Below are 68,173 nucleotides of genomic sequence, written 5' to 3' on the forward strand. Positions count from 1 at the left end.
CTTGCTGCGTTAGGCTCGAATGTGCTCGAGCGCAGGTGATGTGCGATCGAGTGCTTTGGCAGGGACTTGTTCCTCCGACAGAACTGCAACAGAAACAACAACAACAAAAACAACTTTTTCTCTTCTTCTTTTTTTTCATTAGTAACTGTAAATAGAAACAAATAAAAATAAAAAGATACAAATGGTAAAAAAATAAAATAACTAGTAGAAAAATAAAATCAATTTAAACAAAAATCAATTTTTGCAAACCAACAACTCCCCAGCAACAAACAAACTATACTTTGTTTCGATTGTTTGTATTGAAACTAGGCTTGCCTTTGTTGAGGTATATTAATTGCGTGGTATGTGTATTTAGGAGAAAATGTATAACAAATTGTGTTATTTGTGATCTTATTATATGATAATATCATTATTTGGTTTCTATCTTTCTTCATTCCCCACTAGACGACCAACCAGGACGCATCATGGCCTCTTAAAATCGAGACTACATTTTTTTTTTTTTTTTTTTGTAACAAACATTGCATTAAGAGCAAAGTGACAAAACAACCCCTTAAGAGGGGGCAAAAATAAGAGGTGGATCTTTGCAACCCGAATGAACTCTTGCCGCAGCCCAATATGCCACATAATGGGCGCAGAAGTTAGCACTTCTGTTAATTTTCCTGGCCTCCCAAGAAGAGGAGGCTGGAATAATGGACAAAGAGTCTACTATGACTCTTTCTATATGCCAATCTTGAGTGATTGATGGAACTTGAGAGCTGTGATGACAATAAGAGAATCCCCTTCAATGGAGAAGTTTTTAAGCTGTAAAGAAACAGCTAGAGAGGTAGCTAGGAGGGCTACTAAAGCTTCACCGATATTTGGATCACAAGAATTGATTTGGATCACAAGGTAGATAGAAGGGCTGCGTTGACAAATTGATTATTGTGAGTTTTTTGTGAGATGATATGCCCTACTAATGGCAAACATTCATCGATGACAGTTTCAGAGGGGAGAGTTTCTATTTGGGAGGAGGGGTCTTCCCAGGAGAGTGTCTCCATTTGGGCAGTGAGAGCCTCTATATTCATGGGAGAGGGAGAGGAGTCAAAGGTTGAGTTTAGAGGGAAAGAAAAAGACAAAGTCTTAGGGGGGAACCAGGGATTCCAGAAAGAGCTCTTCCTAGAGAGAGCGAGTTTTTTGAATATGTGACTACATTTGTTGAAAAGTTGGTGGACCTCATGAATCAGGGCCAACTAGTGGATGGCCATGTGCACCCAAATCAATGGTTACATATAGGGGTGTCAACCTGGTCCCAGTTCCCGGTTATTTGCCAAAATTGGGAACCGGAACCAAGGTACGCTGGTTATTGGTTTTGGAAAACCAGAACTAGGAAATCGGGTCCAAATTAACTGGCCGGTTCTGGTTTGTACCCGATTATCCGGACCGGGTAAACGGTTTTCTTAAAAAAATTGTATTTTTGGCTACAAAATACCCAAAACATCAAATTAACGAAACAAATTAATGAAACCCATCATTTACCCCATCACCCAAAACTTAAACCCTAAATTTTTCCATCAAATTTCCTACACTTTCTCATCAACCACACAAATAAAAACACCCTAAATCAAAACCCCAAATAAATGGCATTATGGATCGAATCGAATTGGAAGCGAGAGAGGAGTCAACTCGATCAATCAGATGTGGGGAACAGCCGGATTGGGTTGGTAATGAACTTGAGTGGGCAAGGGGAAGGGAACCGGGAATGAACTTGGTAATGAACATGGGTGGGCAGTGGAAAGTCATCGGCAATGGAAGTCGATTCCACCTAAGAGGCCACCTTCTATCGATTCTAAGGGCTTACCCACCGGATAAAAAACATAGAATGGAACTAAAGATGTGGGTGAAGAATACCTAGCTACTAGTGCTCCTTGCGAGAGAGGGAGACAGCCTGACGGAGGTCACTGAGCGAGAGAGGGAGACGGCCACGGAGCGCCGGAACTGGAAGTGAAGACTGAAGAGAAAGAGGTGGAATGTCGTGAAGAGTACTGAAGTTGTGAAATGAAGTGCTAAATAGTAAACGGCTAAACCTAAACTAAAAAATATTAATATATAATTATATATATAATTGGTACCCCGGTTCTCGGTTACCCGGTTATAACCGAGAGCAAAAAACTAGAACCGGAACCAGGGTACCCAGTTTTTGGTTTTTTCCAACCGGAACCAGCTCCCCGGTTTCCTGGTTCCGGTTCCAGTTTCCCGATATTTTTTGACACCCCTAGTTACTTATTGCCTCCCAAGTGTTTGACATGTTTGGTACGACGTACACTTCAAGACAGTAAAGTGAAATGTATAAACGACTACAAATGCATCACCGCGAGTTTTCTAACCTCTTCTTGAGCGAGACAAGGTTTAGATGGGACCCAATTTCAAACACCATTATTGGTAATGAGACCTAATGGTAGCAATAATCAGGGTATGTGCATGCACACCTATCCTCTTTACTTAGGATTTTTAGTTTTTTGTGACGAGTCAGTAATCTATTCAAATATTCCTCCATATAGGTTAACAAAAAGGCCAAACGGTTTTTTAATGTTTCTCATTCTAGCCCCTCAATTCACATATGTTAATCTCTTAGTTTTGTTATTATTTGATGTTTGGTGTTGTTTTTATGTTTTCTTATAGTTTTGAAGGTTTTGAAGAAAAGAAAGCATTTCAGGAAAGTTCCAAGCTTAAAGGACAATTTGGGAGAAAAGCTACAAGCAATGAGATCGAGCACAAGTACTTAGGCTCAAGCACACCAGCGTTCAAGCACAGCAGCAAAAGGCTTGGTCGCATCAGCGCTCAAGCGTAGGAGCGCAAGGATCAAGCACGACAGCACTCGACTGCACATGTAGCTAGGCTCGAACGCATTAGCGCTCGAGCGCATTATCGGCAGGATCAAGCGCAGCCTTGCGCTCGAGCGCCCCAATCTAAGATCAAGCGCACTCGAGCGCCTAGCATGCGGCAGAACCCCTTTTCAGCATCAGCTTTGGATTGCAGTCTCCTATTTGGACTAAGAGACTTACCTATGAGTTTCCAAGGGTTTTTGGGGCTTCTAGGGTTTTCCTAAGCCTATAAATAGACTTCTAAACATTAAGGAAAATATACAATTTTTAGAGAGAAGAATTGGAGGCTACTTCAAGAAGCATTTTTTGGTTTCTTCTTTCCCCTTTTGTTTTTATCATGTGTAACTAAACCTTTGTCATGGGCTAGATTGAAGCCCTAATCATGTCTTTTTAGGATTTCAATATTGGCACCTTTGCTGCAATTATATTTTGGGATATTTAACTTGATTATTTTCTATGTGATAGAATTCCTCATATGAATGTGCCTAATAAACATATGCATGTATTTGGATTTGTTAATTAAGTCAATTTAGATGACCGAATCTTGGGCTTACTAAATGTGACAAAAGAACCTCATCATGGGTTTTTGAATTAATCAACATGAAAAATCGGGAGTAGATACCATGTTCTATACTTCATGTGTTTGTTGATTTCCATAGATTTATGCTTTCTTGAAGAACAACTTAGTACATATTCTGTTAAATCCTTTAAGAAAGAAAAGAATTAGAGTAGATACCATGCCTAATTCGTTGCTTAGCAAGATCAATAGCTTAAGGAGTAGATACCATGCCCTTTGGTTGGCAAGCATTAAGTATACTGATATGATTGTAGTATTCGTATATTGTTTATCATAATTGAGTATGATTAGTAGTGGATATCAAAACCCTATCCCTTTTGTTCTTATTATTTCAATTAAATCTTTCAATTCGTGACAATTCATTTAATTAATTAGGAAAATCATTCAAAACATAATTTACGCAATCCTTGTGTGAATGATCTCGTATTTGCCTACTATATTATCATTTTGATCTTGTGCACTTGCGAGTAAAACATACTAAATATTCGCCTATTAGTTTATGTTGGTATTTGGCACAACAAGTTTTTGGCACCGTTGCTGGGGATTGTTTTAAATTTTGTTTAGAATTTTTTTTTTTTTGTAAGTTTAGTTTATTTTATTTTTTATTTTTTTTATATTTCAAAGTTTTTCTAATTTGTTTATGTTTCTATTCTCTACAAGTCTAGTTCTTCTCTGCAACAGTGCGATCGAGTGCACCACTGCCTGTTTTGTTTTTGTTCTGTAGCACCACGCTCGAGCACCCATTCTAGAGGGATCAAGCGCACTACTGCGATCGAGCGTATGGCCAAACAGCAGTACTGAAGCTGCTGTAATTTCTAAATCTAATTTAATTTTTAAATATTTTTGTTTTGCAGGGGTCATCGATCCACAAATTGAACGTACCATTCGACAAAGGCAAAGGGACAACCTCGAAACAGAAGAAGAACTCGAATCTAAGGAAAATATGGAAGAAGAACATGTTGAGAATCCAACACCAGTGCGAAGACCTATGAAAAATTACTTCATTCCCCAAAACCTCGACCAGCCATCATGCATTGATTTTCAGCCCATTGTGCAAAGCAATTACAACTTATCTCCACATCTGCTCAATTTGATTCCACACTATAGAAGCACACCTTCTGAGAATCCATACTTGCACATAAGGGATTTCTTTGATCTCTGCAAGACACAGAATGTCCAGGGTTTAACCGCAGAAGGAATCAGGTAAATTCTTTTTCCTTGTTCATTGAAAGATAATGCTATGCTATGGTTCAATTATTTGGTTGTAGGTTCTATTCACAACTGGGAAGAGTTGACCGCAAAGTTCTTAAAGAAGTTCTTTCCAACTCAAAAGACAAGGCAAGTTAGAAGGGAGATTATAACCTTTCAACAAAAAGATGGAGACCTTTTCTTCGAAGTATGGGAGCACTTTAACAAGCTACGTCTTAAATGCCCACATCACAACTTATCTCAAGACAATCAGGTACAAGCCTTCTATAAGGGTTTAAATGATTTTAACAGAGGTCTTGTAGATTTAGCTTGTGGCGGCATGTTGATGGAGAAAAGCAGTGAGGAAGCCATAGAGCTCTTTGAGACCTTAAGCAAGAACTCCCAACAATTCTCATCCAGAGGGAGACAAGGACTCAAAGAAAAGGGCATACATGAAGAGAGCATAAAGCATAAATAGTGGAGTTCAGACTCAAATGGCTACCATGGAGAGAAAGCCGGATATGATAGTAAAAGCCATGACTAGTCATAACATTTTCCCTGTTCAACAAATTGCACAAGTTGAGGTATGTGCCATATGTTCCCATCTTGACCACACCACTAAGACTTGTCCTATGTTTTCAATTGCAGATCAAGAGCCGAAAAAGAATGACTTTGTAGGTGCCACGACCTAGTTCTTAACTGCGGAGCGATAGAAAAATGCTCAGAATAGTCAAACCATTTAGAAACTGGAAGCAACAATCAGTCAAGCCATTTAGAGATTGGAGGTGAAGGTAGGGCAATTGGCCAAGGAGCTGAGCAAAGGAGAGAGAGGCAAATTTCCAGCCCAAACAATACCCAATCCAAGAGGTCACGAGCAACTAAAGGCTGTAACAACCCTCAGAAGTGGTAATAGTGTTGATAACTAGGTAGGGACTGATGAGACAATACAAGAATCCCCAACTGAAGCCCCAATTTCCAAGGTAAGTGAAAAGGAGAAGGTGAATGCACCACCCTTCCCTCAGAGGTTAGTAAAACCAAAGAAAGAAAAGCAAATTTTGGGTATTTTTGAAACTTTGAGAAAAGTCGAAATAAACATTCCTTTATAAGATGCAATTCAGCAAATTCCTGCTTATGCTAAATTTTTAAAGGACTGTTGCACTCATAAAATGAAGTTTCAGGATCATGAAAAAATGTTGTTAACAAAAGAGGTAAGTGTGGTGCTGTTGAGGAAGTTGCCACCCAAGCTGAAAGATCCAAGTAGTTTCACTATTCCTTGCACGATAGGTGATCAGCTTTTTGAGCATGCATTATTGGATCTAGGAGCGGGTATCAATCTGCTGCTATACACTGTGTGTGCGACATTGAGTTTGGGGGAGCTACAACCAACCTTGATCACCTTACAATTGGCAGACAAAAGCATTAGAAGACTGAGAGGTATCTTGGAAGATGTCTTGGTTAAGGTAAATCAATTTATCTTACCTGCTGATTTCATTGTACTGGATATGGAAGAATCCCCTATGCTATTACCTTTGCCATTATCTTGGGAAGACCCTTTATGAGGACTGCGGATACAAAAATTTGTGTGAAAAAGGGTATCGTGAGTATGAAGGTAAATGGGGAGAAAATAGAGTTTAAAATTTTTGATACATTGAAATTACCCCATGATAATCTCGATTGCTTTAATGTCTGTATAATTCAAAGTGTTGTTGAGAACTTTATTGCGTTCATTATATTGATTCATTGGAGGCCACCCTCACTCACAGTCTCACAAGACAAGACATTAAGCCAGATTTTGTGGATGTCACAGATGATATCATTGAGGCCATGCATCACCTTGAGACATCTCCACCTCATCCAAGTAAGAATGGATCCTCTTTTGAGAATCTTATACCGAATATAACTACTCGCGTTCTCTCTATTGTCCAGGCACTAGTTTTAGGGTTGAAGCAGCTACCTACACATTTGAAATATGCCTACTTGGGGGACAATTAGACATTACCTATGATAATTGCTTCAGAATTAAGTTTGGGGGAAGAGAAAAAGCTTTTAAGGGTTCTTAGAGAGCATAAAACTGCACTAAGGTGGACTTTTGCCGACATCAAAGGAATAATAAGTCCAGCCAAATGCATGCATCAAATTCTCATTGAGGACGAAGCAAAGCCAACTAGGGACGCATAAAGAAGACTTAACCCACACATGAAGGAGGTGTCAGGGCTAAAGTTCTAAAGTTGCTAGACGTGGGTATTATCTATCCTATCTCAGATAGTAAAGGGGTAAGTCCGGTTCAAATAGTGCCAAAAAAGAGTGGGATCACAGTGGTGAAAAATGAAGTGGATGAGCTGGTACCTACAAGAATGACCACCGGGTGGAGGATATGTATAATGTATTGACTACCGAAGGCTCAACAAGGTAACCCGAAAAACAACTTTCCTCTGGCCTTTATTGATCAGATGCTAGAGAGGTGGCTGGCCATAAGTATTATTGCTTCCTGGATGGGTACAATGGCTACAATCAAATTGCAATAGCACCAGAGGATCAAGAAAAGACCATCTTCACGTGTCCCTTTGGCACATTTTCCTACAGAAGGGTGCCATTTGGATTATGCAATGCACCAACCACGTTCCAAAGATGCATGATGAGCACTTTCTTAGACATGGTGGAAAAATTCATCGAGGTATTTATGGATGATTTCAGTATTTTTGGGTCTAACTTCAATGAATGTCTCAACCATCTACAGTTGGTCCTCAAAAGCTATGAAGACTGCAATCTGTGCTTAATCGAAAGAAGTGCCACTTTATAGTACAAAAAGGCATCATGCTGGGTCATGTTATTTCCAGCAAGGGCATTGAGGTGGATAAAGCGACAATTGACATCATTTCCAAACTCCCTCCTCCTATGACGGTCAAGGGTGTGAGAAGTTTTCTGGGGCATACCAGATTTTATAGAAGATTCATCAAAGATTTCTCTAAGATCTCTAAACCCCTCTATGTACTGTTGGCCAGTGACATCAAGTTTTTATGGACTGATGAATGCATGGATGCTCTTAACAAATTAAAAAAGTTGCTCATATCTGCACCAATAATGATGGAACCTGATTGGAACCTCTTGTTCGAACTTATGTGTGATGCCAGTAAATTTGCATTGGGAGATGTTTTGCGTAAGCGAGTTGATAAGGTACCTCATGCCATTTATTATGCTTCTAGGACCTTAAATGATGCTCAACTGAATTATTTCACCACCGAAAAAGCATTGTTAGCTATCATCTTTGCATTAGAAAAGTTTAGGTCATATCTAATTGGATCTAAAGTCATCATCTTCATTGATCATCCTGCTCTAAGGTACTTGTTTGGAAAGAAAGATGCAAAACCTAGGTTGATCAGATGGGTCTTACTGTTACAAGAATTTGACCTAGAAATCAAGGACAAAAGAGGTAGTGAGAATGTGGTTCCAAATCATTTATCCAGGTTGCTTCATGAAGTGGAAGGGAGTGAGCTTCCCTTGGGCGAACAATTTCCGGACGAGCAGTTATTTGCCACAATGTCCACCTTCCTTCGTATGCTGACATTGTGAACAACATCACTACAAGGTTCGTTCCTCTAGGTATGTCCAGTCAAGAAAAGAAGAGATTGATGTCCATTGGGATGAACCTTATCTATTCAAATTCTGCCTTGATCAAATCATCCGGAGATGTGTACTAGAGGAAGAGCATATTAGCATCCTACAACATTGCCATCAGTTTGCGTGCGGCGGACATTTTGGAGCCAAGAAAATGGCACTCAAGGTACTACAATCTAGATTCTTTTGGCCTACTATATTTAAAGATGCTTTTGGGTTTTGCAGTGCCTGTGACAGAAGCCAAAGGATTGGGAACATCTCATCCCGAAATCAAATGCCATTACAAAATATTCAAGAGGTCAAACTCTTGGATGTGTGGGGTATTGATTTCATGGGTCCTTATCCTAACTCCTTTGGATATTCAAATATTCTTGTGGGTGTAGACTATGTGCCCAAATGGGTCGAGGCTGCCCCCTCAAAGACTAATGATCATTGAGTTTTTGTGAAGTTCTTACAGGAAAATATTTTCACTCAATTTGGGACACCAAAGGCAATCCTTAGTGATGGAGGAAGCCATTTTAACAATCAAACTTTTGCTTCTTTACTAAAGAAGTACGGGATCACACATAAGGTGGGCACTCCGTATCATCCCCAGACAAGTGGACAAGTGGAGATCAGCAATCAAGAAATCAAGAACATCCTGGAGAAGACGGTGTACATTAATAGAAATGATTGGTCCCGGAGATTGAATGATGAACTATAGGCCTATCGAACTGCTTACAAGACCCCCATTGGCATGTCACCATATCCGTTAGTCTTTGGGAAGGCATGCCACCTGCCTGTGGAATTGGATCATCGAGCATACTGGGTCATAAAGAAACTCAATTTTGATCTGAAGCAAGAGGGTGAAAAGCGAAAACTTCAGCTAGGTGAGCCAGAAGAATTGAGGTTTGATGCCTATAAAAATGCCAAGTTGTACAAGGAAAGGACTAAGGCATATCACGACAAGCAACTTGTCAGAAGAGAGTTTCATGTAAGACAAAAGGTATTTATATACAATTCAAGATTGAGACTTTTTCCTGGTAAGCTCAAGTCTCAGTGGTATGGCCCGTATCGTGTCACTAAAGTGTTCCCCCATGGAGCATTGGAGGTTCATAACCCAAAAGAAAATCAAACATTCAAGGTTAATGGACATATAGTAAAGCCATACATGGATATGAACTTTGAACCAAGAGAGGAAGATCTGGCGCTCTAGTCTATCCAATATGCAGCATTACCGAGATTGCACGAGCCACAATCAGAGGAGCTCAAGTGCATCTCCCCAAAATAATAGCACCAAAGCTATTATCAAAGGCGTTTAAGCACATCTGCCCAAATCAGTGGTACTAAGACCACTTCATCCAAGAGAGTCACATAGTCTGGCTGAAGACAATAAACTTAGCGCTCTTGGGAGGCCCCCTATTCTATGAAAAAGTGTTCATTCATTCAAGTTTGGGGGTATGCTATAAGCCATACCTATTCCAACCAGTTTTCTCATCTCCTTGGTACGATCTTTCCATGATTCTCTACACATTGAGGGCAATGTGAAATTCAAGTTTGGGGGTATGGGAAACACACACACACTTTGTCTAAGTTTTTTTTGTTATTGAAATGCATGTTCATATTATTCCTGAGGTTTTGGTTGATCTAGAAACTGTGATTTGAATTTCATTTCTGAGCTTAAAATGTTGAACATATGATCTGATGGTTAGAATTTTTAAAGTCTTGTTACTTACTTTTGGCACTTGAGAATTCATTTGTTTTGATTTTAATTGCCACAAGCACATGAGCACTTAGTTTGTGAGGTATGACATGTGAATCTAATTGTGTATGTTTTCAATGTCTTGGGTGAAACTGGGTGACATGTTGGATGAATAATTTGGCATATGACTTGCTCGAGCAAGTCATTGGCTTGACTCGAGTTAGTATGTCCTTTGGGGTGTCTTTATATCTAATGCCCTAAAATCATCTAGTTTAGGAGTCATTTGCTTAACACTCGTTACATGGGTCAATTAGAAAGCTTAAGGGAACTAAGCATTGCACAGCCTCACCAAAAAGAAAGAAAATAAAGTTATGCCTTGGTTATTCATTTCGATAAGAATCCCAGTGAACTTTGAGGTACTGAGTCATTGCACATTGGAAATAGTTTGGAAGCCTCATAATTATGTGTTAGTTTATTTTACACTAAATTGAACTTGTGATGCTTCAACATGTATGTGGAAACTGGTTAGACTTTGGAATTCCAATTCATTGTGAAGATGGATTTTATCCTTTTAAGCTTGCTAATGAATGAAAATCATTGTTTTGAGTGATATTTCAATCTTTTGGATAATATGAATTTTGCATAATGTTTGTGGGTAACATTTCTGTTAAACCCTTACAAGGCTTCACTCGTCCTACTAAGGATGCCTAGGAGTTTAAAAGGCTTGTTGCATACGCTAAATGCAATCGTACATCCCACGAAAGAATGATTTATCTTTCTGTTTTATGTTGTTTTTATTTTCAGTTTCATATTGCTAAGAGACTAGCAATATGTAAGTTTTGGGGTGTGTTAAGTGCTGAATGTTTCATGTTCTAGGCCCTTAATTCACATATGTTAATCTCTTAGTTTTGTTATTATTTGATGTTTGGTGTTGTTTTTATGTTTTCTTGCAGTTTTGAAGGTTTTGAAGAAAAGAAAGCATTTCTGGAAAGTTGCAAGCTTAAAGGACAATTTGGGAGAAAAGCTGCAAGCAATGAGATCGAGCACAAGTACTTAGGCTCGAGCGCAACAATAGAAGGCTCGAGCACAGGAGAGTAAGGATCGAGCGTAGAAGTGCTTAACCGCACATGCAGCCAGGCTTGAACGCATCAACGCTCGAGCGAATTATCGGCAAGATCAAGCGCAAGGCTGCGCTCGAGCTCACCAATCTGGGATTGAGCGCACTCGAGCGCCCAGCATGCGGCAAAACCCCTTTTCCACATCAGCTTTGGATTTCGGTCTCCTATTTGGACTAGCAGGCTGACCTATGAGTTTCTGAGGGTTTCTGGGGCTTCTAGGATTTTCCTAAACCTATAAATAGACCTCTAAACATTAAGAAAAATATACAATTTTTGGAGAGATGAATTGGAGGCTACTTCAAGAAGCGTTTAAGGAGATCAATAGCTTAAGGAGTAGATACCATGCCCTTAGGTTGACAAGCATTAAGTATACCGGTATGATTTTAGCATTGGCATATTGTTTATCTTAATTGAGTATGATTAGTGGTGGATATCAAAACCCTAACGCTTTCGCTCTTATTATTTCAATTAAATCTTTCAATTCATGACAATTCATTTAATTAATTAGGAAAGTCATTCAAAACATAATTTACACAATCCTCGTGGGAATGATCTCATTTTTGCCTACTATACTATCGTTTTGATCTTGTACACTTGCGAGTAAAACGTACCGAATATTCGCCTATTAATTTAGGTGGGTATTTGGCACAATAGGGGTCTTCCTAGGAGAGGGCCTCCATTTGGGCAATGAGAGCCTCCATATTCATGGAAGAGGGAGAGGAGTCAAAGGTTGAGTTTAGAGGGAAAGAAGAAGACAAAGTCTTAAGGGGGGAACCAAGGATTCCAGAAAGAGCTCTTCCTAGAGAGAGCGAGTTTTTCGAATATGTGACTACATTTGTTGAAATGTTGGTGGACCTTTTGAATCAAGGCCGACTAGTGGATGGCCATGTGCACCCAAATCAATGCTTACCTGTTGCCTCCCAATTGTTGACATGTTTGGTATGACGTACACTTCAAGACAGTAAAGTGAAATCTATAAACGACTGCAAATGAATCACCGTAAGTTTTTTGACCTCCTCTTGTGCGAGACAAGGTTCAGATGGGACCCAATTTCAAACACCATTACTTGGAATGAGACCTAATGGTAGCAATAATGAGGGTATGTGCACACACACCTATTCTCTTTATTTATTTAGGATTTTTAGGTTTTTTGTGACAAGTCGGTAATCTATTTAAATATTCCTCGTCATAGGTTAACAAAAAAGCAGAACGGTTTCTTAAGAATGGGTACCCGAATTATGAGTTTTTGGGAGTGCTTTTGAATGAGTCCACTGTAAAAGGTGTGTTGAGGCACTCATGTGCACATGCTCCACCCAATACTGATGAAGAGGTCGAGCTGGACTACGAACTTAGGTTCGATATGCTTCTAAGCTCGAAAGGAGTGTAGGTGGCAGTACACTCTAGGCCAATGGCAGTACTGCTGCTAGCGATTGTGGCAATCCTTATGCCTTTCCTAATGCCAGGATTGTTATAGGTTGTAATGGACGTTTAGGAAAGTATCCAATGGTTGACGGTGACGAATTTGGGGGTAGGTCCCACAAGAAAGATAAGAAATTTGCATCTTCTTACATTAGTGATGCATAGAAGAAGTTCACTGAGATAGCTTGTCTAAAGAAAGACTTAATGATGGTTGAGGCCATTAGGGGTAGTCAGGATGCTGGTAGCTCAACCATATTTGATCCTATGACCAAGTGTGTAAAACTGTTAAGTGAATTTGCACCTAATCTTGATTATGACCGCTATCTTAGAGCGGTCGAATTGTTGAGGGACAAATAATTACTGAAAGCATTTATATTTATGTCTAAGCAAAGGAGGCTTGCATGGGTTTAACGCCTCTAGCTGCAGTGCTAGATTGTTGTGTACTATCTATTGTTTAACAAAACAATTGTTATGTTTTCATGTTTTTATTTCTATGTTGTACTTGGCATCTTGTTCTACCATACTATTTGCTTAAATTTGTAAGGGAACTACCATTAGCTAGCATATTTATTGTTGAAAATTTTATTAATGGTATGCTATTTTTATTAATGATATCCAATTTATTTCAGGCAATTTTTTACTGTTCTTTGCATAAATTATCCACAACTTTTTGAAAAAGTGACGATGTTTGTAGTCTTTAATTATTTTCTTTTAGACATGCAAAAAAAAAAAAAATGGTCTAATGGTATATCTACGTACCTTTGGCTTTGAAGTGGGATGTTGGACTATGAAAATAAAAATCATTGTATGGTATATCTCAATTTGGATTTCTTCTTTACATATAGTGGATTACATATACAATTCTATAAATATTGTCGACTATATACAGAATTATATAAATTGTGTGATTTTGTATACATTTTTTTGAGGTGTTTGTTCATACAAAAGTCATATGATTCTGTAAATAGTGTTTATTGTATATAGTCCACCTATTTTGTACTGTAATTCTATAAAATAGATTCACTTATTCCTACCATGACTTTCGTATGAGGTGTTCGTTTTGTTATGTGACTTGGAGCCAACTACGAATAATGCTACAAGTCCTTCTTGTATCCCTTTTGAGTCTCTCCAAGAATGATATGGCTATTAAAATCATAATTTGATCATATTGGGAGATAAAGTGGTTATAGAGTTTTTACCAAGAGTACATTAATATACATAATTGAACACAACTCTAGCCTAAAAGTCTAAGCTAATGGGCTAAGGTCCACTTAGGTATGTTAAGCACTATTTTCTTTTATATTTCCTCAATGTGGGACACAACACTCACAAGTGCACTCACAACAATCTCTCTCTCACTTGTGAGTCTCTTCACATTGACCTAACCCCTCTCGCTTGTGAGTCTTTTTACATTTCCAAGAGTGTCTCATGTCAAGAGTTACGGATGGAGGCACAACTCTAAACCCGACGCGTCCAGACACTCGTCCCAGGAAGGTAACCATGACTCTGATACCATTTGTTGTTACAGTGCACAATAGTGATGAATAATATAGAATTGAAAAGAGAGAGTCAAGACACAGATTTATGTGGTTCGGCAATGTGCCTACATCCACAAGAGTGAGTGCAGCTATATTTTACTGTACAATGATTTAGGGTTACAACATAACAAATTTATCGAAAAACCCTAATTGTAAGTATTCTGGAAAACCCCAAAATACCCCCCACAACTTATTTGTCCCCAAGCCCACATAAACTAATTACACCCAATGAGCCAGTAGTAGAATATGAGCCACTTGTTTCAACATATCAAAATCTAATAATGATCAATCCCTCCAAGAATGATGTGGCTATTAAAATCACCATTGGGCTTCTAATTGATCACTATTTGATCAAATTGTGATTTTAATAACAACATCATTCTTGGAGGGATTTAAGAGAGACACAAGAGGGACTTTTAGAATTACTCACCAACTACAGATTAACGAGAAGCTCTCAGGCAACTGGAGGAAACAGTAGATGGGCTATTGGGATCTACCTTGCCCAAAATAAAGAAAACATTGGGAGCTAAAAGGTGAGGGATGCAGTAGTAACTGGAGCGGAGAAACATATACGAAATACTCAGGCGAAGATGTGGAATCATTGATTCAATCCAAGGAAGAGCCAAATAGAATAAATCGTTTAGAGGGTTGTCAAGAATGGTGAAATACTCGAATGAGGGAACTTGAGCAACGATCATATGGAAGAATACAACCCTTATAAAGAAGAATTGAGAAACTCTTATGAAGATGAAAGCGATCTGATAAAAGAAGATCAACCAACAAGAGAAAATTGAAGATAAAGTAAAAGATAAGTTTGACAACTGAGGGTATTTATAAAGAAAAAATCTTATAAGCCATACGGTCGTGTTCAAATCGAATAGACATCTAATGGACAGAGTTTTCCTCCAAACTTGGTTGGAGGAACTTTCTTCAACCCAGTCTATAAAACTGACATGTGTCTCTTTTTTTCATAACATGTGAGATGCATGTGAGTTTTTAATATTATTTAATTCAACTTTATCCCTGCTATTAGAAAAATATGTACATCTCACATGTTCAAATGACACTTATCATTTTTATAGACTGAGTTGGAGGAAGTTCCTTCAACCTAGTTTGGAGGAAGTTCCTTCAACCTAGTTTGGAGGAAAACTCTGTTCGACATCTAATACACATGTTAAGATTTCCCCAAGGGTTGGGATTCAAATCGGCACACTAAAAGCATAATGGGCATGAAACCTAAAAGTCAGCACCATTCCTAAAAATCATAAATTCTCATTATCTTCATTGACAAGTCGAACAAGAGAATTTGGGAGTAACAATTCATAATTGGGTCAACAGTTAAAGCCCATACTACTATCGCCATAATCAACTAGTGAAAGCCAGCAACCAATAAGGGCCCATTATCAGCTCTTGCCATTTGAAGCCCACAATTGATTGGGGCCCATGATTGGACCCAACCATCTGAGCCTTTGACCTCGATCGCCAAGAACCATTCGAGCTTCTTCCAACAACCTATACCTTCAATCTTGGACACGAGGATCATGCCTCCCCCAACGTGCAACACTTAATAGCACTAGCAGTAGATGTCCTATATGCCATTTTCTTCCTTATGTTTAGGGAAAATTTAAAAAAAAAAAAAAAAACCCACAAAAACTTACTCACATCATCCCTACATTTAACCAATCATCAATGGTTGCTACAGTGTTTCCCAATGTATAGGGAACCAAAAGTGGTTCCCTATACATTATTTTAATATAAACATTTCTCTTTCCTCTCTCCTATTTCATCTTTTTGTCTTTAATTGAGAATTGTGTTGGGATTTTGTGAAAAAAGTGAGAGTAGGTAGGAACTTATATTTTGTAAATAAATAATATCTTAATGGTATAAGGAAAGGTAAGAAAATCTATTGTGAAATATATTTTCATAGGGAAGCAAAAAGTAGTTGTATGCCCTAAACTTAAGGAAAATAAAAAAGAAGCTGCTGCTAGTGCTCTAACAAGATCTGGCCACTATGTAAACCATGTCCTGCGCAGGCTGTGGTGGAGCCACATTAAGGCCAGCAATGGTCGTGACCCCCACCACTTTTTTCTTTAAAAAAAAAAAAAAAAAAATCTTAATGTAAATTTTTACCTACTTGAAGCATGGGTCCCATTGTGCACTAAGAAAAAAAAACCAATGGCCCCCCACAGTAAAAAAACTTCACAAAGCCTAAACACCTTTTACTCCCTTTTTTTTTTTTTTTTTTTTTTTGTTTTGTTTATTTGACGGAGATACCAAATATGCTACATCACCTGATATAGTGTACTATTGTTAGCTTATATATATATATTAAAAATTGCTATTACAAATTTACAATAGAATACTCGAAAGAGAAGAGGTAAATGCTACATCAATCATCCTCGGTAGGCTAAAGCATGTTTGAGATTGCGTTATAGAGCTTAAAAAGTACTTTTAGTACTTAAAAGTTATACCAAACAAAAGTTTGACATGTTTGATAAAAAATTTTAAAAGTATTTATTTGACTTTTTTACTCTAAAAATGATCAAAACGCATTTGACAAAAGCTTTCTATTTCTCAAATACAATAGAAAGCTTTTAGCATGCAATAGCAATACTGTAAGAACTTAGATGCCTTGCTTTTTCAAGTTTTATTTTTTATAGTTCTCTTTCATAGCTTCATATGTTTTTTTTTTTTTTTTTTTAACTGTTTTTTAACCTACTTTTTTGTTGTTTATAAAGTTTGATTGTCTCTTATGGGGTTGTAATTTAACTTGAAAAATTTAGGTTTATAAATCATGTCAAAGTTTAAAACTATCGATTCATTCTTCAAAAGAAAAGAAGCTGGCATTTTAGAAAGTAATACACTATTAGATTTTAATGCCGAAACTTCAAATCTCAAAAAGCGTCCTCTTGAATCTCCAAGGGTTAAAGATGAACATCATTTTGAATCTCTAATTGTGGAAACCCAAGAAATTCATTTTAAATCTTCCACACTTAATGTTAACGAAGTTGATGTTTATTCTATAGAGCGAGATACATGATTACGTCTTCCGATGTGAGACTATCCAGTCAATAAACATGATGAAATAAGACATGCTTATTTGAAATATGGTCCACATCAAATTCTTCTTCCAAATTAGCCACTTTTAGTAATTCTGTCTTTTTGTACTAGTGCCAACATGTTACATTTCTAATATATCAATTTTAACACATATTTATGAACTTTTATAAATATCTTTTTGTGATACATATATTATGTGATAAATTATTCAATTTTTATTTTAAATTGTGCTTATCATATTTTTAGTTTGGCCCATACAATAATAATTATCTAGCTCCGCCACAATGTAGATGTAAGTAGACTTTTAGACTTTCAGCAAAAACTCTCTTATGATTTTGTCATTATCCACCTCTAAAGCGTTAACTGATGATGAAATAAGACATGCTTATTTGAAATATGGTCCACATCAAAGTCTTCTTCCAAATTAGCCATTTTTCGTATTTCTATCTTTTTGTACTAGCGTCAACATGTTACATTTCTAATATATCAATTTTAGCACATATTTATGAACTTTTATAAATATCTTTTTTGTGATACATATATTATGTGATAAATTATTCAATTTTTATTTTAAATTGTGCTTATCATATTTTTAGTTTGGCCCATACAATAATAATTATCTGGCTCCACCACAATGTAGATGTAAGGAGACTTTTAGACTTTCAGCAAAAACTCTCTTATGATTTTGTCATTATCCACCTCTAAAGCATTAACTGATTCAATTATCGGAGCTATCCCCATCAACCTACTCGAACAAGCTCTTTTGCCTAATTGTTTTCTTTTTTGCATGTATTGCATCACCACCAACCGAAAACTATTCTAACAAATTTCAAATACGTGTTTATTCAGGAATTTATCATTCATTTACCATTTACCATTTACCATTTAGTTAATAAGTAAAGATGTCTAATTATAATAATGGGAAAAGTCCATATACCACCCTTAAACTATAACTCAATTGACAATGTTCCCTCCAAACTACCAAAACATTGTCGGAGCTATCCCCATCAACCTGCTTGAACAAGCTCTTTTGCCTAATTGTTTTCTTTTTTGCATGTGTTGCATCGTAGGGCTAGCAATTTGACCCGTGACCCGCGAACCCGACACGTAGTTATAGGGTTAGGGTTGGGGCTTATCGGGTTCGGGTCATAAATGGGTCAACCCATTTATGACACATTTAGTAAACCGGTCAACCCGACAGGTTCGTGGGTTGACATGGTACTGTTCATCTTCTTTTTTTTTTTTTTTTTTGGGGTGTTTGGAAACAATCGAACATTGATACCTCATACCCCCAGGGTTTTATACTTTCCTTTTTCTGACTTTCTCCCTCACTCTCCACGCCGTAGTGCCGCACACAGCACAAAGCACACTCACTTGTCTTTCTCTCTCAACTCATCTCATCTCTCAAACTCACTCTTTAGTCTCTCCTCTCTCGGACTTTGTTTTTAGCCGTGGACTCTCTGTGATTGTCGCTTCGTGTCTCTCCGAACAGGTATTGATCTATAATTTTTTATCTTAATTTGATCTATTGAACTGAATGGGTATGATTTCTTTAGGAGTTCTATTTATTTGTTGTTGTTGCTTTGGGTGTTCTATTCATTGATTTCTTTTTTTGTTTATTTCTTTGGGTATGTTTATTTGTTTATTGAACTGAATGGGTAAGATTTATTTGTTGTTTCTTTGGGTGTTCAGTGTTCTGTGTGTGCAAAAGATTAAAACTTGCGTAGTGGTTGAAGAATGGGTGTTCATAATTTTTTGTCAGATTCTATTAGAGAAAGAGAAAATGTATATATAGATATCATTGAAATAGCAAGGATGGTTATGTTGGCTTTTCTTTTGTTTAGGGTGTGTAGATGAGTAACAAAGAATATATGGAAGATATTCGTGAAGAAGACGAATTTGAAGGTAATGAGGATGTGGTTGAATTAGATCCAGTAGGAGATGATTATATGTCTTTGGTCAAAAGTAAGAAGGGCAAAAAGCGTAGGAAGACCTCAGATGTTTGGAACTATTTTGATCCCGTTCCTAGTATTGCAAGAGATGACAAGTCAAGGGAAAAATGCAAGTCATGGGGTATTAAATACTTGGCTCCAGGAGAATATGGAATAGGAAATTTAAAAAGGCACATAAAAGCTTGCCCAAGGATAGACACTCGTGATGTTGGCCAGATGCTCATATCTTGAAGACAGGGAGTTATGTCAGTAAGTTCCTCTTAATTTGATCCTAAAAGATTTAAAGAATTGGTAGTTGCATCGGTTATTAAGAATGATTTGCCTTTCTCGATTTGTTGAGTATGAGGGAGTAAGAGAAACAATGCAATACTTGGGTAGTGGTGTGCAACTTATCTCTAGAAATATAGTTAAGGTTTATTTGATTAAGATGCATGTAAGGGAGAAACAAAAGATTAAATCTATGTTGCATGTTTCCTGGGAGGATCTCTTTATCATCTGATATGTGGACTTCTTTAACATCTGATGGGTATATATGTGTCATAGCACATTTTGTTGATGAAAATTGGGTCTTACAAAAGAGGGTGCTGAATTTTTCATTCATGGCCCCACCACATAATGGGGTACCTTTGTGTGAATAGATGTATAATATGATAAAAGAGTGGGGGATTGAGAACAAGCTTTTCTCTATGACATTGGATAATGCCTCTGCCAATGATGCTTTTGTTAAGTTATTAAGAGATCAATTGAACATTAAGAATCCCCTTGTTTGTTTTGGTGAGTTCTTTCATATTCGTTGTTGTGCACATATCTTTAATTTGATAGTTCAGGATGGTTTGAGAGAGATAGATGGTACTCTTCAAAAGATTCGATGTGAAAGGATCACAAGTGAGAAAACAAATGTTTCTTCAGGCCGTGAATCAAATGTCATTAGACAGTAAAAGAGGGTTGAAACAAGATGTGCAAACTAGATGGAACTCCACATACCTTATGATTGAGAGTGTTATTTATTATCGTCATGCTTTTAGTTATTTAGAGATGATTGAACCAAACTTTAAGCATTGTCCTACGGCACTTGAGTGGGAAAAATTGGATGGGATAGGAACTTTCTTGTCTTGCTTCTATCGTACAACTTGTGAATTTTTTGGTACCAAGTATCTCACAGCCAATTTATACTTTCCTGTGGTTTCTATGATTTATATGAACTTGAATGAACAAATTGAGAGTGGAGATGAGAATAAACGATTAATGGTAATTCAAATGCTCTCTAAATTTGAGAAATATTGGTTAGAGTTTAGTGTAGTGTTGGCCATAGCAATTGTGTTGGATCCTCGTTATAAGCTTCAGCTTGTAAATTTCTATTATACAAAACTTTACAGAGTTCCCAACTCTTAACAGTTTTTGCATGTCAAGAAAAAATTATCCTCTCTCTTTATGGAATATAGTGGTTCCTCTACAACCGCAAGCACCACAGCGGTTCCAAAACATGGTGATCCCAAAAAGGTTGAAGTGGATAGGGAACCTATCAAAATGCTGCAAGTAAAATTATATGTTATTTAATTATTCACGTCATATTGCTAGTATATATTTATATTCTTTATGTTTTCTTTTAGGAATTTGATGAATTTGGTGTGGAGAATGATAATTCCCTAAAGAATCAATTATAACTCTATTTGGACGAACCAAAGATGGATAGAAGTAGAACATTTGACATTCTTTCATTTTGGAAAGGAAATGAATTTCGCTATCCTGAAGTAGCTGTGATGGCTCGTGACATTTTGAGCATTCCTGTTTCTACTGTTGCCTCGGAATCAACTTTTAGTGTTGGTGGACATGTGATTGATCAATATAGGAGTTCACTCAAACCTGATATTGTTGAGGCACTAGTTTGCACCAGGGATTGGTTATATGGAAAGCAAGGTAATATTAGTTATTTGTGTAATGACCCCAATGGACAAATCAATTAACTAGTAATTGAACCCATGGTTCGTCTCCCAGCTATCTCTCGCAGGACAAGACTCAAGAATTTCAACCTTTCTCATCGAAAAGAGAAAATCTCAGCAGAAGACTTTCGAAAACTATAAGAAATAGAGAGCAGTAAATTTAACATCCACACAACATGCACTAGAGTAAATATAAAACCTCATAATATATAGATAACCATCAAATGTTTTGGTCATCAGACCGTCATCAAAATAGGAAGAGATTAAGATCTCTATCATATCAGCATGGATGGTTCCTCCATCATCCCACATAGACTTCAACCATACCGGGTCCATGTCCTTAAAAATGACCCGAATCAAATCCTGTGTAATCACCCAAGTCTGCTTCGACAGCATCCTCTTCTAGGATAGCTAAACTGCTCAGATATTCGTAATGATAGGCGAAAACATAAATAAAAAGGGGGGTAAGTCTAAGACTTAGTGAATATTAACTCAAATAACGACATGCCAGTTTAGTGATGAACTCTAATTTTTAGTAAAGCAATAGTTCCATCATGACAGTTTTACATGGTTGTGATATAAATATATAATACATGCATATGATATAGAGTGACAGTCATAGTTCAACAGTATGGTTTACCTGAGATATTATCTCTTCCCGGCAGGGTCAGCGCTCTCCCGAAGGACTTGTAATACAACACTGGTGCCCCGGATATTGTATGCTACTGTACATAACACTAGAAGTACAACCGAGTCCTACCTCAAGTGGCACACATCGCTAATGATGTCCGTCCTGTAATGACCGCCCGTTAAGGCTGCGCCAACTATAAAACAACCATTGGATCCAAGACCCATATAATACACACACATTTGACCATAAAGTTAACATATATAGTAAGGCCATGGCCGTTATCCTGCATGTACCGGTGTACCATGTCATACGATGCAAAATTATCTTGTTTGTGTTTTACATGCATGCTTTTACAAGTCTCACTTTCTTAACATATTCAGCACAATATTTTTTTCAAAAATGCTAGAGTTCATGTGCAGCAAGTATAAATTGTGAGAGTTGCAAACATACATGTTTTTGGTACACAAAATAGTCGTGCAGTGCATGGAAAATAACAAGCAGCATTATGTGAGTTAAAACTTACCTGGGTCGTATAACGTCTCCGAGTATTCCAAATGATCTAGGTTTTCGAAATCTGTGGAAAATCTTCTATTAGTCCTATTTCTATCAAAACAACTCTAAAACAAGAAAATATGAGCTATTGGATGGCTGGTTAAAATAAAGTCCCCTGTCACACTCCGAATTGTACGTCCGGGCTTGGGACCGTATGTCCGCTGTGATACTTCAAACCATACGTCCGGTCGTGATACCGTACGTCCACTTCGAGGTTTTCAGAGAGAACCTCATTTTGTCCACTTATCCTCCTATTCTCCAAAACCAAATTCTAAGGCTATCAATGGGCTTCCTAAGGTTTCCTAACTCAAAATGAAACCTCCATGCAAACGCGATCATGCTAAGTCAAAACAACGCTATTCTAAAGAAGATTTAAAGCATAACTAAGGCTAAAGCTACAACTAACAACACAAGACAACATTATGGCAGCATAACGACGTAAAAACGGACTAAGTAAAGCGACATTACCTCCTTAAAATGAAACTTCAAGAATCTCCTCACCGTTAGCACCGAAACTAACAAAACCTCACAACACGCACACAAGGATGGATTTTCGCAGCCTAGTTGCTTGAGAGACCGTGAGAATTCATGAGGGGTAGGGGGTATTTATAGCTGAGAGGCTCTACCAACTCTCCAGAAAAGCAGCGAACGTCCTCCAACCCTAGCGTACGTCCGGTACTATTTACACAACGGCCCAAAGGCTGCCTCGTACGTCCAGGTATTATCCAAAGGGTATTCCAAAAAGTAGAATACGCTCGTGTGGTCCCGCATACGTCCATGTACTATTTGCAAAGCGTATGTACGGTGGTCCCCCCCGCGTACGTCCGCACTACAAATAGGAGCGTACGTCCGCTAACCCTAGCATACGTCCGGTCCAAAAGTCCAAATTACCCTTCTAGTGTCCTTAGTGACCCAAAGCCCAAATTAACCACATAACTAAGCTACCTAAGCTTAGTTAATTATTTGGGTCACTACAATTTGCATATTTATTTATTCATTCACTTAGATTATTTTTTTACTACAATGTAATAACACCAATTCCTTGTCTTTTGATGTAGTACACACACAAATGAACTTGGATGAGCTAGAGGAAGTTATTCTCACAACAGAAATTGATTCCAATGACATTTCGGTTAAGATGAAGACTTGAAGCTGTAACTCTTGATTTTGGTTAAATAATGTCATTATTTATGGGTGTGAATGTGTAATATTTTGGTTAAACGATGTCATTATTTATGGGTGTGAATGTGTAATATTTTGGTTAAGCTGTAACTTTTGATTTTGGTTACGCTATAACTTTTTATTGTAATATTTTAAGGTATGTTTTTTATGGAAAAACAATGTCATTATTATCATCAGTGTGAATATGTGATGAATGAAACAGATTTTTAGACTTTTGTTAGAGTGAGAATCATATATTTTTTTTATGGTCTAAGCATGCTAAATGGGTCGTGTCAAGTCGTGTCGTGTCAACCTGACATGACACGTTTGCTAAACGGGTTACACGTGTCATGTCGTGTTACCCGTTTATATAGTGTGTCATGTTCAGATTGGGATGTTCAACCCGTTTACGTAATCGTGTCGTGTTCGTGTTGCGCTAAACGGATTGGCGGGTTACTCGGGTTAGACATGAGCACGACACGCGAACCCATTTTGCCAGCCCTAACCGTGACCTCGCAGCCGTGACCCAGCGTGGGTCTCTGGCCGAGACCCGCCTGGGCACCATAAGAAATTTTTTTTAAAATTTTTTTATAACTTTCTTTTTAAAAAAAATTTAATTTAAAATTTAGGATAAGTTTGAAATTTTATAAAAACGTTATGGTATAAACGTGATTGTATCACTTTTAAGGTTTAAAATTTGACGGAAATGGGTCAATTAACTCAAATTGAAAGTTTAAGGGGTTAAATTGATAGCTTTTGAAATTTAAGGGGTCTTCTCAAAACGTGCGGTAGTGCAAGAGTTTAAAATGAAGTTTTCCCAAACAAAAAATACTAAAACTTTTAGAAAAAACCTAAACCTAAAAAATAAATATCCAACAAATGGCCAAATTTAATTTTTCATAAAAAAAAATTTTTATGAAAAAAAAATTAAAATTTTTTCGATTTTTTGTTTTATAAAATTGAAGATTTTAGTTTTTTTTTTTTCTTTTTTGAATTTTTCCTTTTTTTTAATAAAATTTTCCGTTTATATATATATATATATATATATATAATTTTCGATTTTTAATTTTTTTTTTAAATTTATAAGAACATTTTTGTCTTACTAAGAAATATATAGAAACATTTTTATCTTTTTACTAATATTATAAGATAATATTAATAATATTTTGGTAGTTTGAAAATATTGTCCCAAGACATTATCGCAAGTAAAAAGTAATAATTTTCTCTTTTCTCGATAGACATGAAACAATTTCTAATGCGATCTTACTATACGTCATGAGTAAAAGGTAAAAACAGTGACGTTTTCATCTCCCCCATTTAAGAAAGTCAAAGCAAGAGGTCTGCAAATTCTCACTTTCTCGGGAAAATCCCATGTTTTCCCACGTTTCATCGCTAAGATAGAGAGAGAGAGAGAGAGAGGGATGGATCCGGAGCAGACGTTCATACGCGTGCAAGAGAGGTTCTCGCAGATGCTGAGGCCCAAAGTGAGAGCTGCTTTGGAGTACTTTTACCTTTTCGTCGCCATCACCCTGTTCTCCATTCTCGTTGTTATGCACGCCAATTACGTTCAGCAGGTACGTCGTTTGGACATGCTAAGCGATTCAAAAATTCGATTTATGCTTTTATTCGATTGCGCTGAGGGCGTCGGATTTTCAATTCAGCAATTGCTTTCTTGTCAATTTTCAATTCATGGTTAATTTTTTGATGTGGAATAAACTACTGTCAGGTATTTAATCTACTAGGGATTAGTTCTCTAGTTTTTAGATGATCATTTTGGCTTCCGTGGGTAGAAATGATTAGGGAAAGTGAAAGAGAGATAAATGGAAAAAGAAGATAGGTTTCTATGGACTATATCATTGTGGTTTCCTTCTTATGTTTGCCATAAGTAGTACTAGTTGCTCTTGCACGGGTGTCCATTAACGAGTGGGCTTGGAGTGTTAGTAGGTAAGCGCATTACTGTTTCATCCCAACATTATGAGAAGTAAAAGGGGATTTGACGACAATTTCTACTGTAACAGGCAACTTATGAGTTCATTTATCCATTAGGTGCGAATAGGAATTGGAGAGGGTGCTAATATTAGTGCCATCAATGAGGGCTGGAATAAAATGTATGGTGTGGATCGAGAATTGTAGGATTTTATCATTCAGATTAGAAGTTTTATAACAGCTATGAGTCCCATACAATGGTATGGAGAATTAGTGCCTCTAATGGGGGGTTTGAGCAAACTATATTGTGTGGGATGCAAAATTGTATGATTTTATTGACACATCGGAAAGTGAAGTTGCATATTGGGCAGGTGAGTTGTGAAGGTGTTGGATTAGGTGGGTGGATTGTGATGGTATTGCATTGAATGCTAAGTCCTACATTAGCTCTTTAATAGGTGAAATTGGGCTATATAAATGATTATGCAGGGTTCCAATTGTAACATACTAGTCTTTTTACGGTATAGTGCAGATGTAACTAGTACTTCCTTGGATCGTGCATTTTACTTTTTTAGAGTGGAAGTTTAACAGCTATGAATCCATAAATGGGTAGTGAAAAATGAATTTGATGGTTTTAAATATTGCCTCTTGTGGTGCCTTTGGAGGGAAATGAATGATAGAAATTTTGAGGACCGCAAAAGGACATTGGTGGAGCTTGAGTCCTTATTCTATACACTTTTTCTTTGGACAGCTACTTTTATTTCTCCCCTGGTGCTCAGTTATCATGATTTTATTGTTCTTTTTTCTCCTTCTAGCTAACTAGGTGTTTTCTCTTGTATACTTCATGTATACATGGGGCATTTTACGCTTTTAATGATATTTTGATTACTTATAAAAAAGAAATATCATGCTCGAAGCTTGCTTTTACTCTAGATGACCCTTCAGCTACTTTTGAGAAGTGGGACTGACTTGTAGGAATAGCAAGTTATGCTTTGTGCAACTATTTGAAATCATGAGCAAGTTCTACTAGCTTCTTATTGTTTGGCCACTTATTCACACATGTATGAGTCTAATTTGTAATCAGTAGCCCAAAAAATGGAGAAGAATATAATTAGAAAAATGACATCAGTAGTGTTCCAACGGCTTAGGTTTCAAGCACAGTGTGATGGGGGTGTTATTTTACTGTTTTCATTAGATTTGCAAAGCATTTTGCTAATGCTTTTTAGAATGTGCTTTTTCTTTTTGGTTTTTGATGTAGTTTTGAGTGTTTTGTGAGCGTTTTTTGTGCTTGTTTGTTAATGCTTTTGTTTTTTTTGCTAAAAAGCAAATAGCAGTCCTAAAATGCATTAGCAAATGAGACCTAAGTAATTCAAGTTCTGCCGTTTCTGGTTGCTTGGATTTTTATGTCAGAATTATGCATTCTTTTGTAACTTCACGGTAATGGACTTATCAACATTATCTAGATAATGTTATAGAAATTGGATTCTTTTTCCAGCTGTTGGTTTTTTTGAGAAATGACAGTCATAGATTGTTGTAATTATTTGGCCAAGTTTCTATCAGATTGTTTTCATTATCTTTTTAATAGTCAAACATGTTTCTAGATGGCATAATAATATAGGCTTTGTTTGTAAATGCTTTTTCATTCTTCCCTTTGTTTTTTGTAAAAACAAAAGACGTTAACAAATAATCCAAAACATAAAACACTCGAAACTAATTTCACCTTTATGTCATATTAGAACACTTCAAACAAAAAGCTAAAAACTCCTTTTAAAAAGCATTAACAAACAGAGCCATAGCGGCTGGTGGTCAAGTTAAAAGCTTTATTTTTATGCTCTGGGCAGTCTACCATCTTATTTTCTTGATTTTTCCTTTTTTGATTGTAATTTTTGAGTTTCTTTTGTTACAACTGTTCTCGTTTTTCTAATTTCTTAATGATTTGTGTTTCTCTTTTGCTTCATGATTGATGTTTCTCTTGTATACTCCACATGTAGGGCTATAAATCAACAAGCTACTTGTGAACTCGCTTGGGCTTGGTTTGGTTAAGCTCGACTTGATTATTAAATGGCTATTCATGAACTCGAAACTAGACTCGATTATTAAACGATACATTTTTTTTTTTTTATAAGTAAAACAAATCAATACTTAAAACGATACATTTATTAAACGATACATGTTCGTATAAGACTCGGTTCAACTCGAATAATGTTTGTTAACATGCTTGTATAAGATTTGACTCGTACATATTTATTAATATGTACATATATATTAATATATATGTAAAAAATTTCTTTAAAATTTGAACAAAATTTTAGTTCCATATTTATCTCTCAGGTAACATCCACGTCCACCTCCCAATATATCCCATCAATAAAAACAAGGAAAATGGAAGTTTCACTTCGTGTCATTAGAATAGGCCCATATATTCTTCTACTCTTCTACAAATCCCATACTCAAACCTTCCATTAGACAACTAAATCAAACCAAACTGAACTAAATCTCTCTCTCTCTCTTAATCTCATATTAGATGTCTACCTCACCAGCTGTATGTACGGAGATCCCACTAAATAGGTAATCTTTTGTACTCTATTGAGTACTTCAAATAGTGAGCTTTTATCCATCTATCAACCTAATTAGTCAAGGGCAACCACATAAAGCAGGATCAAACAATCTCAGCCGTCCAAACTAGGGAAACGGTTTCACATCACAATCTATCCTCACACACTGGACGAAAACAGAAACATTTTAATTTTTCTCCTAATTATAGTTTATTGCTCAAGTGGAAGGAGAATCGTGACAATTGAAGGGAAACAATGTTCACATGACAAACATCTTAGCAAGGGCCCCACAATTAGCCGATTTGACTTTCTGGTCACAAGAAGAACATCCGAGATTGCTCTAGCTTTCAGAAGAAACCATTTACTTCTACTTTTGCCACTTTGTTTTCTCTTCATCCTTTCTTGATTCATTCCTTTCTTCAAAGAAAACCATGGCATCGGGAGAGCCAACCCTTGCTGCATTCCTTGATGTGTTCTTTTACCGAATGGCATCTTGCAAGGTGTTCTCCTTTGTACGCTAAGAGGGACTTCGAAAGAAGCTGTACAGGTGGAGAGAAACGTTAATAAGAATTAAGGTAGTCCTTGATGATGCGGATGAGAAGCAATGTGCTGGCTATTCACCATAGAAGCTTTGCAACGTTGAAATCACAAAATACACGTTGTTTCTCTTTCTCTCACAATCCCATTAGCCGAGCCGAGCTGAGTGGTCGATAAGGCGCTTGGCTGGGCTAATGAACGAGCTTGAGCTTGCACAAGGTTTTCCCCTTGGCGAGCCTAGCCGAGCTAGGGTTCCTAAGCTCATTACGAGTTGAAGCTCTTCTATGGTGCAAACGAGCTGAGCTCGCATAGGCACTAATCACCCAAGCTCGGCTTGTTTACAGGCCTATCCACGTGTACTTAGGTTATGCCCCTTTGGGCCTTTTTATGATATTGAATTACTTATGTTAAAATAAATAAATAAATAAATAAATAAATGTTAGCTGAGGAAGGCTGGTTAACTTAGGCTGGTAAAGTTAACTCTTGATTGCACTTTGGTTGGTAACCAATACAATATCTGAATTGGAAATGAAAGTTAAATACATGCCCATTTCAAGAAACATTGGAAGAGGCATGGAAGAACAGATCCTTGTTCCCTTAAGTAGTAACTGTTGTTTTCATCATTAACGTTGTCTTTTCCACAGTTTCATTGTTGGCAGTTGATGTATTTCATATAAGGTAGTGATTCAGTCATAATAATGGCTGGTTGATTACAAAATTCCAAACATTACTTCCCTTTGTTTAAGTTTGTGTATTTACCAAATTAAGGCATCTTGGTTTATTTCATAGTGCTCTAACTAAAATCTGTGTTTTTTTTTTTTTTTTTTTTTTTTGCATTTGAAGCCTGGCTGTTCAAGTGAGCTCTCTAGAGTTGAAATAACAGAAGCCCAGCTTATCCAAATTAAGGTAATATGTTGTCTAGTACTTTTGATAAATTAGCTCTGTTTGTATGTTTTTGCAACTACTTCATTGTGGCAAGTTACTAAGTGGGCTTGACATCATTGTGCTGGCTTCCTTTGGGATTGGGGATTTCACAGATTGACACCTAAATACTGAATTTAACTTTTTTTTTTAATCATCCTGCAATTGCTTCCTGGTATTTTCACTCTTTCTGCTGTGCCTTGTCTGGCTACCAGATCATATCCTTTCTCCATCTGCAGCTAGTAGTTTTTGATTACCAAAAGGGTTTGGCAACATGTCCTTAGGCATCTTAGTTTTATTAATTCTTAATTTTATTCCCTTTTTTTTGTCGAGGGAAATAGGAAAAAGATTATGGTGCAACTTTTTCATCATGGCATGTCAATTTGTTTGCTTTGGTATTTATGTAGCTCTGATTTGGTTCAGAAAGTTCTATGTCCATAATGTATTTAAGGTTTTTTTTTCCTCTTCTTTATGGGGCATTGCCTATTGTTGTGCTGAAACTTCTTACAGCATTTTGTTAGTACCAACTAGTTACAAGTTGAGTACAATGCATATTAATTGGATTGTTGTATCCGGGCCAGATTTCTGGGCCTCATATTCAGTTTTGTTTTTGGTCACTCATATTTTTTACTCTAGAACTTAAATCTATCACTTTTTTTTTTTTTTTCTGAGATCTATGGAGATGAAATTGTGAGATTCACTGTGCGTTAGACATATGCTATTGGTTTTATTTCTTAAGTTAAGCAAACTGTCATGTTTAAGTAACAATTGTGACGTTTGGTGTAGATAACTAGTGCAGGGTTGTGGTCACAGAATGAGTCTGAATCTAATGCGATAGACTTCCCTAATATGGTAACTGCGAAGGAGAAATTAGAAGGTGCAAATGTGGATGGAGAAGGATTGACATTTTTGGCTGCGAAGTTTTGGCTAAATTGGATTGGTTCTGGAGCTAGAAGGGACAAACTAGCATGGAAGTTCTGGAAGACTGACAATGAACTTCTTGAGCAGCAAGCAGAACTGTCAGTGAGCAGTCAAAGCCCTAAGCAAACAGTAGATGATGCAGCCACGAAAATTGATAAAGAGGAACGACGTAGTAGTTTCCCTGTATCTGCTAGAGAGACATTTAAAGCAGCAATATTTCACTTCGGCAAAAAGTGGTACAAGCGTCTACTATTCATTTGGAGACATGCAATGCAGGTCATTAGAAGTTTCTGGAAACTGTGGGTGAGTAAATCAATAAAATGTTCTTGTGTTGTGCTAGACATAGTATTCAATACAATAGCCCCATTTTTTAATTACCAAATTATGGAAATAGCTAGTGTCATTCTGATTTCTGCTTGCTTTACTTGTAGTGATGTTAATTCCCCTTCGGTCTTGATCGGCACTTTTTTGCCTTGCATTTCCTTTTTCTTTCTTGTGATTATGGGTTTCCTTCATGAGCATGTGTTTTGTTACAGTTGTCTGCCTGGGTGCTTTGTAGATACTATTGATTCTGGAACTTAATGATACTATCATTTTGATGCCTTTTTATTCTGTGAATGTATGTTACATTATTTGTTTTTATATCTTTTTCAGATCAATTTTAGTTATTTATTGATGATATACTGGAAGAAGACATGGGGCTAGAATTTGGTCATGCAGATGCTTGTGGCATGAGCCTAAGTCTCCCCTAGATTTCTTGTTTTGGCAAATCTAATATGTCTACATATAAGTATCTACCTTGGCAATAGAAAAGAAAATTGTGTAAATATTGGGTGGGTCAGGATGAAAGGGGGGGTAGGGGGGGTGATCAGGTTAAAAGTTGTGCTCATGTCTATTATGTCATCTTATTAAATTTATTTATTTATTTTTTCTTAATTCTTGTCTTTATTTGATTTTCAATACATGCTCTATATTATTCTCCTGCATACTCTATTCTTGGAGTGTGATGAACTCTTAACAGATGGGGTTTTAATTTTTCTTCTTGTCTGCAAGCAGGACTGATTGGTACCTTCAGTATTTGATGCATTTCTTGCTCAATTACTCTCGCCCACCTCTATCTTTCTCACATGTTTTTCCATCCATGTTTTCTGAAAATATTTTAATTTCTAAATGGTTTATGTGGAGAAACCTAGAGTCTGTACCATAGTTGGTCATTACTTGATTTCTTGTATCAAGGCCTAATCTCTCTTTGCTGAATTTTACTTTTTAATTGTAGAATCTTGCAGGAATACATTTAAATATTGACATTCCCAAGTGGTTGCATATACTTCATTTGGACCGGCTTAATTCATATGCAGGTAAGTGCCAATCTTTTTAGTTCTGCTTGTTCACTATTATCAGGTTGCAGAGCTGTAGTGGTTATGAATAAATTGAAATCACTTAGGTCAAGTGATGAAGAATTTTCTTTTCTTAGAATTGCTTTTGTCCTCACTTGGCTTGATGTGAGTCCTCTTTTCATACTTGCTGACCTAGAGTATGTAATTCTAGAATGCTAGTTTACTATTTTGGTACTCAATCTTGCTTCAGCTTCTAGGTTGTCAAATATTGACAAAATATAAACGGGAGAAAATCCATGAAATGAGTGTATTTTGGTCATCTTCCTAGTTAGGTCATTGTTATTATTTTTGCTAGCTGCATTGTTTAGGGCTGGAAAGAGCGGCTTTGGGTGGGTCAGGTGAATAATTATCATTAACCTATATATCGACCTTGTGACATTATGTGCTGAATGCGCATACTGACCCAAACCTGATTGTTTGAGTGGGGCCCAACCAATTGCCAGGCCCTTTGGAGATAAAAAAAAATCAAGTGGCTATTTTACTTTTTTTGTTTTGGGGAGGGAGGGGTGGGTCATATGTTAATGTCTGGGATAATTTTATTGCTAAGCATTGAGGAGGTATTGAACCACCTTGTTTTTCTTATCTTAATAAAATCTTAATTAAAAGTAGGTTATTTCTTTCATGCTCCCAATATTGTTCAATCGCTCCAACCTGTAATATTAGGGCACCATTTTTTTTCTTCTTTTTGTATTATTTAATCAAATGTACATTATAAAATTTCAAACTATTGCATGAATCCATCGCTTATGTCTATGAGCCAGAAGAAATGATCTGATTAAATTCCAGATCTGGCATTGAACCCAGAAATGATGTCTCTAAGAGCCCGATTTTTTTTTCTCTGATTTCAATAATATTTTTGGTCGAGAAGAAAAATAAAATAAACCTAAGATGGATTAGCTCTGGGCCTAATGGTGTTGCCTATGTCATTGATGTCCATGGTGGGGAGATGATTGCATTTAATTTAATGTAGCAGATGCTTAGGTAAAAAAGGAAAAGGAAAAAGAAGGGCACAAAATGCATAAGAAAAATAAAGCTAACCTAAGAGAAGAAGTCAGTTTTTGGACTAAAAGTCCTGTCTTGGTCATCCAGTGTCTATGGTAGAGAGATGGCTGCATTCAATTTTGGATGTCAGGTCCTTGTTTATGTACATTTTCCGAGATGTCTTTTTCTTCTTACTGAGATTTTCTTTCTAAAAGCACAACAGAGAATTGTCAAGGGTATTCGTAGTTTTATATGTATTTGATATGGATACTGCAGGATATGGCTGGGTAGGTATTAGATAGATATCCATAAGTTAAAAGTGTTAGCCTTGGGGTTAAAGGCGCTGTTTTGGCCACTGGTGTACATAGTAGAGAGATGATTGCATTTAATTTTGCATATTGGTTGCTTATTTATGTATCTTTGCTACACATTTTTTTTCTTCTTATTGAGATCCTCTTAGGTTTCTTCTATGAAGCATAAATACATGGAAATATCAATCATTTTTATATCTGATACATATCGTATATAGAATACGGTGAGACAAGGCAGAATATGGAGTGCTCGTGTAGGTTTTTATTTGCCATTTGAGAGAGAGCATGACGACATGCTTGGTAGGAAAGAGATAGGGACTTAAGGGTTTCTTTTCCAGTGGGGACGGGTGTTTTGTTAAAAAAATAGTGAGGCCATACTTTAAAATTAGTTACTCTCATTTGATTGAGGATTTGCCTAGCACGTGGCTTACAGCAGGTTTAGTTTTTTTTTTGCTCGGTTTGCTTCTTGTGACCAAGTGAAGGTAGCCCAAAGTTGTTGTTGCCAAGAGTGAAAAAGAAAATTATTCTTTGCTTCAAAACTAATTTTTTTATTTATGCATATGTTATGCCCTTTAGTGTTTTTTTTTTTTTTTTTTAATTTTTTTTTAATTTTTTATATATTAAAAAATTAGCAATAAGGCATATTCAAAAGTACTTATTTATACACTGTGCATTGTGTCCGAATCATCTATCCCATATTTGTGGAGGTGGTTCCTAGGGTTTCTTTTGATTCTTTTAGATTTATTTTTTTTATCTATTGTTGTCTGGCATTTGTGAATTTTGTGTGCTGAGATAAGCCATTATCTTTGGTGTTCAGGCAACCAGAAGAAATAAGGCCATGAGCTTTTCTTTTTTCTTTGGATTTTAAGAATTGCCTTAAGGGTACCCATGTATTCCCCATTTACGCAGACCCCTCACACGTTAGAGTCAATCAAGCTCCTCAAAAGCTCTGTTATGCCTCAGAAGACTAAAAGTCAGATGTTCCTCATAGTTTCTAGTATTGTAGAATGTCTTCTTATTGTGTATTTGTTATAAGAAGCTGGGAGAACTCAATAAAAGGCTTTCCCCCTTAATTAATCAATATGGAAATGGTATGGGGAATTAGGGCAAAACATGAGTGGTTATCTTAAATTTTGGAAAATTTGAATTATTTAGTCATTGTCAGAAAGTCATTATGAAAGGCTAAATGGGCAATGTAAGACTTTGTTAGCACTATTTAGTAAAAGAATCATGGGAAAAGTCTACATACCCTCTTTAAACTGCCACTCAATTTAACAATGTCCCCCTCCCTCTTTTCCCCCCAAAAAAAAACTCCAATTGAGATATTTTTTCCAAACTTGGCTTTGTCGATGTCTGCGATAGCCGAAAATACCCATAATAAAATAAAAATTAAAGAGAAAAAAAAAAGCAAAACTATTTAAAAAATAAAGGTAAAACCAGGGTGTAGGTTTAAATTTTTCATTTTCTTTCATAAAAAGAAAAAAAAATAAAAAAAATAAGTGTTTTTTTTGTTGAATTTTATTTTAAGCGTTTGTCTTATTGAAAAAATTTAGGATTATTTTTTTGTCTTTGCTGGCCTTGGGGATATTGTCAATTTCTTGGTAGTTTAGGGGGACGTTGTATGCTCAATTGAAAGTTTAAGGATTGGAGGAACATTGTCAATTAGGTGGTAAAGAGTGTATGTGGACTTTTTCCCAAAAATCATATTCTTAACATATCAAAGATCTGCGTGTGTGTGTGTGTATATATATATATATATATATATATATGTATGTATCTCTGTGTGTACATATATTCTTAAACTATTGCTTTTATAGACCTGTGACAATCTGGCAAAAGAAAAAAAAAAAAAAAAAAAAAAAAGAAAAAAGGGCAGGCAATCATATAATTAGGATGGAAGAATTCATGAGCTGACCAGGATAGTTTCACCTGTTCTTCTAATTTCCCTAGTTGTACCATATATTTCTTGTTTTCTGATCATGGTTTTTGCATCTGTTTCAGTGCAATGGCTTGAGAATAGATGCAAAGCCTTTGAACCAACTTATATATACACTATGGAAAAGGTGATTGTTCACCTTATTTGTTTGTTCCTTGCAATTTATGAAATTTTTCTGCATATACTCTGATTCCGTATTTCTGCTTATACTTTGTTATTTCCAATGTTCTAATAGTGCTTGTCCTGCAGGGATATTTCTTGCTACCTGAAGGAGCTAAGTCTCGCCATAATATTCGTACTGTTAACATTAGCATATCAGCTCGGCATTCCTGTTTTGGAAACAGGTTATATCTTCCAAACATAACTTAACCATTGTCGGGGTGGTTTGAATTGAGCTTGGAAGTGACAATTTTTCTGAAGAACCTATTTTTTCAATAATTTTCTTTGTTAAGTCCGAGTTTTTAATTCTTATTTGGATATCTATTTTGAAATTTTAATCTTTGTGGTACTTATCAAAAAGAAAGATTTAATTTAATTTTTTTGTGGAATCCAAGTGTCTGTAGTTCAAAACCTAGAGTACAGATTAAGAACATCTGTGGTTTAGAGTTTATTTGTTTGTTGACAAGCTAGACTCACTGAAAACAATTGTGTCAATGCCTTTTTTTGGAAGATGATGTCCTAACATTCTTCTAGGCATAATACGAGGTTTATAACTAGATTTGTGCTTGGTTGAGACAATTAAAAGCTTAACACTGGCATTTGCATCATCATTTTGGTTAAACTTCATCATATTTTTAACATTTTTGTCAAACTGTTGTTGTACTTTAGAATTTGAGTTATATGTGTATACGTATAGGAGCTATGTACTAGAATGTAACTGAATGGATATTTTCTTATTGCCAGGTGGCAGCAACTCCTCATAAACAGAATTGTCGGATATGATACTATTTTGATGAATAGTTTATTGACTTCTCCTGGTCAAGGTAGCATCTGATTCTTTGGGTGCATCACATTACATGTTTATATGTTAAATCTCAGTCACTCTCACACTGTTAGACTATCTTCTTGTTATTCTCTTTCTTGTTTAATTATTATTTTCTGTCATTATTGCATTGACATGTATAAACAGATGTCAATTTGTCACACATTATGATCTAGTCTATGATCCTCTTGTTGTGGTACAAAAATCAATTTTCCATTGCTATATGATTTTATTAAGGCAATACTTTTCAGTCCCATTTGTTTATGAATAACATCTCTCATTGAATCAATATCTGGTTGTTTTGTCTTTCTTTCTATGTCCTCTTTGCACATGTTCGAATCATAATGCTTCTGTTAAATGGCCTTCTTTTGGTATTTAACCGAACTTGTGTGTGGTTCTAGCAGTTCTATACATCCGTTGACCCATGCTAGCTGTTTTGTTTCCTTCTAAATGTCTCTAATTTTCATGTGGCTGAAGTGAAGCGTGGTTGACTTTTTTTTTTTTTTAATTGTATATTCTGATGTAAATCAATGCTAACTCTAGAATCGACCTTTTGATGGTCAGTTGGACATGATCCATCTGTGTTGAATTATCATAGCATTAATATGAAGCATGGATTGAGCCAGTCAGTGTGTTTTTTTGCATGGTTAGTTTGATTTAGTTGATGGTTTTATTTTGTCTAAGCATCTTTTGGTACTTCATTGCAGGGTATCTTTATAATTATCAAACAAAGGAGTTTTATAATCTTAGTTATGCACAAGTACCCCCAGAAGGTCCTGCAAGATTTGGAGGTTTGTTGACTGGCGCCTTCTATCTGCATTCATGCAATGTTTTCTTACATTGAGTTTGCAACATCCAGTTGTGCAATGTCATGAGTTTTGCTTTGTGTAAATAATAATAAGAGTATTGATCTAGGGGAAGTCATGCGTATATTGTCCATGCATCAAATTAGGAGGCATATAGGATGATTAATGTATTAACCAACTAAAACCTTGATTACCTTGACTGTCAACTATGGATTATTTGAAACTGAGGGCAGGGTGCTAGCACCTGCAGCAGTGTGTGTCAGATATTACCATAGGCTGAGTTATATAAGGTTTGTAAACCATGAGTGTTGCTGAATCTGACTTGTCATGAGCTATTATTTGGTAGTTATTCTTATTATTTGTTGTATATGCTAAAAAGGGTAATCTTGGGTCATGGAGTACACTTTGAATAACGTTGAAAAATTTATTTCTTTTCATAATAGTAGCGTAAATCTCTCCAAGTATAGCAGGCTGCGTCTACTTGGACTCGCATGTGTAGGTCAAAGTGGTTTGGTTTGACTCTCAACCCAGTTTCAGGGGATGTCCATATATTAACTCCTTTGAATATCTCCAAATAGAAATGAGTTGGCTAGTTGGATTTGGCTTGGGCAATATTTATCGTCTGTGATCTTACTTTGACCTGCATTTGCTTCATTGCCAGGTTTACCCCAAGGTTTTCGTCTTAAGTAATAGAACTCAGGAACTTGTGTGGGAGGGTAGAGGATTTTCTCAACAGGAGAGTTAAATCATTCATCTTTTGATGAGTAAGATAATCATTCAAGTCACTGAAATAATTCTACATCAGTTTTTATTTTAGAAAAAATGCCAAACTTGGTTTGAATGATGTTATCATTTGGTCAATTTACCACCATTCTGTCCACAGATTTTTACTATTCATTACCATTATAAAAGCATGTAAATGGCTGAAAGAAACTATATTTCCGTTACTTGTGTGTTCTTTTGTCACTTTGCCACCATCATTATTATTGTTATCTTACTAATGTTGTTCACTCTTTTAATTTTTTCTTTAATTTTGTCCTTATGCATGCTTAGATCCTATGCTACATGGATACTTCACTCATTTTGATGTGTCTGCGTAGCACGATTCTCCAAATCATTTACAGTCCAGGGTGCTCTTGAGATGGTTTTTTAGGGTGTGTTAAATGTTCATGGCTATTGAAAATGCTATTTTCAGATAGCCCGAAGAAACTTTCCTTTTGAAAAGAAATAAATTAGTGAGACCTTATAAAGATTTAGGCAAAGAAACATCAGGAAAATTTATAATCATAATTTGGTTATGGGCAAATTAAGCTCTTAGGAGTGTAATATCTTAGATGGTGTCCATGATTCTTCATGTTTACTCCTTTTTGTGTTTTTTTGGGGGGCTGTGGGGAGAGGAGGGTGGGTTGGGGGTTACCATTAGAGAGGAAGCCAACTTACATAGGATAGTTTTAGGTAAACCTGTCTACAGGCACTTGTGGTGGTAGGCTTTAGGATAGGAGAAGTTATAATTTTAGGATTTGTTATGGTGAGAGAATTGATATAGGGTTTATATAAATTTAAAGTTTGAAAATGTTGTTTTCCTATTGGCTGAAAGTTGCAGAATTTTTTTTTTTTTTTGATAAGTAATGATGCATTAAAGAGCGCAGAGGGGCACCACCCAAGTACACAGGAAGTATACAAGAGAACAATTAAGTTGAAGAGAAAGAAGAGAACATAAAAAGAAAGCTAGGGAAATTGATCACTAGGGGGGCAAGCCAGCCTACTGTCCAAGTAAAGAGCGTGTACAAAAAGAAATGAACAAGGTCCTCAAGGTTCTTCGACAAATCCTCGAAGCATCTAGCGTTCCTTTCCTTCCATAAGCACCACATAAGACAGAGGGGAGCCATCTTCCACACTACCGTACTTCAGGATTTACCACCCGACCACCAACTATCAAACATCTCCTTGACGCTTCGAGGCATAACCCAACAGATGTTGATCGAGAGAAAATAACATCCCACAAAAAGCGCGCAACCTCACAGTGAAGAAAGAGATGATCCAGATGATCCATAGACTCCCCTTCCAATTCACACATACAACATCGATTAATCACAAGAATACCTCTCTTCCGAACATTATCCAAGGTAAGAAATTTCCCAAGGGCGGCCGACCAAGCAAAAAACGCCACTCTTGAAGGAACTTTGGTGCGCCAAATACTTTTCTAAGGGAAATGGTTGGACTCTTTAAGGATAAGCTTACTATAAAAGGAGTGAACCTCAAACTTCCCTTTTCTAGATGGGATCCACCACATCCGGTCCTCTCCTTCCCCACGCAACGAGAGCGAATACAAGAGCGAGAAAAGGGAGGCTAAGGCCATCTCCTCCCAATCCTGAATTCTTCGAATAAAGGTAACATTCCAATGAACCATACCATTTATGCTCTCCCTGATATCCGCAATTGAAGCGGCCTCATTGCTAGCAATATTGAAAAGGCCGGGAAAAGCATCCTTGAGGGACATCTCACCGCACCAAATATCCTCCAAAAATTTGACTTTCAGCCCCAAGCCAGGATCAAATCTAAAATGACAGTGAAACGACTTCCAACCCCTACAAATGTGTTTCCATAACCCCACCCCATGCGAACCGCGAGGAACTTTAGAGCGCCAACCGCCCCAAAACACCCCATACTTTGCCACTAAAATCCTTCTCCACCAAGCCTCTTCCTCATTGGCAAATCTCCACAACCATTTCTCCAAAAGAGCTTGATTAAACAACCGCAAACTCCGAATCCCTAGACCATTCTCAGAAATCGGAGTATAAACCTCGTGCCAACTGACCAAGTGAATCTTAGGCTCGTCATTGAGCCCCTCCCATAAAAAATCCCGTTGAATCTTCTCAATGCGATTCGCCACAGAGGCGGGGATAGGGAAGAGAGACAAAAAATATGTAGGAAAGTTGGATAAGGTGCTCTTGATGAGGGTGAGCCTAGCTCCCTTGGACAAATACGAACGTTTCCTTCTTGCAATCTTCTCCAACATGTCTTCCCAAATAGCCAAAAGCTTGAAAGAAGCCCCTAGAGGAAGACCCAGATACTTCAAAGGCAAAAAGCTGGTGCCACATCCCAGAATGCCAGCCAACTCACCCTCACCCGTGCCTCCGACAGGGACCAAAACAAATTTGGCCCGATTAACTTTCAGCCCAGAGACAGCCTCAAAGCCGATAAGAAGGACTTTAATAAATCTAATTTGGTCAAGGGCAGTCCCACAAAAAACCAACGTATCATCAGCAAAAAAGAGGTGGGAAACAACAACCCGATCAGACTCACCGGCTCCCACATAAAAACCATTGATGAAACCCCTATTGATAGAAACATTAATCATTCTGCTGAACGCCTCCATAACCAAGATGAACAAAAAAGGCGAGAGAGGATCGCCTTGTCTCACCCCACGCGAACTCTCAAAGAAACCGGATGGAGAACCATTGATCAAAACCGAGAACCGCGCAGACGAGATACAATGCTCAATCAATAAGCACCATTTCTCACCAAGGCCACACCTTCTTAGCAAGTAGAGTAAAAACTTCCAATTCATGTGGTCATAAGCCTTTTTCATGTCCAACTTGCACAAGAGACCGGGATCCCCAGATCTGATTCGGCTGTCAAGGCATTCATTGGCAATAAGAACCGAATCCAAAATATGTCTGCCTTTGACGAAAGCATTCTGCGGATTGAAGATGACCTGATCCATAACTCTCCTCATTCTATTGGCTAAGTCCTTAGCAATGATCTTATAGGTACCCCCCACAAGGCTGATTGGACGAAAGTCCTTCAGATCGGAAGCCCCATGAGTCTTCGAAATAAGAGCCAGAAACGTGGCGTTTAGACTTTTTTTCAAATTTACCTCTATCATGGAACTCCGCAAAAACAGCCATAATGTCCAATTTGATCACATCCCAACAATCCTGGAAGAAAGCCATAGAAAAACCATCCGGGCCTGGTGCCTTGTCCCTATCCATATTTTTAACCACCCCCACACCTCCCTTTCCTCGAAAGGAACTTCCAACTAGAGGACTCGTCAACATCCAACATGTCAAAGTGGAGATTATCCAACCTCGGTCTCCGGCTAAGAGTCTCCGAGAAGAGCGACTCATAAAAATGAGTAATGTGATTACTAATAGCCTCTTGATCAGAAGAAATAGTGCCATTAATCTTCAATGACTTGATGCAATTCTGTCTACGGTTGGCGTTAGTAATCCGATGGAAGAATTTCATACACTCATCCCCCTCTTTCAACCATCGGATTCTAGATTTTTGCCTCCAACTGATTTCTTCTTGAGGGAGGGAGGATTCTAACTCCCTAGCAAGCACCCTTTTCCTCTCAATCTCCTCAGAAGATAAACCCCTCTCTATTTCCGCCTTCTAAAGGGCTTTAAGATCATCCATACTGGCCTTAATACAAGCCTCCACATTGCCAAAATCTTGAGCATTCCATCTTTTAATGTCCCTTTTTAGAGCTTGCAGCTTCTTAGAAAGGATGAAACTCGGGGTACCATGAAAATGATACGAGGCCCACCAACTGCGAACTTTATCCACAAAGCCCTCCACTTTTAGCCACATATTCTCAAATTTGAAGGGTCTTTTGCCTCCCGAAAAAGGATTGCAATCCAGAATAATAGGGGCATGGTCGGAGCAAACCCGGAGCATCCTCTTTTGCCGCATATCCGGATGACGAACCTCCCAATCCGTTGCAGAAATTGAGTGCAGGAGATTCTATTCAGCAGCTAAGATGGTTCTTTTGGATGGCTTCAGGGACTGTTTATGCTTATCAGCTATGGGCAAACATATAGGGTTTTAGGGTTTTGATAGGTGAGGAGAAAGGCTTGATATGGGGTTACACAAGGGAGAAGAAAACAGAAAATTTTGTGCTGTTCAGGTGCTGTGACCAGTAAACATGAACTGTAATGCCCCTCCAAAATAAATGTGATATCTCACATAATCCATGTACTACTATTACCTCATGAATATCGTAGCGGAAATTGCTATATATATATATTTTATTAATTGAACTATATACTTAACAATAATCACCAGAGCACTAGTCCAGAACATACTCGCATTCAATCAATCATAATGTAAGGGATATAGTTTTAGTGGGCCTTCAAGTGTAATGGGCCCATTATAATGTGGGCCTTTTAGTATAATAGGTGTTGGGAGTTAGAATTGTGTAGCTGAATGTGGGTTGCATGAATATAAGCAGCTCAGTTCATTAGAGGTATGAAAATGACTTGAGTGTTTCAGTTGCTTCCATTTGGAGTGGCTTTCTCGAACAACCCATTTATCAATACAGTTTATATATCCATTTCATCATCATCTTTCCATTATTATCCTATATCTTTCATATTTCATATATAACATCTATACATCTTACAGATTATGAATCGAAGAATAGAAAAACCCTTAACAATTGGTATCAAAGCCTTCAATCTTACGATCCTACAATGGTATGGTACTACCAAGATGCAGATACACAAGCGCTTCCCAAATGTTATGGGCAGAATCCTTCGGCATCGATAGATTAGGATTTACTATTGAGAAAGGTGTTGGAGATGCTAGAAAAATTACAAGAAACTATGAATGAAAGGGCGGAAAACACACGCCAATTGGTGTGTAAATTGGACAAGTGTGTTGGGATTGCTCAAGAACTTGAAGAAGAAGCGAAAAAGGAGCAAATCATGCCAGCAAAAATGGCTTCTGGTATCCCAATGGTATCCATTGAAGAAGAAATTCAAGAAGAAGAACAGATTTTCATTGAAGTTGAGAGAGATTTATACCAGCTATGGTAATACAGAAAACGACACTCACCAACCGTTCGATGAAATTCCTCAACCAAGCCAAATGGAGTTAAGCATATTAGAATCTAATGGGGTGGAAATTGTTGGCATTCCTAAAGAAGCGCAAGAGGCAATGCAAAAAAAAAATGGCAAGCAATGGAAGAGTCAAAGATAGTTCCTAAAGAGGTCCAGAGCAAATAAATTGTTTGCATGCCTGAGAAAGAACGAGAACCAATCCAAGGAATTCTTTTAGACATGGAGAGGAATTATTGTGATGTAGAGAAGGTGTTTGATAAAAATCTAGAAAGAAAGTTGGATGATGGTGTCTTCTTTCAGTGGTGTTTTGATCCCGACAAGAATCCTTTCCTTCTTGAAGAAACCTTCTCCAATCTCTTGTCCAAGACGGTCAAGTACATGAAGTTCGAGAAGCTACAATTGGCTTATGAGAATGCAGAGAACAAGGCTCAGGAGGTGATTGTGATGTTACTAGTATCAATATGCATGCCCTTGGGTTAGTTCCAGACCGACACTGTCCTAGTCGACGTGTCGTATATGTTGGGCTCAAACGATGTCCTATGTGAAATCCGTGAAGGGCCAGAGAACATGTTTGATGAAATGTTGAAGCAAAAATTTAAGCTAGTGAGTATTTTTGTGCTGGCAAGCATGCACATGAAGCTGCATCTTCAAAAAAATTTTGTTGTCTTGAAGCACCTATGGCGTTGGAAATTCCTTGGTGGCGGCCACCGTGGGTGCTGAAAATTGGGGCAGAGGCTTGCAGCACCTTTCACGGAAGATGATGGAAAGCGTGGCCATTAGGGATGGAACCTGGCTGTGAGGCTAGAAGGTTGTAGAAACTTTGAATGTCTAAAAGAGGGGTGGCATTGCTAGGGGTAAGAGAAAGGGATGGTAAGGATGAAAGTCTTGTTATTGAAGGTGGAAGATGGGTTGTTCCTTGCCTTGGGCAGCATGGGGTTTAAAGAGAAAATGGAGGTCAGGTCAGTTGATAGTGCAACAGTCAAATATGGGGAAGAGGAAGACGCGTTGGATGATGTCTAGGAAATGTGCTGGGTCAAATTGAAAAGTTGAATTTCGCTGGATTCACACATTTTACATTGAGCAACAAGCGGCATATTTGGAAACAATAAATGTTAGTGTTGGGCACTGTGAACATCTGCAAGAGGTGCCATCATTCTCTGTTGGGCATTGTAAATCTATCTCACAAGGAGGAATTTTTGCTGCATATATTATAAGCCTTGAGCCTATAAATGACTTGGCATTAAATGGAAGTGGATGTGGCAGGTATAAATGTCAGAGGTGAGAAGGGAAAAAGCTGGGTGAGAAAAGAGGCATGGAGTATTGTGAACGTCAATTTGGGGGAAATGAAGCATCTTGGGGAGAGAAGCTTACACCACTTTAGCTTGGGTCTATAGTCAATCTAGAGAAGTGTGTGGGTTGCTTGACAATTAGCTTAGTGCTTTGGGAAGACAAACGTGCATATGGCAGTTTATGGATAAAGAGTGAAAATGCATAAATTCAATGCATGATCTTTAGACACCCTTTTATCCGAAGTGGCCATGTTTTTGGTTTGGTACAGGTGTTAGGCAGGAACGACTAAGGAGGTGCTCCAAAAAGGAAAAAAGTTGACTTACCTTAAGTGGTCTTCGAGAAGATCTTCACGTGCTAGATTAGAAATGATTAGAATTAGTGTGTTGAAACAAAAATATCGATTTTTTTTTGTCAACCGTACCTTGTGGTCAAAAATATTGATTACAAGCTACCCCCAACATTATTATTTCTTCTCCTTTTCCCCCTTCTTTTCCTTTTTAACTAAATTGGACAACTCCCATTAATTCACCCAATTATTTAACATAACTACTTCTAGACTAATGGTGACTTATATTTGACGTTTGTATCATTTGGTATCAGAGCCGAATACCATGTCATGAGTTGGAGTCATGGAGGGGGTGACCCATGGGATAGAGTGGGCTTGCTGTGGACCTTAGCTATAGGGCATTGTATTATATTACGATTCTAAGTGTCCCACATAACTTAAGTACAAACTTAACCATGTGTATATAAGTTATTGGGCACCCTCCCCTAAGCCGGTTTTGAAGGATGAATTCTACCCAAGATTTATATCATTTCATGTGGGACACTTAGAATGGTAACATATCACTATGTTTCCAAATCGAACGTCCACAACGGACCACTTTATCTGATAGGTCACTGCTTTCATTACTCAAACCCCATGACATGGAACTTGTCTTTGATGCCAAATGATGCAAACCTCCAGTATAACTCACCCAAGGGCTTATATACACGTGGTTAAGATTGTACATAAGCCATGTCCAATTCCATTAATCATCCAATTATTTACCAAGCTAACCGCTATATCTAATTTTATCTTCGGGAATTTTATTACTAACACTTAGTATTATTATTGCCATTTTTTCATCTTCTCATGTGGGATGCAACATCCTCCATTCCTTATAAAAATTATTCGAAATTTGCCTGAAGTGGTTCTTGCCTCGAGGAACCTTCTAAATCTTTTGGGGTAGATCCTTATGCTTGCTTGCTAGTAGGATGATATCTTCCCCCTCCTCCTTAAGAATCTCTACTACTATTCAATTATGCCTCGACAACTCAAGATCTATTCTATAAGATATCATAAATGTTGTCTTGCCATACTGTTGGGAAGGTCTACTCCTATGACCTTATGCTGATCTCTATCTTTGCTGCTAACTCACACCTAATTAACTTGTCAAACACAAGCCCTAGTCCTAGATCCTTGAAGCCAACTTCTCTGACCTAAGCATCGCCTGGTCTATTCCTTCAATCCTTAATCATACACCCAATTCCACATGATGCTAAAATCCAGGATTTTTTTTATATATATATATAAGTAATGCATATCATTAATAAGTGTAGATGGACGCAACCCTAGTACACAGTATGTATACAAAAGGTAACTCCCTTTAAGTATTAAAAGAAGCATAAAAATCCACAAAATCATAAAAAGTTAGAAAAGTGGGAAATGTTATATGCCACTGTCAATATAGAAAGCGAATTAACCAAGATGTTCTTAAGCTCTTCCATCGGCCTCTCACGATCTTCAAAGCACCTTCATTTTGCTCTCTCCAAATACTCCACATTTAGCATAAAGGGGGCATCCTCTGCTAAATTTAACGGCCACCCAACTGCCCTCCATGACAACTTAACTCAATTACCCTTCTAGGCATAACCCATTCTACACCGAAAAGGCGAAAAAAACACTCTCCAGAATTCTTTAGCCACTTCACAATGCAGAAAAAGATCAATGAATTCCTTGCTCCTTGTACATATAATTGTCACGGGGTTCTCTTACTAAACCTCGAGGGGCAAGTCTACAAGTTCCCTTTCAAGTCCCGCATCAGACTAGGTCTATATTTTCGTACCTCACATCACGCTAGGACCTCACTGAGACCCCTTTGTCCTATGCTCATTGACTCTGCCAACTTAGTATTGAAATTCCATCACCCATTCTGAGGGAAGAAATCCTCCTTGAAATTGAACTTCCGGTCCGTAACACCTCTAAACTTTCAAGACTCTTCGGTCCGTACACTTGACGTACTTGCAGGACCTCCTCAACTTCCCGGTTTACCACACTTGATCTTAACCTATCTTATTTACTTCCTAACTGCTGGAGCTCAATATATCACCTTCCTAACTCCTTAATGCCTATCTGGTGCACATTGAAATTCTAAGAAATTAATTTTTGATCCTACAATTACCCCCACTGAGTGATTTCGATGGGTTGGGACAAATCCCCCTTTCATAAGCATGCAAAAATATATGTGGGGTTCTAAGTCATAATATCATTACAACTAACCCCAAGTTTACCTAAGTTACATGCGCCCAAAATCATCAACGCAACTACATGTTGAAGTCCTAAAAAATCAAGTCAACTATGATTACATCAAAAAGTGGCACTAGATGCCATCTGACTGAACAGGCAATCACGTGAATCTACAACCTCAAGTCAACATAAGACTGGCGCAGTCTTCATGACTCAAACATCCACTCCTATTCCTATCCCTCGTTCCCTTTGAGGTGAGTATGTGTCAAGCTTCTCCGTGACTGTCTCACCCAGGGTAAGAACATACAACCTTACCCACATTGTCAGCCTTTGACTTTTTTCATTTGACACAGCTAGATATCTTGTGGTTGTCTTGGGGACATTCCCTATCGAAGTGACCTGATTGTCCACATAGTTAGCACCCTTTGGATCCTACTCTACAATCCCCAGTTTGGGATTTGTCACACTTCTAGAACTAGGGTATTGGCAGAAATGCGGGTAGTGGAACCAGGATCTTTGCTGATCTGATTTGCTATTATAGGCCACTCTCTTCATGGGTCCTTGATCTTCCTTTGGTTGTGATGCCTAGGGCACTTGCCTTGCCCTTGGTTGATCTGCATTATCACTGACTGGGTAGTTAAAAGTGGCTCTCCTTGCCGCATCGATAACAAACGCTCAAACCCCATCTGCATTGTTTCCAATGACACTTGCCAAACTAAGGGCATCGAGGTGTCTGCTTCTTTTTGAATTTTTGGCGCTTGTCGATCTGTGCTCCCTAGGGCAACAACTTCCCCTTCGGATGCGAAGCGTATTGTTGGCGGAACTCCTCCTCAAACTGGGTCCAAGTAATGGTTTCCTCACTTCCCAACTCTATCAATGAGAGTCCCGCTTGGTGCGCCACTAGTGTCTTTCTCTTCTCGAAAATTTGTAGGCAGCATGCTTGACCTTTTGCTTCGCCATGCAATCCCTAACCCTGAGCAACTCCTAAATGTTCGTGAGCCAACTCTATTCTTCCGTTGGGCTCGAGTTCCTGTCAAATGAAGGGTAGAGGTGCTCGTTGAATTTCTTAAAGGAACAACCCTTCTTATCTTGCCTTGAGTTCCTCCTCCTTGGACATTGGTCACTACTCCCACTAACTGGTTCGCCACTACCTCCAATGCCAGGGTGGCATCGAAGATATCTCGTCTTCTCATCCGACTGGGAAGGCCCTTTGCCACCCTCACTTTCCCCATTGCCTTGCTTTGGGTGCATCAACATCTCCTGGAATAAAGCGACCGTTAGTCTCATCCTAAGCAAATTTTCTCAAAATATTACTTGCAACCTATACCTTATTGCTAAACTCTCCTATCAAACCTGTCCCTTTCCTAAATAATTATAGCCTATGCTCTAGTATATATCTTACTCCTACGTCCTATTTCTAGCAAGATCATTTCCTAGGGATCCTCAGAGTTGATTTTCTCTAATACTACCTTGTAACGCCCCACCAAATTAAATGTGATATTTTGCATAATCCACGTGGCGCGCAACGGAAATTACTATAAATATATATGCTTGAAACTTAATTGAGCTATATACTTAATAATAATCACCAGAGCACTAATCCAGAATATACTCACATTCAATCATAACTTATGTACTTCATCTGTTCACAGTTTACATCCCACTCATCTTAACTATACTGTTGACAATTTTACAAAATTACATACGATCAAAAGTATTACTGCCATCTAACCAAAACCATGATCTCTAAATGATGTCCTGGCCTGGGTCCCAAAATGCAATGGCACTCCCTCCCACTTTACAGATCTAATTGCACTGCCTCCTTATTCTCGGCTGATCAATCAACCGAAAATCAAAGCACACTACTCAAACTCAAGTTACTACAATTGGTTTCTCCACCGTTTAGCCCCATGGCCACAAAATCCAGCAACACAAACAAGAAGAAAAGCAATTGAAAACAGTCCATTACCTTCCCCGTGCGACCACATGCCACTATGGCTAGCCCCAAATGCCCTGCTACAACTGAGCAGCCTCCCTGCTTCTTCCTCTCTATCTCTTCGATTTTCCCTCTCCAAATTGATTCTCTCTCTCCCTCTCTCTCTCTTGGTGGTTGCGGAAATGAAAGAGGTGGCGTGGGGGGGTTTCTGTTTTTTGTTCTAACAGGGGTGGGGGTGGGTTTCGGGTCCTTAACTTCGACGGGTGGGGGAGAAGATATTTCTCCCCTCCCCCCCTTCCCCCCACAAACACACCACAGCCAGACATGTGGCTGTAGATATTATTATTATTTATTTTTTTAACCATCTTACCAAGAAGCCCCTAATATTTTTTCTAAATTAAAAAATTACCCCCAACGTTATTATTTCTTCTCCTTCTCCCCCTTTTTTAAACTAAATTAGACAACTCCCATTAATTCACCCAATTATTTAACATAACTACAACTAAACTAACCAATCCCATTAATCGAGCAATTACTTACCAAACTAACCACTATTTCTAATTTTATCATCTATGATTTTATTACTAAAAAAATTATTATTATTGTTATTACCCTTTTCGCATTTTCTCACGCGGGTGCTACATGAACGGTATTAATCACAACAGAGAGGAAAGAGAAATCACAATAGGCATCCATGCTGTCAGTAACTCCAACGATCATAATTCATCGATCAATTTCTATTCTTTTGGTACATTGAGGTCAAATCTCTATTCTTTTGAGTGCACTGGTAGCATTAGGACTTCTAAGTTGACTTGTGAACTAAAGGCCTGATAAATCCCTATAAAAGACTCCTACTATTAGAACTTTCTTGGTAATCATTACTCAGAAAATAATCCTAAAAATAGAATTATGCACGGGCCTTATGAAATTTCAGATCTGCTCCTCCACATCAAAACACCTCTAATTGTTAAACTAATGAGCTGTTTTTACCCTAGACTCCTTACAACATGACCTTTAACACCACTGAACTCTTGCTTCAATTGGACTTGTGAACTAAAGGCCTGATAAATCCCTATAAAAGACTCCTATTAGAACTTTCTAGATTTATCATTACTAAGAAAATAATCCTAAAAATAGAATTATGCACATGCCTTATGAAATTTAAGATCTGCTCCTCCACATCTAAACACTTGTAACTGTTAAACTAATGGCTCAAATTAAAAGCTGTTTTGACCCTAAACTCCTGACAACATGACCTTTAACACCACTGAACTCTTGCTTCAATTGGGCATGATGTGAACCACAGAAAATAAATCTTGAAATTGACAAAATTGCGAAGTAGCATGCATATCAACAGCAAATCAATATTCCATGGTTCCATCGCCAACAAAACCAAAATCATGTTTGTTGTTTCACTGCAAACAAATAAAGAAAGAGACTTAAATTTTTGTCAGAGGGACATTCAATAGCATTGCACGTGTTGCAAGCAGTGGTATTGATCATGATTAGGACCTTTAAATTATTTATAACTAGGACTGTAGCATTAATCCAAACTTTTCTAAGTTATCTTACATGCTGAGCAATTTATTTTTATTCTACTTTGTATTAGCTGATCAAAAGGGTGCTATCCCAGGAAGATGTATGCATGAAGATGGAATAATTTCTGCTCCTTTATTTGTACCTTAGTCTATCTTTGCTGCATCCAAAAACGAGAGGCTATGGCATTCATGAAAGTTGTCCATTTATAATCTTTGTTAGAAGCTGTGAATATGAAAGAAGGTTCCTTGTGAATAGACTTGTAGAGTGTCATATCTAGAATCCCTTTTATAGATTTTTGTTCTGTTTACACTACCAATGAATAATGCTCCTAAAATGTGTGGTCAAGTTGTAATATTCTGACTACCAATTTTTTTCTTTTGATGTGCTCAACTTGTGGCATTCATCTCGGTTCCCTGCAGACTACCTTGTGACAAAATGCGGTGTGCTTATGATGTCGCTGTTTGTGTTCTTTACGACCACAATGTCAGTTTCATTTACATTGAGAGAGACACAGACCCGCATGCTGAAGTTTACAGGTTTGATAACTTCTTTTTTTCCGTGTTATTAGCAACTGGACAGAGTTTTCCTCCAAACTGGGTTGGAGGAACTTCTTTCAATCCAGTTTATAAAAATGACATGTGTCCATTTTTTTAATAACATGTAAGATGCACATGAGTTTTTAATATTATTTATTTCAACTTTATCCATACTATTAAAAAACATATGCATCTCACATGTTCAAATGACATATGTCATTTTTATAGATTGAGTTGAAAGAAGTTCCTCCAACCCAATTTGGAGGAAAACTCTGTCCTTGCTTCTTCCTTTTCAATTTCTTCACTGGTGAATCCAATGGGTACATAGATTGACATGGCAAATGATTAGGGTGCTACAATCCTCATTCGTGTGCTCTCCCTTAAAATTTCTCTTTTGCCAATTTATTGCAGTGCAGCTTCAACACCATGCCCGGCATCGGCTTCCAACTTTTCAGTTGATCTTTGTCCATGTAATTGAATCACTTGTCTTTGTACCGGTAAGCATTGATTCTATTTATTTATTTCGGATAGAGATTACAAAGCCATTCTCAAATTTTTATAAACGAATTCAATTGTCTTCTTCCCCAGACTATTTTGATTTCTGTAGGTTGTTGGCTAATAGAGTTATAAATTGGGTTTTGCAGATTATGATTGGTATCCTATTTTTTCTGTTCGAATTTTATGATGATCAGTTGTTGGCTTTTATGGTCCTGATTCTTGTTTGGCTGAGTGAACTCTTTACCCTTATCAGGTCTCTCTCTCTCTCTCTCCATGGATATATAGCGACTGATTTGGTGTACCGGGTATACTTATGCATGTTGTCTTTGGTTGAGAAATATTGCATATATGTTGCATTCTATTAGGACAAGGTAGCCTATCTGATGGGTTTGCAAGCAAAAAATACCTGTCTGCAACAGCATTTTTGGATTTCTGTTAAGAACAATTTACTCTATTCAATGTAGAAGTTTATGCTTTGCAATGAGGCAGGTAGGATCAGGTCGGGCCATACATGGGTCAGAGTTGTGGTTGGGTATTCATGATAAACATTGTTTGGATTCCTTGACTTATTATGACCAATATCAGGAGGTGTGGGTTAGGTTGTAAATGAATCTGGTTCACCCAAAGGCAGACCTACACTCAGTCAAGACTAAATTTGGGGTAGTGGACAGGCTGGGTTGTTATTGACACTCATGGTAACAGTATCTTAGCTCATACAAAACCATTTCTGGGATTCTTGCAGAAGATGCCCAGATTAATGGCATTGATGCAATGATTGAGCTATTTTTTCACTTGAGCAATGATTTTGACACGAGTTGTTGTGGCTGAAGGGGAGCAACAGATGGACACTTGTTTAACAATTATGTCTCTGACTAATTAACCCTCCATCTGGCAAACACTTCATTTGCCACTTTTCTCTCTCTGTCTCTCTCTGTGTCTCATCATGTGTACTTCTCTATATGCATGTATGTGTGCTTGCTGGTGTATTTTTCTAATTTGGTTGTGCAGGTAAATTCATGTGTAATGTTTTTCTAATATGGTTGTGCTTGCTAATATATCTTGCAGCGTCCGGACACCAATATCAATGAAGTTCTTCCCTCGCTTCTTTTTGCTCTACTTTCTGGTTTTTCACATTTATTTCTTTTCCTATGCTTATGGTATGGCCCTATTACCTTTCTGGACTTATTTCTGTATCAGGTGGAATCTCTTGTTTTTCTCTTAAACTATTGCTTATAATTTCTCCAGGTTTTTCATATTTGGCTCTGTCTACTGCTGCAGCATTTATGCAGCACCTCATTCTATACTTCTGGAACCGTTTCGAGGTAATGATTATTGTATATGCTAAGTTCTTTTTTTCTTTTTTTTCCTTCTCCTCTCAATACATTTATGCATTGGCTAATAGCAGGTCACTATTAGCTTGCAATTGTATTTCATGAAAATTATTGAACTGAATTCTTTTTTGTTGACTGTTTTCACTTGCATGTATTAATAGGTTAGTTACAGCTCTATCTTTACTGAAAAATGAGCAGGGCTTGTTTCTATTCATGGTTTCTCAATTGTTTTTGGTTAATAGACATTTCCTATTGCATCTTTACTTGAAGCCATTATATATGGATTCTTCTGCTTCAATGGCCATTGGTCATATACATGGGTTAGCTTCCTTGCCTTGTCCCATAGAAGTCATTTATGTGAATGGGTGGTGTCTGGGTTATTTGTTAAAATGGGCTTTGAAATGAGTTGTGTTTAACAATTTATTGAATAGGGCCCACAGACTTCGTGATTCTGTTTCTACTGGGAAATATATGAAACAGATTTGGAGAATTGTTTTTTTATTTATTTTTCATTATTGATCATACAAATATTTTAGAGGCATTATTTGTTTAAATCTTAGGGAAAATGCCATGTTATTAACCTGAGTTTTGCCTGTAACAAATTGCCTCATGGGCTTCTAATTTTTCGAATTCACTTTAGTTTTGCTCATTGATAAAAAAAATAATTTCATCCAAACTTTAGTCCTGTTTTTAGCAGGACTAATGCCATGTATGCAATTTTGCACATTAGATCCACAAACAAACTTCTGCATGTTTGCACTGTCTCGTCAAAAAAAAAAAAGTAAAAAACAAAACCATATAAAGGAAAAAAAAATCAAAGTATTCATGGAGGGGCAAGCAAACCCCTCTCCCACCCACCCTCCACCGAGTGGTGGGGTGGGCTGTGTAAAGGGGGTGGGGGTGATGTCCCTAAGTGGAGGGGTACAGTGGGTCGACCCATCCCTCCCCCAACAATTGTAAAATGAATGATTGACACCCTGTCTAACTAAAACTTAAGAACACCCATTTTGATTTCTCCTTTGTGTTAAAAAATGCCCTATTAATCCTTTCCATAAAGATGTGCTGTTGAATCTTCAGAATCTTTGGAGCATGTTACTGTTTATTATATTGAAGTCAGTTCGATATGGTTTCATATCCAAAAGTAAGGATAGAGTCATAGCTGCTGCCAAACAAGATTGCTTATGGCACAGCCTGTATGGCATTTGTGTTGGTATAGAAATTTGAATGAACTTTTCTTGACTTCATGTTTGATCACTAATACAGTGCTAAACTTGTCCCAGGTACCTGCTTTACAAAGGTTTATGCAAAACCGTCGATCACAGCTTCAGCAGCATCCAGACTTCCACATTACCTCCTCAACCATCCTTGCGTCGACTTTACACATCACAAGATTGAACACAAGGAATCCTGGTTCGGTTAACACAGACTTGACCTCTGGGACTGGTTTGAGACATGGATCTGACCCAGTGGTGCCAGCCAATGCAGGAGTAGATGTTTCTGGGCTTCAGGAACAATCAGAAAGCGAAAACGGGGCAGGGAACCCAATGCAGATGGCTGGACAACCTAATCTTCAGCAAGCAGATAATGGTCCCAACCCTGGGGCTATGAATTCGTTCAGTTCGCTTTTGTTATGGATCTTAGGAGGCGCCTCTTCTGAAGGCTTCAACTCATTCCTTTCCATGTTCAGAGATGTGAGAGACCAAGGACAGGTTTTTGCTGAATCCCCTAGGCGAGACAACCGTGCAAATCAAAATGTGCAATAGTGTTGGAACACTATCTTTAAAGGAGATTTGCTTGTTTATTAGTGTTAGATTGTAGTGCACGTTCATGTTTAATAGCATAGCACAGGGTTTTACTGGATCTACTTGTTTGTACAGAAATGATAGATATACATATGTTGGATATGTTACTTGTTAGAGGCTAAACCCTGTTAATTCGTCCGTGTAAGCAAAAAAGAACAAGAAAATCAAAGAAAATGTCTACATTGCATGTCTTGCATTCACATTACATACAATGGATAGTACATGACTGTAACATATTGTTTGGGATGCAATGTTATTGAATCCTGTACTATATTTTACCTCTTCAAGTAAGGATCCAAGTGACATTGTTTGAATTTCAAGAGAGAAGATGCTTGTCTTGTAGGGGTTGTGTGTGTGTGTGTGTGTGTGTGTGTTTTTTTTTTTTTGAAGATTGGAGGACTCTTTCCATTTTTCTATTTTTTTGTAAAGATTTTAATTTGTTGCATTTAACTGCAGTATACTGTCATATTATTTAAAAATTTTGAATGGCATTACAACATGTTTCAACATATACTATTAATGTTGGGTCTTGAAAATGGTGATATCTCTTGTGGAGATGTTGATCTCATGGGAGACAACCTGTCTAGTGAGACCCCATGTCTTTGGGGTCTTTGTGGAACTTGAATGCCATTGATTTTTGACAATCAAAGAATGAGAGCGGTGAGCGAGTGAATTAAGGAGGCCTCTACAACAATGTTCGTGTGTGACACAATTAGAGCAAAACTTGTAGCTTTCTTAAATTTCATTCTCTTCTCTGAATTTAAGGAAAACTCTCAAAAAAAATTTACATTCCATTGGTGTTCTCTAAACCAAGGAAAACAGAAGTGCTTTAGGGCAGCACTTTTAGTTCTCTTAACATTATTTTAATATAAAAATTTTAATTTTTTTTCTAAAAAAAAAAAAACAAAAAAGGCTTTATCTTTTCTTTAACATTTATTTGAAACAGTATTTAAATGATTTTTCTTTCCTCTCTCTTTCTCCTAACATTCAATTTAAAAAATATTTAACTAGTATAAAAAAAAAATAATAACATAAGCCATTGCGAAGTTTATTTTAATAGAAAAGCAAAAAGTAGCTTGGTTCACTGAATTTTTTAAAGAGAAAAAAAAAATGTAAAGGAAGCTGCAACTAGTGTTCTTAAATGGTAATTTGGTATGAAAAATCCATTACTCATTTCTTATTCTCATTTACTTAAAACCCTTATACGGCCAATTTTGGGAAAAAATAATTTGTTGGCACCAGTGAATTAAGTGATGTGATGAAGGAGAAAAGACATGGCTCGTCTTTTTCTAAGTTAAAAAAAAAAAGGTTTTCTCACTCTCTCTCTCTCTCTCTCTCTCTCTCTATATATATATATATATATATATCGTCAAGCTTTCTTCTTTGTTTCATATCTTCTATGGATGCATTCTTTTCATTCTTATGAAGAAAGCCACCAAAGCACCAAAAAAAAAAAAAAAAAAAAAAGGGCAAAGCAAAAAGAGACGTAAAGCCAGTTGCGTCAAGCTATGATGGAAGCCAAAGGCACAAGTCTCTGGTAATCCTGAGGATGTTGATCCTCCAGACCCCTTTTATTCAAAGGATTTTATTCAAGGTAAAATTTATGGGTTTCTCAATCTTTTTTTTTTTTTTTTTATGAGAAGTTTTCTTTGACATTTAAAGTTTGTTCTTAGTGACATTATTTAGTCAGAAATAAGCATGCCAATTGGGCGTAAGATAGACTTGAATATGGGGAATGAGGGCACTAAGGAAGCAATTGGCCCTCCAAATGGTTAGACTTGTCACTCTTTAATTTTGTAAATACTAGACTTATTATTGTGTCATATAATTTTGTTTTTTTCTTTTCTTTCTTTTTGATATAGCTGGAAAGAATATTGAGTGTGACTTAGATGTAAAAGAGATTGAGGATAATAATGGGACAGATAATAGTATTCTTGAACATGATATATTTGACAAACTAAAGAAAAATATGATGTTTGGTACGGAAAAAGATGTCTTGTTATATTATATGAAATATGTCAAACAAGTGAGTTTTGGTGTGACAAGAAGAACATATAGATCTGACCATGATGGGAAGTTCATGTGTTCGTGGGGGCACGTCTAAGAGTACATCTAATATTGCTATGCCAAAACCAACAAAGAAAATGGAAAACCAGTTGCAAATAAATTTAGTGCAAATACCAGTTGCAATCAGCATCCAACCATCAACTTATAAACATAATAATAAAATAAAATAAAATAAAATAAAATAAAATAAACCCAACCATCCAGTCCTCCGTAAGCTTTAAGATAAACTTACAACCAAATATCAAGACTTAAAATCTAACACATCTAATAATAAAGACTATCAGAAAACTGGAATCAAACACATCTAATAATAATATAAGACAACTGGATATCCAAAATCATTAATCACATCATGTCTCGTGCCGGTTTTCTAATTAGACTGGATGGTCCGGCTACTTTTCCATATCCCGTTCCCCCAACGTTCTCCCCAACTATTCTTTATCTTCCAGAAATTTGTACATTCTTTTGTAGTTGAATATCCGGTTATGATCACAGAGTGATATTTATATTTTATTGCCTTTTTGTCTTCTTTTAAAGGCAATATAATATAAATATCACTCTGTGATCATAAAAGGATATTCAACTACAAAAGTATGTACAAATTTCTGGAAGATAAAAAATAGTTGGGAAAAACGTTAGGGGAACGGGATATGGAAAAGTAGCCAGACCATCCAGTCTAATTGGAAAACTGGCACGAGACAAGTATTTGATTACTAATTTCGAATATCCAATTGTCTGATACTCCATCTGAGAGGGTCATCTTTATCAAGTCAATCATCATATCAAACGCCTTGTTACTCATGTTGTAGAACGTCTTTATATGAAGCATCTTCAGTACAAATGCAATTTGTGTAAATTTCTTGCAGTCAAGATAAAGTTCACGGAAACCATCTTCCCATAATCGGTAGGAGCTTGTTTGTCCATGATCATCAGTTGTGGGACCCAGTGCAGTAGAGGATTCTCCGATGTTAGCATCAAGAAATGTCCCCATACAAACATCGCCGAACAATTCTTCAACTACATCAACCTCCTCTATTATTTTACTTGTATATGTGTGCATGTTTGTAGAAGTATTTACCCCAAAATGATATTTCTCGTGAAATATGCATCGAGTGTATGTCTGAGTAAATCCGTTCATATACAAGTGACCCTTCACCTCGCTAATATGACAATAATATTGATTTGCACAATCATGGCATGGACACTTTGTCATATCACATGCATCCACTAATTTAACTACCATTCCAATGAATTCTTTCACACATTTTTGAAATCACTTTGAACATTGAGTAGTTTCCCGCATCCAACTACTATCCATCTTGATGTCCCTACCAGAAGTAGTTCGTTACCTACATGTAAGCACACACATGTTTAGCAATGACAGTAATAGAAGAGCTTCTCCAAAGAGACTAGAGAATATAGGAAAGCTTCATACTTTACGTATAATCTCAACCTATCTCAGTTATATATATAGGTTGCTTCTACTTCTAGTTTACTCACCCCTATTATAAACTAGAAATAAGAGGGTTTCATTCATAAAAGTCTAAAAAATTGGGTTAAACTTCAATTAATGTTTGGCGGACTTACATTAATCAATTTTGAGTGAGTTTACACAATGGATAACTCTAGATTAGCAATATATATCATATTTGTGTATCTACCCATACTCGTAATTATATTCCAAAAGAAGATCCAAACAATTTACAATCTAGCAGTTCACAATTTCATATTAAAAACTACTATTTCCATAGTAGAACCAAAAACAATAGTTAACTTCAATAAAATTACAAATCCAACAATTTGATCACTACAACTGCAGTATCTTCTGAAAAACAATAGAAGAAATTTAATGATGCACATCATCAAAGGAAAATTTTAAAACTTCACTCCTAAAGGTTGTTTGATCATATCTCTTATATCTAAGATATCATCTGAAGTAGAGGATATAAGTGGCAAATATATGGAGGTTTTGGACAGATATACATCCAAAATAAAAAGACACCAATTATAGCTTCATCTGATTTCAAAATAAAATTGCAAATCTAAAGTAATACAGATGTTACTTTAGATTTATGACTGTGCAAGGGTATTGGTTTTGTTTGAAACTAGCTAGCTTGTATTTTGAAGAGCAAAAACACATACTAAAAAAAAAAAAAAAAATACAGACCAAAAACGTATATTTGAAAAATTGGTAAAGGATGCTATGTTTGACCTCTTTACGTTCTATGCCTATTATCTTCTAAGCTCATTACTTTTGCAACTATCCTATTGTTTCATGGTTTTTCAACATAGTTTCAATTGAACATTTATGGTACCATAATCTTCTCAAAATCAAAAGCGATTACATATAGAGTTGAATAATTTTGACTTAAAGGATGAGAAATAAGTGCAAGGTTACCAGGAAGATTTTCTGCTACAGTGGCATCAAGAATAGTTTCTCCAACAGCCTGGACAAATGCAGGGCCACCTGTGACTGCCCCTTCCTTTTGACTGGTAACAAGCACGACAATACCCTTATTATTTCCCTCTTCTACTGAGGGATACCAACGCTCCAAAACTTGGTCAGCATACTCAAAGGCATCAGCTTTGCTCTGCAACCAAATGTTACAACTTTCAAACCAAAATAAAAAGCCCCACGCACTTGCATTCTCGAATTTCTTATCTTTATACACACAACAATCCAAGGCTATTGCATAACTTCTGAAGACATAGTATAAAGCAGAGCCTTCTCATTGTTTGTGCCTTAAAAGTACCAGAAAAAAACTATAGGAAAAACTACAATCCTTTTTTTATTGATGAGTTAAACAATAAACAACAAACATTGAAATCAAACAAAAAAAAATAAAGAGACCAAATACATGATTTTTTATTTTTTTTCAAACTTCACAAATCAATGGAAACTTTTAGGCATATAAAAATGAGAGAGGGGAGAGCGGGATAGAGTGATAAACTGACCGGCGGTGACGAAGCGGCGATTGTACTGCATGCGCTTGTGGGCGCGGCCTCGCGGCTTCTTCTTCTTGTCCTGCTTGGCCACCTTTGGGGTCTGACCCCTCACCTTCCTGGCACATGCCAGCGATCCGTGAACCTTAACTGCTCACAGGACAAACACCGAATCAAAATCCTCCTCCATAGAAATCTTTTCAATTTATAATCATAACCATGATTTCAATGTATGCTAATATCAATAAAAAACTCGGGGAAGATAGGCTCTGCTTACCCAAGATTTAGTCTTGCTACTTCTTTCTCCGATGGACGCGCCGGCAAACACAGAAAAAGTGACCTTGTGTTCGTTCGTTCTTCTTTGGTAGTTCTTTTAGGGTTAGGGTTTCGTGCGAGCATACAAAGTGGTCGGGGTGTCAAAAATTATTGAGAAACTGGAACCGGAACTGGAATTGGAAAACCGGGAAACCAGAAACCGGGGAGCCGGTTCCGGTTCCAGTTGGAAAAATTAAAAACCGGGCACCCCGATTCCGGTCCTGGTTTTTGGGATCCGGTTTTAACGAGAATACCGGAACTGGATCCATATATATAATAATATATTTTTTTTAATATTTAATATATATATATTTTTTTGGTTTTTATTTTTACTTTAGGGTTTTCTTTCTCTCGTCTCTTTCTCTCTTTCACTTCCACTTCTGCCTCCCTTTCTCTACCTCTGTCTCTCTCACTTCTAGGAACCAGCGACAAGACGAAGTAAACCCTAGGGAGCACGGTCTTCCCGGCGGAGAGATAGTCTCGGCGACCGCTCTTCCCGTTGAGATTGTACATCGCCGAACTCACGTCCATCGAGACAGTGAGCAGGTTTGAGCGCGTCGAAGCTATAGACCGGCTTGATGAGATCGGAGAGGAGGGCGCACGTTCAGCTCCAGCCGGCCCTTGTTCGCTTTATGGGCTTCTTTGCTTCAGTCTCATCAATTTGGTGTTGATGGTTTTTGTTTTGGTTGATTGGGTGAGATCTGTTTCCTTCTAGATCTAAGTTTTCTTGATTTTCTGGTTTCAATCTCCGTCGTTGGTTCTATGGTTTTAGATTTGAAATTGATGCGGATGAGTTTTGGAATTTGATAAATTCAATTTGTGATTTGGGGTCTATGTGAATTTTTTTTTTGTCGGTTTTGTAGATATTTGAGAATTTTTATTTGTCGAAAGCTTTTTTTTTTTTTCTTCCTTTATTCTTCTGTTGCAGCTAGTTTTGTGATTTAGAATGGGTAAAGAGAAGGTTCACATTAACATCATCGTCATTAGCCATGTCGACTCCGGCAAGACGACCACCCCATAAGCCAAAAAAAAAAACAACAACAATTTTCTTAAAAAACCGGTTACCCGGTCCAGAAAACCAGGTTGAAATCGGAACCGGCCGGTAATCGAGACCTGGTTTTCGGTTCCGGTTTCCCAAAACCAGGAACCAAGGTACCCCGGTTCCGGTTCCAGTTTTGGCCAAAAACCGAAAAACCGGACCGAGTTGACACCCCTATAAAGTGGGTGTGTGTGAAGATCAAATGGCTGAGGAGGTTTATTCGTAGCGAAACGAGATGGCTGACCTCATACGCTGTCGTTTGCATTTTAATGGGGAAAATTGCCGCGGTCTCTTCGTTTTTTTTTTTCTTATTTTCTTTTCCCACCTGGGACACAAGGTGACCCACTTGTGACCTAGGTGGGTCACCTTGACTTGTCTACAATTTTTTTTAAAAATAATTTTAATTTAAAATTAAGGATAAATTTAAAATTTTATAAAAGTTTTGAGAGTATAAAGGATATTTTATCATTTTTACGGTAAAAGATAATTCACGTGATATTGATCTTATAATTAATTAATAATTAACATTTTAAGATAATATATATTTTACATTTTAACACCAAACCCTAATGGAGGGGGATATTGCATTAAATTAAATGTTCGAGAAGTGAAATATTATGTTTTTATTATTAAAATATTAACTGAAAATTTAAATTTAATAAATGTTTAGGATAAAAGATAATGAAGGTGATATTTATCTTATAATTAATTATTAGCTTAAATTTTTAAGATATGTAGTAATTTAATATTTTAATGTCAAACCCTAATGGAGGGATATATTGCATCAAATTTGATGTTCAATGGGTGAAATATTAAAGAATTTGTCACAATTGATCTAACTAATACATAAAGATAATACAAAATCTAAAGAGTTTAATAGATCATTTGACCGCATTACATTTGATTGGGCTAATGTACTAGTATCGATCGGAATTGATCTTATCAAATGTTCGATTGAACCTTCAATCATGTCAAGTTCTATTAATTGTATCACAATCAATATAACTAATGCACTAAGATAATATAAGATGCTTAGAGTTCAATTGAATATTTGATTGAACCTTCAATTGTATCTAGTTTGATCGATCAATTGATCATATCAGGATCAATTGAACTAATTCTCTAAGATCGATCGGATGTTTGATTGAACATTTAATTTGTTTGAAATTTGATGCACTAGGACCAATCAGATGTTTGATCGAACATTCAATTTCAATTGTTTCAATCATCTAATCCTACTACGATCAATCAAACTAATTCACTAGGATCAGTCGAATATTCGATCGAACCTCCAATTTCAATTGTGTCAAGTTTGATTGATCATTTGATCTTATCACGTTCAACCGAACTAATTCACTAGAATCAATCGGATGTCTAATCGAATATTCAATTTCAGTTGTTTCAATCATCTAATCCTATCATGATCAATCGAGCTAATTCACTAGAATCGAACTAATTCACAAGGATCGATCGAATATTTGATCGAGATATGCTAGAATCTAATAAAAACTCCATATTTTGCCCATAAAAGTCCATGTGACAAGATACGACATCATCTTCTTTTTGTTTTCTCTTTTTCCCTCCTCAAAAAAATGATGTGGCATCTTGTCACGTGGGCTTTTAAGGGCAAAATATGAAGTTTTTATTAGATTGTAGCATTTCTCTATTCGATCGAACCTTCAATTTCAATTGTGTCAAGTTTGATCAATCATTTAATCATATCACGATCAATTAAACTAATTCACTAGGATGGATCAGATGTTCGATCGAAGGAATATCTTCCACTCAGTCATGGTGTAAATGACCCAATTTACGCCCACCAACTAGAAGATGACAAATAAACTTGTTTTAACTTACAAAATGTATTTACCCACAGCAGAATATACCACTCCATGCTCTTAAAATGAAACCATCGTTACAAAATGAAACCCAAAAACCCACCGGCTCTCTTGCAAGAAACCCCTACCCACTGGCTACCTACTGCCCACCAACTGCCCATGCAGCAGGTGCCCACCAACTGCCCACGGGTTGCCCACCACCTATCAGGCTGTTCCCACCACCCCCGCCCAGCAAGCCATTCCCTACACCAGCAGACCGTTCCCCTGCACCCATGCCCAGGCCTATCCCACGTCCAGTCGGCTGCCCACCGCCTAGCAGGCCACCCACCGCCTAGTAGTCCACTATTGGAAGTCGAAATAGCCTGAAATCGCATGAAATCGGCTTCGAAATCACTTGAAATTGACTTCGAAAATCCAATGCCGCCCAATAGGCCGATCCCCTGTCGATCCGGCTACCCACCGCCTAGCACCAGCAGGCTGCCTAGCCCACCAGCCTGAAATCTCTTGTTTGATCCCTATAGGAAGGCTCTTGCCTGAAATCGATTCTTAGATTGTTTTTTTTTTGGTTATTTAGTTGCTTTTACATCAACTTGTAGTGCATACACTACAAGAATTTAGGTCTTTAGGGGCGACTTTGAGTCGACCCTAAAAGTCCTAAAGTGGACGCTGTTACCAACAGCATCGACTTTTGGACCCTAAAGGTGTCGACGCTAATAGTCCGACCCTAATGATCATATGTGTGATTATCAGCATCCACTTAAAGTCGACCCTAATGATAACTGTTAGCGTCCACTTTATCGACCCTAAAAGTCACAATTTTTTGACCCTAAAGGTGATGTAAAAGGAAGTAATAGTCGACGCTAATGGTTAACCATTAGCGTCGACCTAAAGTGGACGCTAATAGTTAACCATTAGCGTCCACAAAGTGGACCCTAATGGTCCTAAAAAAATTAAAAAAAAAAATTAACTATCAGCGTCCAAATAAAAGTGGACGCTGATAGTTAACCATTAGCATCCACAAAGTGGACCCTAATGGTCCTAAAAAAAATAAAAATAAAAATTATCTATCAGCGTCCACTTAAAGTCGACCATAATGGTAACTTTTAGCGTCTACTTTATCGACCCTAAAAGTCACAATTTTTTGACCCTAAAGGTGATGTAAAAGGAAGTCATAGTCGACGCTAATGGTTAACCATTAGCGTTGACTTAAAGTGGACGCTAATAGTTAACCATTAGCGTCCACAAAGTGGACCTTAATGGTCCAAAAAAAAAAAAATTAAAAAAAATTAACTATCAGCGTCCAAATCAAAGTGGACGCTGATAGTTAACCATTAGCGTCCACAAAGTGGACCCTAATGGTCCTAAAAAATTTTAAAAAAAATAATCTGCGATCGATCGCACACGATTGTGCGATCGATCGCACTACTAGAAGGTGTTCGAGATTTTGTGATCGATCGCACAATCGTGTGCGATTGATCGCAATACCAGAAGGTGTTTGAGATTTTGCGATCGATCGCACAATCGTGTGCGATCGATCGCAGACCCAGGGAACCAAATTACTTACATATGCAAACCAGTTTCATTTCTGAATTTAAGATCAAAGTTCATACAAATTTATTAACTTTAGTTATCAAGAATCTCACCAGAACTAACCACTGAAACTAGAAGAAATTATTAACTGAATGACAAACCCGCTCCAAACTATCTAATAACTGGGATGCAAAAGAAACTATTTTCTGCCAAGAGGTTTAGTAGATTCAATCCTCCAGCTTGCAATTAATAGAAGTAAATGAGCACTATGACCCTTATTCAAATCTATAAGAATGCGTTCAAGACAAAGCAGTGACAAGTATTAAGAAAAAAACAAAAGAAATATTAAACCAGGTCATACCCTGATCATTAGTTCATGCAAATCAATTACATTAAAATAAAGCGCAATAGATTATACAAGAAAGGTGAAAATAGTGCTTAATTTTAAAAATTAGCTTGCATGAAAAGAAGAATATTCACTGCTTATGCAAGGAAAGGAAACGGTAGAGTCACATATAGAACTGTTGGTATAATTGCCATAATACTCCTAAATTGCAGAAAGCTTTGTTTTTTATGGATTCTAGTTATAAATCAATCTAACAGTAATGGACGCTACCAACCCAGTTTATAATGTAGAGAGCCTCCACCATCTCAACGGATCCGTTATGTACTACAGCAGCCACCTGGATATGCACAGAAGTCAATAATAGAAAAGAGACCAAAAACAAAACTGGAGCACGTTATAAATTGTCTCATTAGAACAAAAAATTTTATTGTAAACAGTATTACAGGGAGAAAGCATGAAAAATGTTTGCATATGTATGCATAACCAAATTAGATATCAAGTTACACCACAAAAAGTAGAAGCTGCTTATATAATGAAAGACAACCAATTATGGCTAATTAAGTAAATCCCAAAAGAGTAAATAAAACACAACGTCAAATAAAGGCATACCTTCTTCCAGTCTGTTCCATATTTCCGATAGGCTTCATAAAAATGCTCAAGCTCCTCCTTTCTCCATTGAGGTCCTAACTTATCAGAATATTTCCTTTTCTGTGCATAAAATACAGCAGCCAAAATATTAAAAAAAAATATATCCACACTTTGAAGCTTTAAAGTCAACTCAACTAAGCCTTAATCTCTGTATACTGGGTTGGTTTATGGACCTCAATAACAAATTATGTTTGCCCACATAAATACATTCCCATGCAAACAAGAGGCTCAATTGATGATCCTATATATTTTGTTGTTCTATCCTATCTGAAATTATCCTTTCTATTGCCACAAAGATTGACTGTGTCCAATACAAGCTAGAGGCAATCATTTTGAAGATCCTATCAGATACTTCAAAATTTCATAAAAGGCCCACACTACATTCTACCCTCCATAAAAACTGACCAACAAAGGTTTATTAAACTTGGTTAACAAGTGTAACCAAACCAAGACATAGAGAGTCAAAGCACAACAAAGAAGAATAATGGTTACAACTAAATGAACAAATAACGAATAAGATAGGTATTAATTAAGTTATAGGAAAAGTAGAGGAAAAAAAAACTTGTTTAGGATCCAAGAGAACATGTTTATTGATTTGGAATGTGCATCAATTCCTAGTCCTAAGTTGAATGTCAAAGCATATTTGATCACCTAATCCATATTGAAAGAGGATCTCTCTGCCCAAATTGTTTCCTTCTGCTGAAAAATAATGAAATAAAAATGATTGTTTTGGATAACCAAAGCTAACATACCAGCTCAAATTGGCTTGAAATGCAATGCTCAAACTCCTCCACAACCTTACTTAGCACAGATTCAACCAGATTTCCCTCCCTGAAATTTAACAAATTTATTTTGAATTACTATACAAATTTCTATCCGTAAACCATATATGTTCTATCCTCAGCATCTGATGTATGTGAAAAATGGGTTAAAAGTAACAGAAATTTCTATTTTAATAAAAAACAGAGATACTAAAGTCCCTAATTCTTTGAGAATCCTGATCCCTGAATACATACTTGTTCCAGATCAGACGCCTCAAACGTAGGAATTCCCATTTCCTGCACAGCCACCAGGAAATTCCTCACATTCTCAAAGTACTGAAATGCGGACAATGCAGCCCCATCAAGAACCAGAGCAGAATCACATGGACTTTCCACCACCTAAAAAGAAATCAAACTACTGCTTAAACATCCCAAATTGAAAAAACAAAAAAGACACAGAATTTAATGAAGATAAGGATGAGGAAAAGGCTAACCTTGGGCACAGCTCCAGAGTAAACCTTGTTGAGCACATTGCAGAGAATGATCCCACTTCTCAATCCCAGCCTGAACTCCTGCTCCGACGGCTCCGCCGGCAAATCCTTCGCCCCCGCTACTCCCACCATCTTCCTCAGCCACCCCGCCGCTTCGTTCCTTCTCGACGCTATCAATCACCAAAACAAAACAAACCCATCAACCACTCTCTCCCAGTCATTCACCACAACTAACACATCTTATACCTCTTTATCCTATAATTATGAAAATGATAATATAAAGGGCAAACATATCATGAATAATGGCTTAAAACTACAAAACAACACCTATCATTGGAAACACAAGCCGAAAACCACAAATATTGGCAAAGTTTAACAGTTTAACACCTTTTAGAGAAGACTACTATGCATTAACACTACTTCACCACATCAGACAACAATCTTCAAACTAATCTAAATGCTCACAAGCAACATAACTCAAAATGACTAACCTCATCAAAATCATCAAAAATATGTGAGAACTGCCCCATGAACCAAACCTGCCAAGGGAGAAAACTATTAAATATATGTTTTACAATCTATGGCCAGGAAAATTCCAAAACCCAAAATAAAGTACTTATCTGCATCTTCTTCCTTGCCAATTCATCCTCATAAGCAATTTGAGTAATCTACTACAATGAACCAATATATAATATCAAAGACAATGAGAATGAAACCCAACATGATAGAGAAACAGATACTAAAAATGTGTTTGTTCATGAAACATATTAAAGTGAGAACCTGCTTGGGTGGTTTAACTTTCTTGTACTCTTATCATCCTGCATACACTTAAAAATAAAATTTAGAAAGATATTATTACTCCCTTGCATTGTTTACTCAAAGTTCTTTAACCTTGATAAACATGTCAAGGGAGATTTACTAACTCAAAAGTTCTTGAACCAAAAATTTTGCGAATATCTTAACATAATATAAACCAAATGAAAAGTACCAACAAATATACATTACCAAACAGATCACGATCAACAAATACTCAAATACACAATAGCAAATAGAAAGTACCAACAACTATCCAAATACATAGTATTAAAAAATATATCTCAAATAGATGGTATCAAAAAGTACATCCTAAATAAATGGTTATTCCAAAGCTCCCTCAATTGTTGGCTTCACTTGATGCACCTCCAAGCAAGCTCCCTCCAGACCTAAGAAGAATAGAATTTCATATAATGATCAATAAGCTTTTTAACGATTACTTAGTATGTGTGTTTTTGTAAAATTAATGCATAGGTATAGTTTCACTAACCCTCCAATACGTGACATTAAGAACTCAACAGTGGCTTTCAATTTGTTGGTTTCCTCAACGTTGGCTTGCAAATTCTCCCTATACTGATGAAGTTCGATTCTAGTCTGTTGAAGCTCGCTTTGAGTATCTTCTTGTCTTTTCCTACACTCGTCATGGTTGTCGAAGTGCGTGAAAGCTTGAGATGAAGTACTTAAAGGGGTAGGAATAAGACCGCATCCCATTCCTCTAACGTGACCAGATTGTCGACCTCCTAGCACTTGTGTGACTATTTCTTGCATTCGGTCCTCGACACTTGTCCCCTCCACACTGCCTTCCTCTAAGGCCTCACTGGTTGTTAATTCTTGCATCTGAAGCTGCACAAGTCATAGTTGGCCTTAGTTTAATATATACTTCATGCAAGTTTACTATTCATGTACTTCACTAATCAACTTATTGATCAGAGCGTAAACATTTACTTACATATAGACTTTTGCATTTGTCGTTCACAAACTCTTTATCCTTTTTTCTTGTATGGGTAGCCTCATATAGTTCAACAGGATTGGGCTTCACTTTTGTTTCTTGTTCCTACACATAATACATATAATCAAAGTTTACACTAAATAATGTTAGTTTAATTAAATTATAAAAAAGAGATACTTACTTTTTTGTAAATGACGTTAACAAATGAACAAGTCCCAGCTGTGTGCTTTGTTTCCAATTTGCTTCTGTTTTTTATATTTCGTTCAGACTTTTTCTATAAAATTTGGAGAAAAAAAAACACAATTATTCATAAAATGTCTTCAAGTGCATGCAAATTATTTCAATCTGAATTTTCTAATCAGTATAATAATATATATTTACCTTCCATTTATCGTCATCAAATGAGTCACATATTAGGTTCCACTGTTCAGGACCATACTACTGGCACATTTTCCCTCCCAATAGCCTTAGCCTTGGCAATCCCTTCATCATCGTCTTTATCAATGCCTTCAAAATATTTTTTGTAGTGGTCCCTATACAAGTTCGAACAAATCCTAGCATATGCACGACCCAATTTATTTTC

General features: G+C 37.1%; 2 protein-coding genes and 1 non-coding gene across 3 annotated transcripts; 1 reads left to right on the forward strand and 2 right to left on the reverse strand.

Moving 5' to 3' along the window:
* Positions 1-4,778: 4,778 nt before the first annotated feature.
* LOC132168286 (small nucleolar RNA R71) lies at positions 4,779-4,884 on the reverse strand. The gene has a single exon (XR_009438804.1). It is a non-coding gene; the product is annotated as a small nucleolar RNA R71 (small nucleolar RNA).
* Positions 4,885-24,625: 19,741 nt separating this feature from the next.
* On the forward strand, positions 24,626-54,137 carry LOC132180791 (membralin-like protein At1g60995). Its single transcript, XM_059593741.1, has 14 exons — positions 24,626-24,867; positions 29,152-29,214; positions 30,016-30,453; positions 31,427-31,508; positions 34,841-34,902; positions 35,025-35,119; positions 35,679-35,758; positions 36,465-36,548; positions 50,103-50,219; positions 50,631-50,716; positions 50,864-50,970; positions 51,783-51,874; positions 51,963-52,039; positions 53,329-54,137. Exons 1-14 carry the CDS (start codon positions 24,715-24,717, stop codon positions 53,809-53,811), a joined length of 2,019 nt encoding a protein of 672 aa, XP_059449724.1. The 5' UTR covers positions 24,626-24,714; the 3' UTR covers positions 53,812-54,137.
* Positions 54,138-65,389: 11,252 nt separating this feature from the next.
* LOC132168042 (kinesin-like protein KIN-14I) lies at positions 65,390-65,960 on the reverse strand. The gene is made up of 3 exons (XM_059579111.1): positions 65,832-65,960; positions 65,593-65,736; positions 65,390-65,407 (listed from the first exon to the last, which is right to left on the reverse strand). Exons 1-3 carry the CDS (start codon positions 65,958-65,960, stop codon positions 65,390-65,392), a joined length of 291 nt encoding a protein of 96 aa, XP_059435094.1.
* Positions 65,961-68,173: the final 2,213 nt, after the last annotated feature.

The sequence above is a fragment of the Corylus avellana genome, chromosome ca1 (assembly GCF_901000735.1).
Source record: "Corylus avellana chromosome ca1, CavTom2PMs-1.0".
In the NCBI taxonomy this organism is placed as follows: domain Eukaryota; kingdom Viridiplantae; phylum Streptophyta; class Magnoliopsida; order Fagales; family Betulaceae; genus Corylus; species Corylus avellana.

Excerpts from the sequence above, each read along its gene's own strand:
- LOC132180791 (XM_059593741.1), top strand. The coding sequence starts at position 24,715 with ATGGATCCGGAGCAGACGTTCATACGCGTGCAAGAGAGGTTCTCGCAG. Across the intron at positions 30,454-31,426 it reads GAAGTTTCTGGAAACTGTGG|AATCTTGCAGGAATACATTT; the intron begins GTGAGTAAATCA and ends TTTTAATTGTAG. Across the intron at positions 36,549-50,102 it reads AGGTCCTGCAAGATTTGGAG|ACTACCTTGTGACAAAATGC; the intron begins GTTTGTTGACTG and ends GGTTCCCTGCAG.
- LOC132168042 (XM_059579111.1), bottom strand. The coding sequence starts at position 65,960 with ATGGTGGGAGTAGCGGGGGCGAAGGATTTGCCGGCGGAGCCGTCGGAG. Across the intron at positions 65,737-65,831 it reads ACTCTGGAGCTGTGCCCAAG|GTGGTGGAAAGTCCATGTGA; the intron begins GTTAGCCTTTTC and ends ATTTCTTTTTAG.